At 36.9% G+C, this 72,089-nt stretch overlaps 4 protein-coding genes across 4 annotated transcripts; all 4 read right to left on the reverse strand.

Moving 5' to 3' along the window:
- Positions 1-18,283: 18,283 nt before the first annotated feature.
- Positions 18,284-19,210, reverse strand: LOC114691270. Its single transcript, XM_028866532.1, has one exon. The coding sequence runs from the start codon at positions 19,205-19,207 to the stop codon at positions 18,284-18,286; it is 924 nt and encodes a 307-aa protein (XP_028722365.1). The 5' UTR covers positions 19,208-19,210.
- Positions 19,211-31,307: 12,097 nt separating this feature from the next.
- LOC114691269 (olfactory receptor 150-like) lies at positions 31,308-32,321 on the reverse strand. The gene has a single exon (XM_028866530.1). The coding sequence runs from the start codon at positions 32,316-32,318 to the stop codon at positions 31,386-31,388; it is 933 nt and encodes a 310-aa protein (XP_028722363.1). The 5' UTR covers positions 32,319-32,321; the 3' UTR covers positions 31,308-31,385.
- A 9,396-nt stretch (positions 32,322-41,717) lies between these two features.
- Positions 41,718-42,650, reverse strand: LOC114691268 (olfactory receptor 150-like). Its single transcript, XM_028866529.1, has one exon. The coding sequence runs from the start codon at positions 42,648-42,650 to the stop codon at positions 41,718-41,720; it is 933 nt and encodes a 310-aa protein (XP_028722362.1).
- A 15,267-nt stretch (positions 42,651-57,917) lies between these two features.
- LOC114691267 (olfactory receptor 150) lies at positions 57,918-58,859 on the reverse strand. Its single transcript, XM_028866528.1, has one exon. It carries the CDS (start codon positions 58,854-58,856, stop codon positions 57,918-57,920), a length of 939 nt encoding a protein of 312 aa, XP_028722361.1. The 5' UTR covers positions 58,857-58,859.
- Positions 58,860-72,089: the final 13,230 nt, after the last annotated feature.

Raw genomic sequence — 72,089 nt, forward strand, 5'->3', positions numbered from 1 at the left:
CTATCCTACAACAGTTTCCCTTTGAGTCTGAGTACAGACTGCATTATGCTTATTATTCTAACTTCTCAACAATTTCCTCCAATTTTTTTGTGATCTCAGATAGGCTATTGGACACTACTAAATATTAAAAACATTTTTGCCTTTTGTTTGTTTAACTAAAATTGCATTTACCCTTAAATTATCTTAAGGAAGAAAAAAAACAGTACTAGAAAAGACACATGGACACATTTATACACTGAAGTTAACCTGTGGCAAGAAGTCCCCTGTATCCTACAATTGGAACTTGTTACAGAGCAATGGTGACATGAGCATGCACACATCTTCAGTTTGGGGACATTATATGAAATGAAGCATTTCTTCTTTGAAATAAATAAGTAAAAACAGACCTCTGATTACAAAGGATGGGATAAAATATAACCGAATTACTAAGACTGGGTCTGGATCAATGGAAAGGGTGATAAAAGGCTATGAGAAATAACACTAAGCAATTAGGTGAATAACCTTATTCTTTATCATTCTTTATCAATTCTAAAATACTGACCTCTGGCAAAAAAAAAGTTTGCTGATGTTTTATAGGTTTCCCCTTTTCTAATTTCAGAATTATTTTTATTCTCATATCCTTCCTATTAATAGACAATAGTTTACCTTTCATCAAGCAACTTAAAACATCTCAGCATCCAGGAATGATTTCCTGAAATTTCTGTTGTTTTGACTTCTCCATACCCCAAGTCTACCTTGATCTGTTCAATAAGCTCTATTCTATACTTTCTTGTATTAGCCTATTTTGATCATGCTGTTGGTAATGGACTCAAGATTTAAAGTCAAATAGAACAGATTCACTTTCAGGCATGGTTGCTTCCCCTCTTTGCGATCACCTCCACCCTTTGATGCTGAAGGTGTCACCTCCTTGTATAAACTTCAGTTTCTTTACCTACAGGGAAGATTAACTCCTACCATTTGTGGCTTTTGCAATGGTCCATTCATTTGCTCATGCAAGACTCTTGAGAGGCTTCTACATTCCAAAGTTGGAATGTTATATGAGGTACCCCCTGCTGTCAAAAAGCGTCCCTTCCGGTAGAGGAAATCAATACACCAAGAAACAGAGAATTTCGAATGGAGAAGTGAAAGCTGCCTTAATAAAAATAAAGCAATGAGGGGGCCACAGCTAAGAAGGTTAGCAGAGGAAAGACTCTGCAGGAAGTGAGGTTTGAATAGAGTTCCTTTTTTTCAGTAAATAAGAAAATATATTTTTAATCTTGAGATAACAATGTCCTAACGCTGACAAACCATTTAAAAATAACGATGTATTTAATTGCATGAATCAAAGACTTTAGAATTAGCAAACTAACTGGACAGCATTATACCAAATCCCACCCCAGCCCTTCATTCATTTTCTTAATTAAAATATTTAGTGCTAAGAGTTCTAATATTGATAACAAGTGATTTATCATTTCTTTCCTTTAAATTTATCACTTTCTTTGTTCTAAGAAAGCTTAGAATGTTAGTGAATCATAAAGTATCTCCCTATATATTCTTCTGTAAGCATCATAGTTTCATAGTTACATTTGGGTTTCTGACTCATCTCAAATTAATTGTCATGGGATTAGAGATGGTATTCATTTATATTAAACACATATTAGTTATTATACCCCAATTTACTGAAAATGTTCTTTATCCTTCTGTGGACTGCTTTGGCAAACATGTGAAGAGTCAAAGGCTCATATAAAGTAGTTTTAATTTCTGGTTACACATTCTGTTCCACTGATTACTTGTCAACTCTAAGGCACTATCAATTACTGTAGCGTTACAGTGTGTCTTGAAGTTGAATAGAGTTCTAAATGAAGTGAAGGAGGCAACCATGGGATTATCACGATATAATTTGCTTTGGAGAGCACACCAAATTCAAATGTTTCCCGAGGCCATTCCTGGTACATTTGAGAGAGAGAGAAAATGAGAGAATGGCAGAGTGGGGCTGGGCACCAGACGCTGGCCTTGGTAAAACAAAAGCAAACAAACAAAAGTGCTAAGTCTTCCTCAAGTTGTGATGAGCACTGTGGGGAAGTTTGCAGAGGTAGTGCATTTCATTTCCTGTAACGTTTTCACAAGGATCTCTTAGGCTCTGCTTATTAGGTCAAGAATAATCATAAGGGTCACAGAGTATGTCTAGTGACTCACATAGAGGTATAGTCATGTAGAAAGATGTGGCTTGGGCATCCTGGTAATATAGAGATGGTAAACCAGAAAAAGGAGTGAGATCCATTTGAAATGGATGGTATCTGTGGTTTGTGAGAGCCCAGGAAGTCCAACATTTGTGCAATTCACATTAAAGATGCTTTTGGAGGGCAGGGTTGGGGCCTAGTTTTTCTGCTGTGAATATACTCAGCTCGATGCTAATTACAGGCCCGGTGGATATGTTGAATAGGAAACTAAATATGAGTTTGGAATTCAAAGGAGATGTCTGCCTGGTATGTGGTTTTCTGAGTCATCAGAACAAATTTGGTGCTTAGACACTGGATGGAGACATTATGGCAGTGACAGGTAGATAGAAAATTACCAATAACGTTTTGGCAGTGCTTTTCACTGGAATTCCAGGAATGCTGCTGGACAGTAAGGATGCTTCAAGCCTCTTCAGTCTTTTCTTCTATTCATTTTACGTATTTACCATCTTGACTTATTCCCCATTGCTGTCTGTCTAGAGGAGCAGTCTGGGCATCTATTGAAAAGAACTGGAAGTCTCCAGAAAAAGCATGCAGCACAGTGGAGGAGGATGTCCTGTACTGGCTTGTTCTCCCTCCCTCTCCATTCAGAGTCTCTTTGTATTGTCTTTCACACACATCCTGACTCCTCCTTCTCATAATATCCAAATAACAGAACCAGTAACACACACAATGGCCTTACATTTTCTTTCTCTCCTTTGTCTTTGCTTTCATTGACTTGATCACTTTTGCATTTTTAATATTTTTCCTTACCAGTTTAAACAGTAAGTTTGAATGAAGACAACATCCCCAATTTACCAATTCTAAAAATATTAAAAATATACTTCCTTGTGGACTGTACCACTGACAAACATGATTTAGATTTTTTTCCCCTGACAAGGTATTAGATACAAAAATAATTGCATTTTTCAATATATTTGGAACACTGATAATGTAATCCTGAGGAATACAAATGTTTGAAGAAGGAAATATAAGGATAAAGGTAATGTTCAAGGCTCAAAATGCTTTAATAGTTTTGCTTAAAACATCTATGATTTGATATGAGAATTATAATCAAGGGAGAAACATTCAGATAGAAAAATTATGTAGAGTAAAGGAATCTTAGATAATGTCAAGAATGACTTGCTGTTTCTTTTTTTTTTTTTTTTTTTTGGTTTTTCGAGACAGGGTTTCTTTGTGTAGCTTTGCGCCTTTCCTGGAACTCACTTGGTAGACCAGGCTGGCCTCGAACTCACAGAGATCCGCCTGCCTCTGCCTCCCGAGTGCTGGGATTAAAGGCGTGCGCCACCACCGCCTGGCGACTTGCTGTTTCTTAAGATTATCTTTAAGAGCTCCAAATTCTGGGCTGGAGAGAGATGGCTCAGAGCTCAGTGGTTGAGAGCACCGACTGCTCTTCCAGAGGACCTGGGTTCACTTCCCAGCACCCACAACTGTCTGTAACTGGCAGCTCAAAACTGTCTGTAACTCCAGTTCCAGGGCACCCAACACCCATGGCAAACACACAAATGTACATAAAATAAAAATAAATAAATTAAAATTATTTTTATTTTATTTATTAAAATAAATTTAAATAATTAAAAATAAATTTTAAAAAAGAACTCCAAATTCTTCATTGTAAGTAGAGAAGGGTGCCCTTTCAGACCTTGACTAGCACTGTTTATTAAGTGTGCTAAGAGTTAGGAACGTTCATATTAGTTTACAGATTGACTAAGTTCTTCTCTGGAAAGGCAGGATAAACCCATTAATGTCAGTGTCTGTCTGTTAAAGGGATTTCTGACCTGACGAAGCACGGCACTGTGTGTTGTAAGGCACCCAAGAGTGCTCTGTAAACTTTACTACCAATAATAAATATTAACACAAATGTGCTTGTAATGGGACAGAAAGAGGAAAGGTTGGGATTAGGAGAGATACAGAGTCTGTGGGAGCAGTGCTTTGTATGTACTATACGTTGTGTTCTCTGTCACCAAGCATATGATCCCTCCTCACCCAACAGATATAAACAATAGTTCCATCAGCATAGACACTAAGAGTGTTTAACCAGCTTCCAAAGTTAAATTTCAACTATAATATCTTATCAAAACCATGTAGAACTATGTGACTCACCTGAGTATTATCAGAAAGTGTAGCTGGTTGTATATGATTTTGATTTTATGAAATGTGTACATACAAACACACCCAATTACCAGATAATTTGATCATCAAATACTGAGTCCAATGTCTTCCAGATCCTGAAGAATATAGGGGAGTTAAGTTGGCATGAGATTTCATGGATTTTGTTGAAGCAAGAGAAGTCTCGACTAAGCAGAGCAAGAAGAGAGATCCCCCCTAATCTTCTCTTATTAAGTGGAAATTCCATTCAGATCTATTTGTACCTAAGGAGATGACTGTGAACCATTGTTCTCCTTAGGGGCTTGTCATGCCAGGAGTTGGGCCCTAATGGGAAAATAATTATCAAATTCATACCTGCTAGCAATATAGAAGCAGCCATCTTCTTAATCTCTGAGGTGTATAAAAGAGAGACTTTCTTACTTGAGTGCTGGGGATATTAATAATGATTCAATAATCAATATCAAGCATTTGTCAATGTTTTATGAAGTATATTCATTATATATAGTAGTTAGTTACATGTAGACAATTTCTTTCAAGTATAACAAGTATTTTGAGTATAATCATTGCCTCCAACATAAATACAAAACTTTTAAAGCCATTTGGATGATCAATGTCCTTTTCAACACTAAAATTAAGCATTTGTTCTTAGTTTTTTTTTTTTTTAAACATAAGCCCCATTTTACTATTCACAAATTTTGGGAGTTTCCTACTTTATTTTCAATTTATTTGGTACTTTGGACTATGTGGTGAAAAAGAGCAAGTTATCTACTTTCTTTCTATGATTGAAAAGTATGTTCTGGGGTTCAAAGCATTTTCTCAAGAATTTTATGGTAATTTTAGTATGTAACTTTTTCTTGGTTTCTTTATTCAACATAATTACTTTGAGATTCACTCCTGCTCCTGCATGTATTTAGATGTCATTAGATGGCCTTGATTATAACCTTTGTGATGCAAATTGACATGACTATGTGGACCTATTTTTGTTTATCTTGATTCTGATATGGCATTGCCTTGTTAACTGTAACGTTATATGCTTTCAATTACTTAATGCCTACCATTCAGCTCATCTGCCTATGTACGTGTATGGTGTGTGGATGTGTATGTGGTTTAGCAGATGTCTGCATGTATGTGTGTTTACTGGTGCACATACATGTGTGTCCCATGTGATAGAGGCCTGGGGCTGAAGTTCAGTGTCTTCCTCCAGTTCTATCCACCTTTCACACTGAGACAGAATCTCAGCTGAACTTAGAGCTTGCTAGAGTAGCTCGCCAGCCTACTCTGGGAATTCCTACCTCCATTTCCAGCAAGCTGCCTTTACAAGCTGGCCATCAGGTCCACTTAGATTTTATGAGTTGATTTTGAGCATCTCCAACTCCAGTCCTCAAGCTTATGAGGCAAACACTTTTCCTGACGAACCATTTGCCCAACCCTTCAGCGCTTTTCCCTCTTCTAGACTTTTTGCACTCTCAAAAATGGATTTTAGTTTTTGATATTGAATTCTCTAAAATGTCTGCTAGAAGTTAATTATTAGAAATTAATAATGAATTTATGAATAAATTGGCAGGAATGCGATCCTTTTAAATAATGTTGATGCAGGAACATAAGGTGTACTTTTGCTTCTGAATGTCTGACAAATGTTTCCTCAGATTGATCACTACAAAGCACACATATTTGAATACAGCCTTTTCTTTCTTCCCACATACACAAGCTCTTTGTGCTTCACACACACACACACACACACACACACACACACACACACACACACACTTACAAATGAGACATATTTGACATCATGTAGCAGAGCAGAGGATACTGGAGAATATGTCTGCCATATCTACCAGACTATGAACACTCTGTCCTCTGTAACCTGGTGAAAGTGAGGAGAAATTTAAAAGATTCCATCAGGTGCTAAGCTTCCAGTAACTAAGCTGTGAATTTAAGAAAGTCCGGCTTTCCTCTGGTTTGTCAAACTCTCTTTCACCTTTGGTGTTTTTTGGGAGTGACCATTGCCATTTCCCATAATGACACTATTTACAAAACAGACCTAGCTTATAACTGCAGTCTTATAAATTGAAAATGTAGATAACAGAGTTGGGGATTTAGATCAGTGGTAGAGGCCCTGGCTTTGGTCCTCAGCTCCAAAAAAAAAAAAAAAAAAAAAAAAAAAAGGAAAAAAGAAAAGAAAAATAAAATGTAGATAATATTTAAAATAATACCTTACTCTAAATGGCTTTATATATTCTTTTAATTATTAAAATAAGCAACAATGACAAATATCAAGCTGTTTAAAAAGAGAAAATCCATTGAGTTTATGTGAATAACACAACCACACCCAGAAATAGACAAGGATATTGCCAAAACGACCATTGTGGGCTGATATGTTTTATGCATTTAAAAGCAAAAACTTTAAGAAAATATTATTGACTGAATCCAGCAGTACTCAGTAGAAACTGTGTGTCATTATGGTATAAGATATATCTTGGTGCTGACAGTTCAATTTAATGTTTGAAAATAATCAAAGGCACTGATATTAATAGAATAAAAAGACAAATGCCAGTAAGAGTGTTAACGGACCCAGTCCAAGTAGTTACCGAACCATTTTCCCCCATTCATAATCTCACACTAACTAAAGGATGGATTTCCTCAACTAAATGAAGAATATGAAATGCCAGCTACTAACTATGTGCTTAATATGGAAACGTTGAAGGTATTTTATGAGTATCAGAGTAAAAGCAAGCATACACACTTTTCTAACCATATTCAATATTATATCAGTAATTTCTAACTGGTGAAGAGTAAAGGAGCCAGGTGGTCATGGTGACACATGACTTTAATCCCAGCACTTGGGAGGCAGAGGCAGGCAGATCTCTGAGTTCGAGGTCAGGGTGAGTTCCAGGACAGCCAGGGCTAAACAGAAAAACCCTGCCACAAAAAGGCTAAAAATAATAATAATAAAGGAAAAAAAAGCATAAATATTATTGTTTTACAGTTACCATTGTTATATATATGAAACATTGAAGGTCATTTCTCCCAAATCCATTTAAATTAATTAATGAATTTACAAAGAGTTAAGTTTAAAACTCAATATGTAACAAAATTGTATAGGAAATAAAGTTAAATACAATACAAAGACATCTATCTGTGAAGACTAGTCAATTTGCCAACTTGACAGACTCTAGAAACTCTGAGAAATGGGACTTTGGGCATGCCTGTGGGGGATTAGTTTGGTTACAACTACTAATGTGGGAAGACCCATATTACTTGTGGCCTGGTCCTTTCCTGGGTGGGGGTCCTGACTTTACACAGAGGAGAATGTGAGCTTGGGACAAGCATGTACTCCCTTGCTGCTCTCTGTCTCTGATGATGGATGCGCTGTGATCATGTGATCAGCTCCCTTGTGCTCTTGCTGGCTTAACTCCCACAGTGATGGATTGTCCCTTGAACTGTGAGATGGAAAAATTCCTTCCCCTGTGAAATTGTTTTGATTAAATCAATGTGAAAAGAAACCAGACAGCATTAAAACCACAGAATATCTAGAAATAAATCTTACCAATATATTAAAAAAAAAACCTCTTCATTGAAAATTTCAGAAAATCCTTGAGAAGAATTAAAGGAAATATATAAATGGAGAATTACACCATATTAATAGTGTGAAGTGACATTCAATACTTGGAACTGATTGGATGGATTTCTCCCTCCTGACCACACTCTCTTATAACACAGACAGACAGACAGACAGACACACACACACAGCACGCCTCGCCACGCCACGCCACATCACATCACACTAGAAGTCAAATACAGAAAAATCAAGAGAGCATTTTACTGTGTTTGGGAGGGAAGCAAACTTTTATTAAGCAGAATACAAGTGAAATGATAAGCATGACCTATTAATATTAACACTTCTAATCATTGAAAGACATCATCTTTAAAGAACAAAATGTGATATGGACTGAAAAAATGTAATGTGCACACACAAACACAAAACAAATGTACCTGATAAAGTTCTCATGCCATTTATTGCAAGCAACTAATACAATAAACAATAAAAGACAATGAACCAAATCTGTTTTAAATAAAGTCCGTACAAGGATTAGCAAAGCATCAAGCTATTCTCTGCATCAATATTCATGAAGCAAGATTATTTGTTGTCACAAAGAGATACCATTGTGTATTCACCTAGAAGATGAAAAACACAAATAGTTGAGAGATCTCACAGCAGTGACACCTCTCAAGTATTATGAGTCAGAGTATAAAATCATTCCTGCTCTGTATGAATAAAAATACAAGCTTGTCTGTTGTGATTGCATTCATAATGAAAAAACAGAAAAAATGACAGACAATAAATGCCATTAACCTTCTGTCAAATGAACATACACATTAGAAAGGCTCTCTAATAATTTGTCTTTCATATGCTTCAAAGGCAATGTTCATTTAGTAGAAATTTTATTTCAGACATTGAGTTTTTGTATCATCCTGGGCTAATAATGTGACAATGTTCTTTGTGTTGCTAGGCAACAGCAGCTAGCCACAGCACCCAGTCAGCCACATGATCACAAATGCAAATAGCTGACATTTTACTCTGCTTCATGTGGACATGGAATGCAATAACTTCCTTGATATATTTAATGGTTTAATATAAACTAATCTTAGTGTTAGACGATTTTCTTTCAAGTACAAATTAATGTGAATTTTTGGTGCATGTTTAAGATATGTGAAGCTAGATATAGATTTTCTATTGTATAGGGATATTAAATGCATTTCCAATACACAGCATTTTCCACTTTGAAAGTCTTATTAGAGTTTAGCCTCATCAGAGGATGTACATTTGTTTGTACATTCTGTTTGATGCAACTTATTTCAAGAATGACTGTTTATGAAAACAATATTCATAATGGTTGTCTCTGTGGATAAACTACATATAGTTAGAGGAAAAAGCCAGAGAGGATGTATGTCAGGAATTAGCTCACAATGTTCCACAAAGAACCAGTTAGAGAGTGTATTAAGTTGTATAAGATCACAAGGTCTCTGTTGCAGTCAGTAAATTGTCAACCTTTAGAGGCGATGGCTTCCAATGAGATTGCAATGAAGATGTGTGGCTGTGTTGGGTAAAATTCTATTTATGAACATTGAAATTTGAATTTAATTTGAATTTTTCTTTTTAAAACATTTGAAAGATATAAAGAAATATTTGCTCATGAATAAAATACCAAATTTTCTTTGAGTTAGATTTGACCTATGAGCCAATCTTGTCTTTCTGCTCTGGGATGGATGGGCTGGCTAAGTTCTTATGTAAATATAGTTTTTCAAGCTCATTGAATCATACCATTATCCCTGTTACCTTTCCTGTTGGTACCAATTATGAATGATTACAATATAAAAATTAAATGCTGAGGACCACAATGACCTCAAATAAAAATAATCTTTAAAGAAGATGGCTAAAATATAGCTATACAAGAATCTATACAAAAAATACAATAGCTTAAAGGACAAGCTATTTGCTGGGGAATGATTGAAACTTATATATGTATAAGTAATCAGTATTCAAAATTATAAAGACCCTAACAAATGAATAAAGGAAGAGAAAATAGTGCAGCAGGTAAAAAGTCAAAGATAGGAACATCCAACTCATATTTAAGATTATTATACATAAGATAATAGTTATCTGAACAGCCAATAGGCAGCCAGAGCAGCTTACCTTCCTAGTGTGGTACTCAGGATACTACAGCAAGAACACAGGGCTGTTTGGTCTCCTGTGCCATTTTTAGCTTAAAGAACATTTGTAAGCCGGGCGGTGGTGGCGCACGCCTTTAATCCCAGCACTCGGGAGGCAGAGCCAGGCGGATCTCTGTGAGTTCAAGGCCAGCCTGGGCTACCAAGTGAGTCCCAGGAAAGGCGCAAAGCTACACAGAGAAACCCTGTCTCGAAAAACCAAAAAAAAAAAAAAAAAAAAAAGAACATTTGTAAATTGGGAGATAAAGAAGCTTGCTCTCAGACTTAGTGGCAAACGTTAGTTCTCCCTATACATAGATTGTCTTTCATCATGTCTAGAAAGGGAAATGATCTAGAAGTTTTCAAATAGTTGACAGTGCACAGCTCCAGATGGCCTTGAGAAAGCTTTCTGGAAGGTTCTGGGAGAAGTTGGGGAAGGGGAAAAACATGATCAAAATATATTGTATAAAAATTAATTTAAAATGAACACACACACACACAACATAGGGTCTGTAGTAGTTGAAGCCACATGTCAGGGAGAGGAACTAGATGTGAACCTCCATCCCTAACCCATAATCTCTCAGCAGTTGATAAATGCTTTCAAAGGGAAAATGAATTATCTCCAATGGACTTTTACTGGACAGACAAATCACACTTAAGGAGGTCCCATGCCCAACAGTAGATGGCCAACACAAAATGAACTCTATGGTATTTTTAGAGGCCTTTTTGTCTCATGATGCTTTGTTTGGGATTTTTTTTAAACTTATTTGTCTTTTGCTTAACTATTATGGTTTTTGATTTTGTGTTTTTATGGTGTGTGTGTGTGTGTGTGTGTGTGTGTGTGTGTGCACGCGCACATTTGAGTGTGTGTGTGTATGTGTGTGTGTTTGCATGTATGCATGTATGTGTGTGTATATGTGTGTATGTGTGTTTGCATGTATATGTGTATGTGTGTGTGTGTGTGTGTGTGTGTGTGTAGGTATATGTATGGGATTCTCGTATTTTTTCTGGTCTGTTTTGTTTGCACTGTAGCTTTTTTTTTTTTTTTTTTTTGGCCTGGTTGTTTTCTAAAGAGAGAGGAGGCATAGGACTAAATGGGTGGGATAGTAGGGAAGATCTGGAAGGAGATGAGGGAGGGGAAGCCATGGTCAGAATATACTGCATGAAAAAACTGTTTTCAATTAAAAAGAAAAAAGAAGGTATCAACTTGAGAGTAAGGAAAGGCATGGGAGTGGCTTGAAGGGGGAGAGTTGGGAGGGGCTGGGTGGAGGAAAGGCAAGGGGAAATGATGCAATTCTATTTCAATTAAAAATAAAAATTAAATTGTTTAAAAAAGCAAAACAAACAAAAAGAGTAAATGGAGATGATTTCCCTTTAAGAATTCATTCCATTTAAGAAACGGATGTCATATTAAAATCCAATATATAGAACATATTCTGATCATACGTACTTTTAAGAACCTCATCATGTTCCTGCGTTGTTAATGTGAATAGAATGTGACTTGACTGATTAGTACGTCCTTGGGAAGAAGAAAAAAGATGTCGATGTAAATTTGGTTGCACCCCTCTTTGCATCTCTAGTAGTATTCATTTTCAGCTCGTGCACCTTCCTTTTAAAGCTCATCAGTAAACCAGAAAGGTGACCCATGACTTTGTCCCATCCAAGCCCACAAGTGGCCACTTTCAACATATGGCACAAGAAGGCAAGTCACCACTAACCCCCATGCTAGATTGTGGCCAGCCAGAAAAATGCTTCTAATTGGTACTTGGTGGTATGACAGTCCCGTGTGTCTTTTCATTCCCCTCAAAGTGCTAAAGCAATGTTTTTTTTTTGTTTGTTTGTTTGTTTTGTTGTTTTTAATAGACTCACTTTATTTACAAATGTGGATAGAGGTGCTATCCCTTCCAAGCCTGTTAACCTGAATTCAGTTCCCACAGCTGGATGTGGCGGCATGTATCTATAGTTCTACCATGCCAATGGAGGTGAAATGGGAGGAAGGGAGAGTATAATTGTCTGGAAGTCCATGGGCAGTTAACCCGGAGTACACAGCCCAGCAGTAAAGCATCAAGAGAGATCCTGCCTCCACATGGTAGAAGACACATACACACACAAATATATACACGTGTGTGTGTGTGTGTGTGTGTGTGTGTGTGTGTATAGTATTATATATTATATTAAATATATATAATGTACTGGTTAGTAGGCATGGTAGGTTGGAGCTGTAATTCCAGTATTCACAGGCGGAGGTCCCTTGACTTGAGTTCAAAGCCATTGTGGCCTACACAGTGAGATCCTGCCTTAAAACAACAAGAACAAAAGAAAAAGAATAACAAGCAAAAAAAGTAGTAATGGTGAAAATGCAGTGCTTTTATGCTGAAAATCACCTGCCTAGGAGTATAAACTAAGAGTCTAAAACTGCAGGAAGACTCACCCGTGTTCTCTCCTCACGGCAGCCTTGTCTGCCTGTTGAGTTACCATAGTGAAAAACTGGGAACAAAGAACCCAGGACTCACAATGGAAACCACTTCACCACAAAGCGTGCAGTGCAGCCTTTGTTTCTCCCAGCTCTGGTGGGGTAATTTTGTATCGATGCTATATGGTAGAGAGGTCAGCCCTTATCAGAGAGCTCTGGGAGGGCTGTCGTAAATGGCTCTGTAAAGACTGTTAGTCACAGGGAAGGCTATGCTTCTGCCCTGCAACCTTAGAATCCTCATTTTGGCTGAGCACAGACAGGGACTTTTTCTCTTGGGAACAGACTTGACAGTAGCCCAACCTATTAAGCTGATTCATAGGAGCAGAATGACATTTTTCAAAAGGACAACGAAATTAGGACACTAGAAGATGGTATCCATCAGTTGACTCAGCCCAGCTCCGTGGGAGACAGGTCCATAACCGGAAGGCCAATGCATCGATTGGATGAAGAACTCTGCTACAGGAGCCTGTATAATTCTGTCTGCATGACTCATCATTGTCCTGTAGAGAGACTGTGAGACTTAATAACTAAAAATGGTTAGGTTACAAAATGAAACAAAATGAAAAAAAAAATCAATTTCCTAATGCCGAAAAGAGAATGCTTTGTGTGGGACCACTGCTAGTGAGAGGAGATTGTAGCCACTTTGAACAGCAGTCTAGATTTTTCATTTTGATAGCACAGTCACACATTCCACATGATCCCAGTTCCTGATTTAGGAAATTTTAAGTTTTTAAAAATAAACTTTACACATAACAAAACGTATAACTTGTTGGTGAATACAATGCCTGTGAATAGTCACAATAAAGAATATTTCTGTCTCAGCAGAAGTTTCTTCCTGTGTCTGATCTCCATGAGTCTGATTAGTTTTCGATGCTGGGAAATGATCAGGTCCTTGCACATGGTAGACAACTGTTTCACCTCTGAGCTCTAGCCCTCGCCTCATTGATTGACATTAGATTCTTTTATTTTCAGCTTGACTTCTGTGACATTTCTTAACATGGCTGTATGCAATTGTGTTGGAGTTTCAGCTCTAACCTACCATGCCTGGTAGCTATCACATCTAAAAATATATATTTATTGTGTATGTGTGTGAGTTCATGCGTGTGTGTGTGTGTGTGTGTGTGTGTTGTGTGTGTATGTGTATGTGTGTATATGCTATGGTTTTCACATAGAGGTCAGAGGACAGATTTTCATATCTTGATAAAACTTTTATGGCAGAAAGATTACAACATTTTTTTTTTAAGATTTATGTATTTATTATGTATACAGCATGTGTGACTGCAGGCCAGAAGAGGGCACCAGATCTCATAGATGGTTGTGAGTCACCATGTGGTTGCTGGGAATTGAACTCAGGACCTCTGGAAGAGCAGTCAGTACTCTTAACCTCTGAGCCATCTCTCCAGCCCTTACAACATGTTTTTAATGCTTCCACTGATTGTTACATATTTATTTCCCTTTTTACATAGCTGTAAAGAAAGCTGTTGTGAAAATCCTTGTATGGTTTTTATGAGCAGATATTTTAATTTTTCTTGTGAAAACTGAACACCACATGATGTCATTCATTTCGAATCTCAAAATATTGACTTCAAAAAGGTGTGGGGTGAGGCTGGAAGATGTTATTTAATGGTTACTGAATCACAGATAGGAGCAAGGATTTTGGTGTTCAGTTGTAAAATAGGTTGATTGCCGATAACAATGACTAATCTACAAGAAAATATTCTAAAAGGTTTTGCTGTAAATAAATGATAAACATTTGAGGCTGTAAATATATTAAACGTTATTTAAGCATTGCACCATATATACATGTATAATGTCAAGTTGGTAGGGGCCATTTGTGCTGAGGCCCTAAATAAGGTTTATAACATCAAGAAACTGAAGGAATTGGTAGACCTCTGCAAAATCAACTGAGAAGAGAAACCTTCCAAGGTGGTTGGGTACATTGTGTAGTGATTAAATACTACAGAAAACAAACTAACTAACGGATGGAAAAAACCCAACAACCCAAACTAACAAGATCATGTAAAAGTACTTGAAATTCAAGAGATGTACACATAAAAAAAATTGGCTCATTAAAAAAAAATGTATCTAAAAGGAGCAAAGCTAGGAGTCAAAAACTTAATGTTAAATTTTGTCTCCCTTCTCCAATGGTTCTAAGAATGTATTATCCTAGAGGTTAGTAATTCTCATCCATTAACAGAGAGGCTTCCTCCAGCAGCTTATGGGGAGCAGATACAGAGACTCACAGACAAATATTAGGCAGAGCTTGGGAACCCTGAAGAAGATGGGGAGGAAGGACTTAAGGAGCCAAAAAGACTGAGGACACCAGGAGAACATGGCCCACATAATCAACTAAGCAGGCCTCATAGGGGCTCACAGAGACTGAAGCAGCAATCATGGAGCCTGCATGGGTCTACACCAGGCCCTCCGCATACATGCTATTGTTCTTTAGCTTGGGATTTTTGTCAGACTCTTAACAATGGGAGTAGGGTGACTCTGACTCTTTTTTGCTAGTGGGGCCTATTTCCTCCTACGGGGTTGCCTCATCCAGCCTCGATATGAAGGTACTTGCCTAGTCTTATTGCATCTTGTTATGCCAAGTTCAGTGGCTATCACCAGGAGGCCTGCTCTTTTCTGAAGGGAAATGGAGGAGCAGTGGATTTGGGGTAAGGGACAGTGTGTGTTGGTGTGGGAGAGGTTGGAGGAGGGCAGGGAGAGGAAGCTGTGGTTGGGATATATTGTATGAGAGGAGAATTAAAAAAAGAATTCTTATTTAACGACTGTGTTAAATAGCTGTTTGAAGGGTTGGAGAAATGACTCAGTGATTAAGAGTATCCTATATTCTTTCAGAGGATCTGAGTTCAGTTCCCAGCATGCACATGGCAGCTCACCACCATCAGTAGCTTCAGTAACATAGAAAGCAACACTCTCTTCTGATCTTCACCTGTACCAGACATGCTCATCACGGCACCCCCCCCCCCCCATAAATGAATGTAATAAAATTAAATTAGTTATTTTAAGAACTTTTAAGAGTGAACACCCAAAGAAAATTCATCTTGAGAGTTGATTAATGATAGTGGCAGCTGATGAGTTCTCAATTGATAATTGAGAAGTAGCAGTAGAGTTGGAAGATTTCAAGATGCATTTAAATATGATTTAGGGTCAGAAAGAAAATAATGGTGATCACTGTAATGTGAAAAGAAGTATAACATTCAAGTAACATACAGACTGAATAGCTTATCTTTATATAATGGGGATATATATATATATATATATATATATATATATATATATATATAGTATGAATTTGAAAGCTTCCTGGGGACAATCTTGTAGAGCTATGGGCCATTTACCCATCTTACTTTCAAATAAAGTTATGATAAAACCACAGTTTGTATGGTGAGGAGCCTGTGAATAAAACATACAGATAGAGTGGACTGCACTATCTGACAAGTAGTCAAAGTAATTATACTAACCCGCAGTAGTTAGTTTTTTTCAACTTGACCGGATTAAGAGAGGTCTAGAAATAGTTAGGCATGCCTCTGGGTGTGTATGTGGTACATTTCCAGGGATGACTTACGTGAAGGACAGTAACAGAAGGGAGAAAAAAGACCCCTTCTGAAAATGGGAGGCACAATCTAAAGGTGCCGTTGCAGGGTGAAAAATAACTGGAAGAGAGGAAGGCAGCATGAAACTTCTAGCTGCTCTCCTTTCTGATTGTGTCTGTTGCTGCTGCCATCATCTGTACATTTCAGATTCCACTTTGTTAGAACCTTTGACAGAGTGCTAGGGACTCTTCAGGTAGCTTCTATGCTCTCTGCTGGATTGTGACTACTGAGACATTCTAATTCTTACAGTGACTACTATTTTTTGTTTGTTTATGTTTTTGCTTCTCTAGCACACAGATAGTGTTGGATTGAATAGCTAACCAAATAAATTCTCTCATCATATTTACTAAATTCAACCCTCACTAAAATATATTTACTACATATTATACTTCTGTATCCCCATGATACATGAATGAAAATATTAAAAAAAAAGAATATTGTATCAGAGTCTTCTTGGCTGTTAATAGAAGAATATAAAAATTGTGTTAACTGTGTGGTGGTGGTGGCATATGCCTTTAATCACAGTACTTGGGAGGCAGAGAAAGGTGGATCTCTTTGAGTTTGAGGCCAGCCTAGTCTACAGAGAAAGTTTCAGGACAGGCTCCAAAGCTACAGAGAAACCATGTCTCAAAAAAAAAAAAAAAAAAAAAAAAAAAAAAAATCACGTTACCCTTTTACTGGGAATTGTAACAGAAGGACTCTGGATCGAACCTTTAATATTTTTGTACATAATCAGTAAGAATGTCCATATTATCTTGAAGATCCTTGAGGAGTTTTTGAAAGTTAAACTTTATAGAGTTTAACCATATATTAATTGTTACAGAATTTTTAGATACTTATCTTAAAAGACAGTATCTGATTTTTCAGAAGTGGAAATAATAATTATGGACTTACTTTGGCAAGAAGTATTCTAGGTCCTAGAGGCATGGATGTAACCATGTAGATCTACAGAGCCACAATGCATCAATTAATTTTTAGTGCAATAGATAATAAACAAATACAACAAGAAAAAACAAAGGGCAAAGAAGGGGATATGTTTACTTGAACAATCACAGCATGTGACTATATCTATAGCTCAAATTTTAAAGTTTTGATTAAGTTGCTGAAGTAAGATATAGATTTGTTATAGATTTCAAACTAGAAATTGAAGCTGTTATCCAGCTCTGATTTTTGCTATTATTGAGTGCATATAGTAAAGGAGTTTAGTATTTTCACTTGGATGATGGGATTATCATTATGGTTAAGAATTCACTTGAGTTTATATCAATTAGTAGAAAAATACAGGCAAGATGAATGGATTTGAGATGAACTGTCCCATGTGATTTTGCTTTTTATTCTAGTAGATCCCTCAATGATATGGATGACTCAATAGTACACATAGCAAATGATATCAAAGCTCATAGGAAGACAGTATATTGAAAATAGAACCCCAAATGCAAAACAATGTTGACATACGCACCAATATAATGGATTATTCAAATAATATAATAATCACTAACAGGTTTACAACATCATTTTCTTTCATTAAAAGTTTCTGTTGACAATAATATTATTACTATTACTTTAGGCAACACTGAAGCAGTTTTTTAAATACTTGACATCAGGGAATTCAGCTGAACACAAGGCTTTATATCTATTTAAAATTACCCAAACCAAAAATCATTTTGAGTAGTATTATGGTATAGCATCCAAACTCTATATGCCCAATTACTTCTTATGTTCAAGACTCTGAGCATACATTTTTTTCATTTGTAAATATGTGACTAACACTAAGACTTTCTCTGAGGGATATTATTATGTAAAGTATCCATTTGAAGTTTTGGGTGCACATTATATTTTGAAAAATCTCAGGGATGAATACTAAAACTGTCATCATTATCCTCATTCTCATAATAGGTTTCATTACCATCACTATCATCATTGGCATTATTATTAAAACATAGAATTTGGGCTCTTTAAGCCTTAAGAGTTTTTTTTTTTCATTCTATACACTTTTTGGACATTGCAATGTAAGTTCAAAGATGATATAAATGAGAATTGTGGAAGGGTTACATAGGAAAGCATCACTGATATTCTAAAAATACATAAAGTAGGGCTAACAAATCTCAAACACAGGCAAAATACCTGTTTCTAATATGACAACAACTCCATTCTTGAGTCTATCATGTTCACCTATTAAGAATTTTCTTTATGGCTGTTTTGACATCCTTATTTCTTAGGCTGTAGATCAATGGGTTCAGCATGGGAACAACAGTAGTATAAAACACAGATGACACTTTCCCTTGTTCCATTGAGCTTACTGATGATGGCTGTAAGTACATGAATGCAGCAGAACCAAAGAAGATAGCAACAGCACAGATGTGGGAGCTGCAGGTGCTGAAGGCTTTGGACCTGCCCTCAGTGGAACGGATGCGCAGGATGCTGGCCATGATGAAGATGTAGGACACAAGGATGGTCAAGGCAGGTGTCAAGATATTTAATGCACTCAAGAAAAGAATCAACAGTTCATTGACATATATACTGGAGCATGATAGCTCCAAGAGTGGAAAAAGATCACAAAAATAATGGTTTATCACATTGTTCTTGCAAAAAAACAACTTTAACATAAAGCCTGTATGAATTGATGACCCAATAAAACCCAAAGTATAAACTCCCACTGTGAGCCGTAAGCAGAGATGATGAGACATAACGACATTGTAAAGTAAAGGGTTACAGATGGCAACATAGCGGTCATATGCCATTGCAGCCAACATGTGACACTCTGCAATAGCGAAAATAATGAAGCTGTAGAGCTGAGTCATGCATTCAGGGTAGGAGATGATGTTCTTCACTGTCACAAAGTTCACCAGCATTTTGGGAGTAATGACAGTGGAGTGGCAGAGGTCAATGAAGGACAGACTGCTGAGGAAGAAGTACATGGGCCTGTGCAGGTGGGAGCTGAGCAGGATCAGGATGATCATGCCCAGGTTCCCCAACACTGTGAGCAGGTAGATTCCAAGGAAGAGGAGGAACAGGGGTAGCTGCAGCTCTGGTTTGCTTGAGAGTCCAGCCAAGATGAACTCGATTACCATTGAATGGTTTCCAGACCCCATTATGCTCTCATTATATTGTCTGAGGTTCTAAGTTTAAAACAGAGAAATGAGTACACTTTTGTGCATCATCTGTATTCTCTCTCTTCCCCCATCTCTCTGCCTCTGTGACTGTCCCTGTGCTCTTTCTCTATCTGTCTCTATTGCTGTCTGTCTTTGTCCCTCCTCCCCTCCGTGTGTGTGTGTGTGTGTGTGTGTGTGTGTGTGTGTGTGTGTGTGTGTGTTGCAGAGAGATGGAGAGACAGAGACTTAAAGCATTCTGTGGAGATTATGGTCCCTCACCAAAGCAGACATTCCATATAATTGTTTCTTAAGCTTCTCCCATTTCCTTTGGACAACCGATGACTGCACGATCCGAGGAAGAGGAGGAAACATCTAGAACCTTAAAATTAATGCTGATCACAACGTTTGAGGATGAGTGCAAGGTCTGTACTTTAAACTTCAATTTAAAACAAAGGGTTATGTTCTATTTTTAGAGATTTTTTCTTCCCCCTCTCAAATTCTTTGTAATATGTGTTGTCATGCATATTACTGTTTATAATGCATAGCAATTAAATTTTATCAGACTAAGAATCGGCAAGAATAATAAATGTTTTCTTTCATTTCTATTTGTAACTGAATTCATAGAACTGTTTTCCATGATGTAATTCTGACTCTAAGTAGCTGACCAACTGGCTGGCTTGTCAATACAGTAACTTTCCTATTGAAACTGCTGCACTGTGTATCCCATATACTTCACGTAGTCCTGCCACCCTTCAGGGCAGAGCGTAATTTCCCCACAGATGTTGTACTTGTATCTCAACAGCAGAGGGATTGTGCTTTCTTCTAATTTGGATAGTTCCTAGGGAAAAGTCCACTGGCATACATTTAGTTATATTCTTCACCACTGTGGAAGAGAAACAATGGACCACGACTGACCTCTGCTAACTTCATTATTGAATTGGCAGAGCTCAAAATACTACTTGTATGAGAAGAGTTTGGAAGACCAACACAAGATGCATTCTTCACTGGTAGATTCTGTGATCATGAAGTTTATATGTACCCTCTATCATGTTTATTGATGGTGGCTTGTAGATTATCAGAGCACTTGCAAAATGGAATTTGAAATTTTTATCAACCCATTAAGCTAATGATATAATGTAGTTCTTCAAAATGACCAATATACATTTACTTTATATTTAAAAAAAAAAAAAAAAAAAAAAACACTTTCAAGCAACATCTGTACTATCTTCAGACCAGACTTGGATATTTTGAAAGAACATGGAAACCAGATAGTTTCAGAAAAAAGTCAACAACTCTTGTTAGTTGGGGAATGTTTAACATAGTAGAGAGTAATTTGACAATATAGTATAAATACACATATTACATGACATGAGTATCAAAATATTTATCTTATTGGTCTATTTAAAAGAGTATTAGCCACCTGTCAGAATGGCTACTATCAAAAACACAGATGACAGCTTATGTTGGAGAGGATGTAGAGTAATATGGAGTAAGCAGAACACTCCTCCACTGCTGGTGGGAGTGAAAACTTGTACAATCACTTTGGAAATCAGTATGTAGTTTCTCAGAAAATTGGGAATCAATCTACTTCAAGACCCAGCTACACTACTCTTGAGCATATACCCGAAGGATGCTCAATCATACCACAAGGACACTTGCTCAACTACATTCCTTGCTACTCTATTCATAATAGCCAGAACCTGGAAACAACCTTGATGCCCCTCAATCAAAGAGTGAATAAAGAAAATGTGGTACATTTATACAATGGAGTATTACTCAGTGGTAAAAAACAATGACATCATAAAATTTTCAGGCAAATGGATAGAACTAGAAAAAAATCATCCTGAGTGAGGTAATTCAGACTCAGAAAGGCAAACACATTATGTACTTACTCACAAGTGGATTGTAGATGTAAAGCAAAGGATAACCAGGATACAATCCACAGCCCTAGAGAAACTAGGTAACAAGGAGGACACTAAGAGGGATGCATGGATCGCCCTGGGAAGCGGAAATAGATGAGATCTTCTGGATAAACTGGGGGTGGAGAAGAGGGGAGAGGATGGGGGATGGGAACATGAGAGATCAGGATGGTCAAGTTGGGAGAGGGAGGGAGAGGGAGAGCAAGAAAGAAATATCTTGATAGAGGGGTCATTATGGGGTGAGGGAGAAATCTGGAGCCAGGGAAGCTCCCAAGAATCCACAAAGATGATCCCGGCTAAGACTCCCAGCAATAGTAGTGATGGTGCCTGAACTGGCCTTCTTCTGTAATCAGATTAGTAACTACCCTAATTGTCATCATAGAACCTACATCCAGTAACTGTTGGAAGCAGATGCAGAAATCCACAGCCAAGCACTGGACTGAGCTCCGGGAGTCCAGTCGAAGAGAAGGAGGAGGGATTATATAAGCAAAGGGGGTAAGATCATAATGGAGAAACCCACAGAGACAGCTGAGCTGAGTACCTAGGAGCTCATGGTCTTAAGACCAACAGCTAGGGAGCCTGTATGGGACAGACTTAGGCCCTCTGCATATGGATGACAGTTGTGTAGCTTGGTCTGTTTGTGGGGCCCCTAGCCTTGGGACCAGGATCTGTCCCTGGCACATGAGCTGGACTTTTGAAACCTATTCCCTGTGGTGAGATGCTTTCAGCCTTGATGGGGGTGTGTGAATTGGAGTGAGGGGGGAAGCTTGGTCCTTCCTCAACTTGATAAGACATGCTTTCTTGTCTCTCATGGCAGGCCTTACCCTTTTCTGAGGAGTGGATTGAGGAGGGGGTAGAAAGGAGGTTGGGGGAGGGGACAGGAAGAAAGGAGGGAGGGGAAACTGGTTGGTATGTAAAATAAATAAATATTTAATTACAAAAAGGGAAGATATGAGTATTGGCCTCACTGTATTTGTCAGTCTTAAAGTAAAATTAATGTCCTGAAGTATATTGCTTCAAAACCAAATAGGACAGACATCTCAACAGTCAGACATGCTATGATTTCCTCAAATCCAGGAATTTCAGATTATTTACTGTGGAGCCATTTGTCTGATATTGCTCAAGGACATAGAATTAGGCATATTAAGTCACCTTTAAGACCTGTTCCAACTCTATTATTTTGTGACTTGATAATGCTAATGTTATAGATTACACAATCTAAGTTCAAATCTTTTCTCAAAATCCTATTTGCTGTATGACCTCAGGAAAATTTATTCCATTCTTCAATTCACCTAGAAAGCAGAAATTTAAAAATCTGACATGTAAAAGTTAAATTAATTGGCACATAGGTTCTGGATCAAGGTATGAACTTAACTGAGGACCATGTTGTTTACATTGAATTGTGTTGAGTTTCTCTCTGGGATGTCCTACATGAGTTAGCAATTTTTCTTCCCTTCCAAATTGTTGATCTGAATAATGCTTGGCTTATTGGATTGTATATAGCAAGTGTCAAAAAATGAATTCAATAAAGTTGTCTACAAAAACTTAATATTCAGTTAAAACAAATTCACAAGAATGGAATGCTATCTTCACACTAATTTAGCTAAAAGAGAGTGAACAATGACGTGTGTGACATGAGTCTATACTGAAGAAGACGTGGGGAAATAGACTTCTCCTCAGTGTGGTCTCTAGAATAATCATGGGTATAGATGGATAAACTGCCATGAACATCTGTGTGGACCAGGAGAGATATTGCAGAAGGAGATTATAAAGTTTTAAAAGATAAGCATAGGAGTTTGTACTTACCCTTCTTCACAGTCAGTTCAGTTGGAGGTTTTTAGTCTCCATTTCACTGGATAGAAAATTGTCTTTGATAATGTGAGAAGGGAATAGATAGCTTCAAAGATTCTTGAGCCTCTGATCTTGACCTGCGATTAAGCTGATGTTTCAGTCATTTGTTCCTGTGCAAAGGTTGGCTAATACAACACTGCCATATGTCAGAAAAAAACACAGTCTCATTAAAAACAAAAGTAATAATGACCTCTCAGAAGAATCCTATCCCATAGGTATTAACTGTAAGGAAAAAAGTCAACAATTAGAAATCCCTTTCCTTCACCGACTGTCAAGTGTTTAATATCATTTAAGGTTATTTGCTCTTCTTGTTAGATTCTGAATTAAAAACAAGGATATGAGTGCTCTCTCATTGTTAGAGTCTAGATATCTTAAACCAAGGCATTTGAAACTTCAAAACTTCAGGATAATCATAAAACAAATATTTAAAGAATTTTCTCATGTAGTTTCTCTAAAAGGGAAAACAGAAAACTAGAGAAGCAATATGCTTTCATTTACCTTTGTTGATTTTACTACCCTAACTGTATTTAAATATATAATGCATTCAGAAGCAGTGATTGTTAGAATATTTTCAATTGTGGAACGAACACAAGCATATCTCATTTTGCTTTCCCATTAAAATATTCAGATATTATCAAAGACTCACAAGGAGTTCCTAACAAGACCAATAGACAGAGACGAAGATGTTTTCTTTCAAAATTTAATAATAAAATATGAATGGTCAAGGTGAACATATTTTTTGTAGGCTCTATTTTCATATTAAATTATTTGTTGAAGTAAAATTGCATTTTATGTTCTATTCACTATTCATTAACATACAGTTTTGAGATAATGGTAGCAATAAATTTTTGTTTACTTTGGAATTCTTTAAATTTTCTGGATGCAGAATAGAGTTCTAATGTACTTTATGCAGGTATTTCTCCAAACAGTTAAAACCTACCACTCAAGTTTTAAATAAGATTAGTAAAAATAAAGCTATCAGCTTTATTTTTGGCTCCTGGCAAAAGGAAAATGTAATATTGCTAGGTATATTAATCACATTCCAGGACAGGGCCCATGCCCAGGAGTAGTTGACAGACACAAAATGGGCCCAATTTTGGTTTTTGCTTGTTTATTTTTTCATGGACTTTTTTGTTTCATTTTGTTATTTTGATATATTTTTGTCTTGCTGGTCTCTTGTTTGATTGTTTAATGGATCTTTTTTGTTTTTGGATTTCGTTTTTTGTTTTTTTTTTTTTTTTTTTTTTTTTTTTTTTTTTTTTTTTGAGAGAGAGAGAGAGAGAGAGAGAGAGAGAGAGAGAGAGGTGTGGGTAGAAGGTGGGGAGGATCTGGGAGTAGTTCAGGGAGGGAAAATAGATGATCAAAATATATTGTATGAATTTTTTAAATGAAAATAAACTAATTAAAAATAACAAACAATCAAGAAACAGACATCAAGACAGAGGACCTGTGGCAGCCCTGTGTGTGGGTCTTATGCTTACTAACACAGGCTGGCACCTTTTCTTCCATACCCCAGTGCTGCTGGAAAGTGGGGACGGGGAGGTTTGGGAGTATTCTAGGTAGCCAGAAGGGAACAGAGAACCAGCTGTATTAGATGTATCATGAGTAGGAACTTCCTCCTGGTGTCCTTACTTGGAGCAGATGTTAAAAGAAAGATGTTGCTGATCAACAATGGCACTATGCAAGACATATGTCCACAGCATTCAGATGCAACACCATTTCTATAGCATGTATGATGGGTGGTATAGTGGGATGTCTGGATAAAACCTGGAGTAGTAGGGAATGCATGGCAATTAACCACTTGTGCTTGCCACTGAGAGGACTATAAAAGCTGGAAAAGGATGGAATAAAAAAGCCATTTCTGGTTGGGAAACATCAGGAATAAAGACAAAGATAAGGACTGAGTCTAACATGATATGAGCCTTTCTAAAAATGTTTTAAATGTCACTAAAATACTGAATATTTTACTAGTGCTTTATATATCTTATTTTAGTCACATTTAACAGCATTATTTTTCTTAAATGCAACGCTAAGTCCAAATGTTAAATTCTAGTTATTAGTATTAGAGAAACGCCTCAGCTGTACACTGTACTTGCTTCTTGCAGAGGACCTGGGTTTGGTTTCCAGAATCCACATTGTGTCTCACAACAGTCAGTAACTCTGAGTCCAGGAGATATAATGCTCTATTTTGGTCTCAGACACTAGACATATACATGGTATATATGCAACCAAAAACTCATATACACAAAAAAGTAAATCTTTAAAAGACACTAAAAAAAATGCTTTGGATACTGTAGTGGGTAGCCATTCCAGCTTTGATCTGGAAGTTCCAACCCCCATTGAGGCTTCCACAACTGTCACGCCTATAAGGCAGGGCCAAGGGAGGCGCCAAGAGACCTGAGATCTGGATGGGCCAGTACTCTTTCTGTTCCTGGACCCTTAACAGTGGAGGTTGACTGAGCAGAACTCCAGAGAACACCACTGGACTGCAATACACCTTCCCCAGACCTCGTGAACTACCCATCCCTTCATTTGTAAGTTATCCACTAAATAGATCTTCCTTTTAACTATGTGGAGTGGCCGTAATAATTTCACCAATATCTGCTGCCCAACGTGGGGTGCCATTTGTAACTAGAGTTTTCCTGCCTTGCCCACAGTCAGGACAAATCTTTGTCACCCGCCAGTCCCACAGCTGCTCAGACCCAATCAAGTAAACACAGAGACTTATATTGCTTACAAACTGTATGGCTGTGGCAGGCTTCTTGCTAACTGTTCTTAGATCTTAAATTAACCTATTTCTATAAATCTATACCTTGCCACATGCCTCGTGGCTAACAGCATCTTTACATGCTGCTTGTCCTGGCAGTGGCTGGCAGTGTCTCCTTCCGCCTTCCTGTTCTTTCTTTTCTCCTCTATGTTAGTCCTGTCTATACTTCCTGCCTAGCCACTGGCTAATCAGTGTTTTATTTATTGACCAATCAGAGTAATTTGACATACAGACATACAGATGATGTAGTTGTATCCTGCTACACTACTGTTTGCTAGTAGTGTAGCAGGATACAACTACATCATCTATAAAATTGCAAAAATTTGCAATATGAGGAAGAAACTGTTAGATATTCATTCTGTTTTCTTCTACAATGAGCATTATGTGTCTTAGTTTGACGTGCTACTATCTAGATCAACATGGCATCTCTCAATATCTCTTGCAACTAAGTTTGCTTATATGACTAAGTTCTTCCCAAAGGGATGTAGGGGTGCTCATCAAGGTATGAGGCACCCCTTTTTCCTTTCATAGATTTCTGTCTTAATGTCATGCAATGCAGATGAACCATTATGTAAGACCAAAAATGAGAGTTCCTTATAGCACAGTAGATAAACAATGAAAAGAAACTGATGTCTTTGGGTAACTATTCTAGCACATTGGGCGACCATTTGACTGAATGTGATATGGTTTTTATGTATATGAATGTGTGTCAAAATTTTGGTGTCTAATGTTCCTTCTAGTGACAACTAATGGTCCTTGAAAATGCTAATTTCATATGAAGAAACGCTTTCTTATAGAAAAAAATACACGGTTGTATCAGAGAAATGAAATATCCTGAAAAAGAATATTACCCACCTTCATCATAGTACTTAGTGACAAAATGTATTTACTCTGTGAAATTTTCTTAAATTATTAACATTTTGGTTATATGAGTAATTTTGTAATTGTTTTTGATAAATTACTGTATCTGTACCACATAACACACATCTATGTGAGGTTTGATAAACATGTATGGGTTTGTTTGTGCTATAATAAAAGGCATATGATGTAAAGAAGTCATTAATATATGGAATGTCAGGAAGGCTATTTCTTCTAGTTTTCAAATAAGAGAATAGTCTATTATACAGTTGTGGTGTTACACAGAGTGTGAAAATTGACATGATCCAGATGTTTTCATCATGTATTTGAAGGCCAGGTGAAGAAAAGGTAGCATAGCCCCAAGCCTGCTGGAGGAGACAGCTGGTATTAAAGCTGCAAGGCAAACAGTGCTAGTGCCTGAAAAAGAAGAATAAGGGGTCTAGTGCTACGTCTCAGGACACAGAACAGCACAGGGCAGGGGAAAGATAGTGTTTCTTGGAGATATCCATGCTTGTCTCTTTCATGAAACATTTTTTCAAATAAAGCTTGAGGATTATTCATATTTCTCTTCGGTAACAATTACAGCAAGGAGGTAGAATTTTTTTTTTAATAGTTGAGAGAAAAATTTAAAGTCAAAGAAAATTAATTATATTTTTATTATTCAAAACAACTGTACAATTTAAGCATATTTTGATCATATTCTTCCCCTCTTGCAAATTCTTTGAGATCGTCTCCTCCCTCCTACCCACACATGTAGATGTAACCAACCATCTTATTAAATAAGAAACACAGAACCAATGCAAAGAAGAAAGCCAAGAGGTCAGAGCTAAGAACTAAAACCCTACCCTTCCTCCTGTGGTGGTCCTACCTCTCTGAACCAGAGCTACTTCCTGTGTTAAAGTCTTTATATAGAGTTTCTGTTCTGCCTTCTCATTGGTTGTAAACCCAGCCACATGACCGCCTCGTCATGGCCTGTCTGTATAGACCTCCAGGTCTTCTATGGTTGGTATTGAGATTAAAGCCGTGTGTATCCAGTGCTGGCTGTATCCCTGAACACACAGAGACTTACCTAGCTCTGCCTACCAAGTGCTGGGATTACAAGCGTATGCCACCACCGCCCTGCTTTCCTATGGCTTGCTAATAGCTCTGACCCCTGGGCAACTTTATTTATTAACATACAAATAACATTTTAATACAAATAAAATATCACCATACACACAACTTTAAGTTCTTTCAAAAAAACAAACAAAACTCCAGCACAACAATGAATGCCCCGCAAACCAAGAAAACAAAATAAAACTATGCCCCCAAACAAAACAAAACACCAAACTATAACCAAATAAAAGCACATAAAAACCAAAACAAAAAAAAAAAAAAAAAAAACCCGTTTCATTATATGTTGGTTTACTACTCCTGAAAACGGGACATTTCTACTGTACTAGGTTCCTATACCACATCTCAAATGCCTTTTAACTTTAGCTATCTCTCCCTGTATTTCCTCCCTCAACACCCTCTCCCTTCCCCTGCCCACCTGATCTTCCCATTCCAGCTCCTCTGCTTCCATCTATATCTACCTATTTTATTTCCTTTCCTAATGAGATCCTCTAGTTTCTTACTCTAAACATTCCCCTCTGTGGTTATACAGATTATAGCTTTGTTATCATTGGCTTTACAACTAATATCCACATATATATGAATACATACCATATTTGTCTTTCTGGATCAGGTTTTCCTACTCAGGATGATTTTTTTTTTCTAGTTCCATTAATTTGCCTGCACATTTCATGATGTCATTTTTTTTTTAAGAGGCTGAATAACTGTCCATTTGTAAATTACCACATCTTCTTTATCCATTCTTCTGTTGAGCAACATCTAGGTTGTTTCCAATTTCTGGCTATTATGAACCGAGTAGCAATGAACATGGTTGAGCAAGTGTCTCTGCGGTAATATGAAGCATCCTTTGGGTTTATACCTAAGACTGGTTATAGCTGGACCTTGAGGTAAATTGATTCACAACTTCTTGAGGGACTGCCACACTGATTTCCGTAGTAGCTGTATGAGTTTGTACTCTGAGCAATGCATGACTGACTATTTCTCTCACTCCACATCCTTGTCAGCATGAGCTGCCACTTGTTTTGTTGCTTTTAACCATTACGATAGGTGTAAATGAAATATCAAAGTAGTTTTGATTTGCATTTCCCTGAAGACTAAGGACGTTTAACATTTCTTTAAGTGTTTCTCAACTATCTGAGTTTCCTCTATTGAGAATTCTGTTTAGATCTGTATCCCATTTTAAAATTGGATTATTTGGTTTTTTGATATATAGTTTCTTGAGTTCTTTATATATATTTTAGATATTAGTTCTCTATTGGATGCAGAGTTGGGAAAAATATCTTTTTTCATTCTATAGGCTGATACTTTGTCTGACAACGCCCTTTGCCTGACAGAAGCTTTTACATTTAATGAGGTCCCATCTATTTTCTCTTTTCTTTTCTTTCCTTTCTTTTCTTTTCTTTGCCTTTCCTTTCTTTATTTTTCTCTCATATAATACACCTCGACCACAGTCTCTCCTCTCTCTCCCTTTTCACTACCCCTTATCTCCCCTCTCTCGCAGATCTACTGCTCCTCCATTTGTCTTCAGAAAAGAGCAGCCTCCCAGTGATATCAAGCAAATACAGCATAATAAGATGCAATAATACTAGGCATATGCCTTCATATCAAGACTAGACAATGGTACTCAACATGGGGCATTTTTTTAAAAATTATAACTGCACAGCTAGCTCAGTTGGTAGAGCATGAGACTCTTAATCTCAGGAGCATGGGTTCATGCCCCATGTTGGGTGCCATTTGTAGCTGATGTTTTCTCTGGTCCTGCCCAGCCCCCATGGACCCTGTAGCAGCTTATAAAAATAATCACTCAGAAGCTTATATTAATTAAAACTTCTTGGCCATTTGCTCAGACATACCACTGACTAGCTCTTACTTTTCAATTCAGCCCATTTCTGTTAATCTATATGTTGCCATGTCTTCAGTGGCTTCACCTGTGTGCCTTTACATGCTGCTTCTTAGACAGTGGGCTGGTGTCTCCTGTCTCAACCTTCTTCTCTCAGAATTCTCCTTCTCTGCTTTTCCTGCCTATACTTCCTGTCTGGCTACTGGCCAATCAGCATTTTATTTATCAACCAATCAGAGCAACACATTCACAGCATACAAAGCAATATCACCCATCAATTCCTAATGAAACTTTTTCATTTTCTTTTAGGATTTCAGTAAGATTCAGAAGGAATCAGTAACAACACAATCATCACCTATGGCCCAGAAGTAGCTCTAGATAATAAGGAAGCACCTTCTTTGGAGATGCTTTAGGAGGAGACAAGAAAAATGCTGAAGATGCTTCTACCTCCAGGAGCAAGAGGAGGTGTTATGGGACCTGTTATATTTTTGGAGGCCACTTAGAGCTACTGAGATGGCCTGATAGACACAGTTACCTTCTAGAAGCATGAAATTAGTTTTTTGATTGCAGTTTTAAATAGAAGCAATGGAAATTCAATTGCATAATGGGAAAAAAAGGGAATTCATTTTTTGGACATCTTCTTTGTTGTAGAGGCCCACACAGGTTTCATAGTGAGATCTGAGCTTGCTTTACCCAGTAGGGCTGCATTAGAGGATGGTTTGACTATGTGAGTGGTTACTAGGTGATTAGAAGGGTCTGCACATGGCTCTGCTAGGGGGAGGTCTTTTGTTCTGCCTCTTGGCATTCCTATAAAAATCCTTTAGAAGGGACAGAAGGAACCAATGGATATCGATGCAGGTCCTCCTGAACCTCTTCTGTGTTTCTGTCTGTTTCTTTTCCGCACTCCTTTTCTACCTAGTATTTCTTATCTTTTGCCTCAAGAGTACCCTGGGAAAAAATGGGGAAATGTGGAAGCTGGCCTCCCATACTCTATCCATAATTCAGCCTTCTTTTGGGCATAGATACTCCTTTTATAAATATCAGGGCTACTTGTCAGTCAGAAAACATTGTTTTCAAGTTTTCCTTTTCCAGATATGAATAAATATGTTTCATGTTGTGCAGTATTAAATTCATACATTTCTGAATCTGCCATGTTCAATTATGTGCTGCAGACATGCTTACAAATATTAGAAAACATATACCAACATAAGAATTCTTGTTCTTATTTCTACTCTGCTTTAGAGGCTTTGTGCACAATGTGTACATTCTTGTTTAATGATGTGTGTCTCATCCATTGTAATTTTTTGGGGGGTAGAAGTAGGTTATAACTCACAATATCACTCCATGACCTTTACAGTTCTACACACTTAGCAAAAATTAGGCATATTTTGCATATTTTATTTCTTGATAAAATTATTTGTTTTGAGGACCACAATGTCTGAAATTTTAAAAATATACTTAATTAAAAAAGCCAATTACATATATTATTGAAATGATTAAGGATGCTGACCAAATATATTTATTTTCTGTCATAAGAAAAATATGTCTTGCATAAAAGGAACATTGTTCTGCATACATAAAATATAATCATTAACAAGAAGTCTTTAAAGTGTTTGATAAATGTGATACATGTTGTGATGAGCAGATGGATTTTCTGCATTCCTAATGAGATGTTGTCCTTCATATGTCCTATTGGCTAAAACTGGTTCTCCCCCTGACAACTTAAAAATAAACAGTGCTAGAATAATCTCACAACCTGTGGCCATAAAGAAGCCTTTGAACTGTTTGTCAATCCTACAAACATAAATTTTAGTAAAGAAAAATTAGTCTTTAGAAAAATTTTTGTTCAAGGAACTTATTTAGAGCAACTTTGACATCCTTATTCCTCAGACTATAGATCAATGGGTTCATCATGGGCACAACAATCGTATAAAACACAGAAGACACTTTCCCTTGGTTCATGGAACTGACTGATGATGGCTGCAGGTACATGAATGCAAGGGAACCAAAGAAGACAGCAACAGCTGATATGTGGGAGCTGCAGGTGCTAAAGGCTTTGGACCTGCCCTCAGTGGATTTAATCCGGAGGATGCTGGCAATGATGAAGACATAAGAGCTCAGTATAGTCAGAGTTGGAATAAAGATGTTAAAAGCACTGAAACACAGAACTACTACTTCATTAATAAACGTGTCAGAACAAGAGAGCTCCAGAAGTGGAAAAAGATCACAGAAGTAATGGTTTATTACATCAGCCTTACAGAAATGCACTCTTAACATGCAGACTGTGTGAGTTGTGGCCCCAATCAAAGCCATGCTATACACTCCAAATATCATCCAGGAACAGACTTGATAGGACATCATAGCATTGTAAAGCAAGGGGTTACAGATGGCAACATAGCGGTCATATGCCATTGCAGCCAACATGTGACACTCTGCAATTCCAAAAACCAGGAAGAAATAGAGCTGAGTCATGCATTCAGGGTAGGAGATGATGTTCTTCACTGTCACAAAGTTCACCAGCATTTTGGGGGTAATGACAGTGGAATGGCAGAGGTCAATGAAGGAGAGACTGCTGAGGAAGAAGTACATGGGCGTGTGCAGGTGGGAGCTGAGCAGGATCAGGATGATCATGCCCAGGTTCCCCACCATTGTCACTGCATAGATTCCGAGGAAGAGGAAGAAGAGAGACAGCTGTAGTTCTGGTTTGTCTGTTAATCCAGCAAGGATGAACTCAGTCACTCTGGAAAGATTTCCTTGTAACATTTTCTTCTGGGAGTTCTATGTGGAAAGAGAAGGGGAAAATGAGATAATATCTATTATATTATTACATACTGAGGTATGAAAGAGAATTCAAGCTTTCATTTTGCCTAGCATCTTCAATTTTCTGACAGCTATTCTTACATGATAGCCATCTAAGTCTTTAGGCTTCCCAACACATGGCACTTGTAATTAAATATAAGATACATCTGTCCCTGTTTGTGACTTTTGCCATAAAAGTGGTGGTACTCAGCTTATGGACAACTAAGGAGAGATCTGATGCATTCAGCAGAGTCTGCTAAGGACTTTTCATGACTCATTTGTAGTTCTCCCAATCAAGAGAAAAACATTTTTCTGTGTTACAATAAGAGTAGCATCCACACAAAGACAAAAGAACACCAGGCACATATACAACTCATCTTCTACTTAATGGTGGTGACCTAAAGGCTTTCTCCATAAAGTAATGAACAGTATAAGTTGAACTCTTCTTGCAGGCTGCAAGAATATATTATAGAGATTCAGCTGTGTATTAAAGCTATCTATACCTTGATCGGCCAAGAGTCCTGTCAAGAGACAAGCCATTTATTATGAATATTTGGTGCTATCCAGCCTTTAATATTTGAGCTATACTCTATTATGAAATTTTTGCATGGCCAAATATTTTCAGACCTGCTGAACTTCTAGGTAATTTCCCCGTTGAAGCCAGTACCTGGATAAGGTCACATAAGCAAAGACAATCTGGCAGAGACACATAGCTTTGTTTCTTATGCAAATGAAGTTCAGACCACCCTCCTAACAGAGGCCTAGTGGTTCTCCAGAGCAACTGGCTGAGAACAAAAGAGGTTTTTACATATCAAGGTGAGAGATAGAACAACATTCCTGAGGAGACAGAGAACCACATGCCCAGGGAAAGAAAGGGCAGGCATTTTCTGTAGAAATGCACAGAATGGCATGGCGAAAGAGAAGAGAGGAAGACAGGTCCCGTAGAGGGTAAGCAGATCTTGGGTAGAGTTTTCTGTGTCAGGAGTAGAGAGTATCAAAGATGGAGAAAGAGGATACAGGGGAAAAAATGAGGCTGGATGCACAGGAATTTAGTCATTAGCAGGACTATGAGCTGGGGAACTGGTCGGAACTGAAGCTATGGAAACAGGATTTCATTCCAGAGAAATAAAGTAGGCAGATAAAGAGTTTGGTATATCTAGAGTTATTTGTGCCCTAAATGCCTGACAGAGCTATAGCTGTATTGATAGAATTCTGTCTTAGAGGAATAAAGTTAAGAGACACAAGAACATAGTGTATGTAGATTTTTTTTCTCAGATATCCCACGCTGGACATAGTACCCCGGACCCCTGGGTACTCCATATTCTCTTTCTTTAACCAACATTATAGTAGAAGTAAAGTTAGGGCAATCAGATAAGAATACAAAATCAAAAGGCATCTGAATTGGAAAGTAAATAATAAAACTACCTTTGCATATATATGAATTAATTTTGTATACACAAAATTCCAAGAAATCTATTAGGAAGCGCTGTTATTTATTTAAAGTTTACCATGGAAGTGGGGCCCAAGATCATCAAGAAATGCAGCAATCATAAAAATCCATTTAAAATATCATGGAAAATGTTAAAACATTTAGGAATAAAATAAAGACATATAAGGTATTGCACTTGAAATTTTCAACATTGTCAAAAGGATAAACCATTACATACATGGAAAGACACCCCATCTTCATGGATTATAAGCTTTAACATTGTGAAAGGACAATAATTCCCAAACTAGTCTAAAAGTTTGGTGTAATCCTAATGAAAATCCAAAATATTTTTACTGCAATAATGGCATGCTGATCATAATTTCTCCACAAAATATAAGGGCCTTGATCTGGAAATGATCAGAACAAACCTAAAGGAAAAGAATAAAATTGGAATTTTCAAATTTCCCCAACTGAAAATATACTACAACCTTATAATATGCTCATAGTACAGATATGTCATGAGATATAAGGAAATTGGCAATCTGTTAAAAAATACATCTGCAAATTATTAAAGTTATGTGTTTAATAATAATTCAGTGTAGGAACAATGGATTTCTAATACATGGGCAATTAGATGAAGTTACATGTTAAATAATTAATATACAACTATTCTTACTATGAAAGAGTTAATGAAAAATGAATGTTATATATATGTAAGTATTTTATCTAAAAATAGTAATATTTGATAAAAACTATAATACTAGAACTTTATGCCCATGAAATTGGTGATAGTTTCTTAGACAGGATGTTATAATCAGAGGCTACAGAAACAAACAAATAAATAAATTGAACATAATTAAAAATAAAAATAATTTGTGCCTTAAAGGACATCATAGATAGATGAAAAAAAGCACACTCAATGGGAAACACATCTCACGTAATATATCTTAGGGAGAACTACTGATAGATGTTAAGAACTTTTTTTTTATCTGAATGGCTAAGAGAACAAATAATCCAGTTATACACAGCCAGATGATCTGAGTAATGATCCTTCTAGTGGAGATAGACAAATTCCCAATAAACAGCTGAAAATATGTGTACCATGATTAACATTAAGGTCATTTTAATAAAAACCAGAGAGAGACAAAATTTCACATTGGTTGGAGTGGTTGAGATAAAATGGTAAGTGCTCACAAGGATGGGAGGAATCACAACCTCATATTACTGGTGAGTTTTTAAAATGGCACAGAAGTTTCATAAAACAGTTTGAGAATCCTTCAAAATGTAGAGTGAATAGAAAATTTCTTAATAAAGAGAAATGAAAAAAAAGTAAACCATAGAGTTATCACCAACCCAAGGAATTTCAGCACTTGAGACACCTCTCTCTGAATTAAAAACACACTGACAGAAAAAGTTGTACAAGTGTCTCAAGTAGCAGACAATGCTAACAGCCAACGCTAGGTGGAGGTCTTCCTGCCCCACACTTGTCTCTTCTACCTCTCCTGCTGGCTCTCTCCTAATGGGAGACACCATGCTGACTGTGGATCAATTAATTCTATGCTTTTCTATAAAATCTTAAGACTTTCTAGAGGTTGATTTTGTTAACTTAAAATCAAACTCAGAAGTGACCGTATACTAGTTTGTATGAAATCTGTTTCTTTTAGCAAGTCTCCTAGTTTTGTTGTGCCCAGATCGTGACCCCCAGAGAGATCACCTAGGACAAGCATACCAGAATGCAAAAGCAAGGTTTAATTTCGGGATATCCCAAAGCAATACAAGCCTAGGCAGGGACTTTGTCCAACAGATCCAACGCAGTGGATGCTGGAGGAAGTGCCCACCTATCTGCAAGCTCAGTTTTTAAAGGGAAAAATCACAAGGTTACATCATTTAGGGATGCTAGTATGGGTACAATTCTGATCGGCTTGTGTCTAGGAATTCCAGATATCATGATTCAATTTTCCTTCTAAGGAGGTAGTTGCCTGTCACCATTTCTCATTGGCTGCCCCCAGATGGGGGCATCTGGTGATTACACAGTCACTATGGAAAATAGGGTTGGGACATTCTATGGTCAAACAGTTACTTAGGGAACCAGGGAAAGGTCATTCCATAGTCCAGCAGTCATTACCTCCTGACTACCTTGTAACTCTGTACTTTTACACTTCTTGGTTTCTGGAATCTGGACTGGCTGCTTTCAGTAACTTCTGGCCTGTTCCAGTAACTTATACCCTGTAGTTAAAAGGAGAAGTCTTAGGCCTTAGTTTTGGGGGTGAAAGCATTTTCATCTTATTTTGGTTCCACAGTTTTACCTCTCTTAAAGAGAAGGATGACTGCCTAAACCTGAGCTGAACAAGGGAAGCAGTAGACATGCTAATGTCAACAGAGGAAAGACCAGGAGGCTTTGATACTATGTAAAGAATTACTATGGGCAACTAAGGAAGGCTGAGCTTGGGAGAACTTGTTTTCCTCAGGGAAGAATACACTGATCGGTATGATGATATAGTTATATTAAAGTGATATAATTATAAATAATATAATTATAACACAAAATCATAATTATAAAATACATAACTATGAAATATGTGTTATAATCATAAAAATATAATATATAAATGTATTATAATTATAGAGTTATGTAATTATAAAAATTATAAATTGATATAATTATGGTATAACCTCAAAAAGTTAAAGAAAAGATAATAAGATTCAATATTGATATAGTTGTTCTGTGTCTCCCAAAATTCAAGTGTTGGTAATTTCCACCATGGATTAAAGCTGGATTTCAATAACAACAGAAACTGCAGAAAGTCTACAAACTCATGGAAATGGAACAACTCTACTAAATCATCACTGGGTCAATGAAGAAATAAAGAAATTAAAGACTTCCCAGAATTCAATGAAAATAAATGTACAACATATCCAAACTTACAGAACACAATGAAAGCAATCCTAATAGTAAAGTTCATAGCGCTAAGTGCCTTTATAAAGAATTTGGAAGGATCTCATACTAGCGACTTAACAGCACACTTGGAAATCTGGTACGAAGGGAAGCAAACACACACAAGAGGAGTAGAAGGCAGGAAATAATCAACCTGAGGGCTAAAATCAATAAAATAAAAACAAAAAGAACAACCCAAAGAATCAAGGAAACAAAGAGTTGGTTCTTTGAGAAAATCAGCAGGATAGACAACCCCTTATCCAAACTAACTAAATGGCAGAGAGAGAATATCCAAATCAATAAAATCAGAAACTCAAAGGGGACATGGCAACAGACACTGAGGAAATCCAGGGAATCATGTGTTTTAAGTACGACCCAGTGAACTAAAAGAGACCTCCCATAGGGCATGTTTATACAATATTAGTTTTATTTTAGATTAACCAACATCAGAACATACTAAAATTTTCAAATGATTTATTAGAAGAAATAATGAAAAATGAGGGAAGCAGTAAGAACTCCTCATGAATAGACACTGGTAAACTGTGTTTACTCCAGGTGTTATTGTTTATGACAGGGTTTGTACGCTGAAGTTATTTGTAAAAACTGAAGAACTGTTTGAAGTAACTTACCCCTAGTGTCTATATGACTTATAATAAAAATAAGAGCTGCTGAGTTTTTTTTAAAGTTTTTTTTGTATGTCATCTTAGAAGAAAGAGCTATAGCCACGGAAATATATTGTGTAACAACAAAATTTCATTCAAGTATGAAAGATGCCTGGGAGAAAGCTTGGTTCCAAAAACATGAGTGGTATTTTTGACTAACATTTGAAAATTTCTACAATGTCTGAAAAGTAGAGTTCATGGTGGTTGTCTAACATTTTGAGATTGAAAGATTTTAGGACAAATGAATGTTGGTTGCTTACCTTTCTACTTGGAGACTTCCATTCAAGTAACATATGAGTTCTAAACCAAACACCTCTTCACATCATTGGTGTAATTAAAAATAAAATCTGGATCATTTTTATTTGTGGTATCAGAACATATATCCTATGTTCTGAGTAGTATACATTTCTAATATAAATCCAATGTCATGAGTCCGTCGTGTCTTCCTAAGGTACTTACCAAAATGATATTTTCACAGAGACTTTTGATACATAAGAGGCACCATAAAAGTTTATAGAAGGAAACTCCTTAAAGATTTCCTTCTACTGGGGATGAGATGCTCAGGGGAAAATCAATTAAGATTTTCTGTATGATGATGTGGTTCATACTTTCTCTTTGCCTCCCTTGAGTATAATTCTCTGTGTTTGGAAATAGTATCATTCATTGCATTTGGGGCTAGAAACTGAAGTCTAATGACATAGTTGTGGGGTACCTCAATGACAAAATCCCATCTGAAAATAGTCTCTAAAATACATGAGGCTGTTTTCACGGCTTTTTAATTGTTGAATTAATGTTTGGGGAAATAATAATGACTTGTAGTTATTATCAAAAGTTCCTTCTTATATGGTCCATTATTATTTCAAGGACAATACATAGTTTTAGGGAAGTGGCCGGAGATGAGCATGTTGACTTTAGAAACTTTGGCAATGAGTAGAGATTGTAGGACTATAGATAAAATAAATATTAATTTATTTAATATAATTGTTGATAGAATGATTTTTCATAAAATTACAGGTGGAAAATTCTAGGACCACTATAAGCAAAGAGGAGGAATGGAACCATAAAGTTATAGGGAATAGACAATAGTGACTACTTTTTATTTTATGTGGAAATTACAAACAAGCAATGGAAACTTCTAAACTAACCCATTTGGTACTAATCTAGAGTAGAACACATTATATTAATGATTTTTGGGTTATAATAGATGCATATGGGTGCATTGTAGTTAGGTAATTATATATGTATCTCTATAAGGGCTTTGTATAAACACATTACTACTTGTGTTTATACTAGTATATTCAGAGAATTAGAATCAATGGCATCAAAGTAGCTATGAGCATCCCCAACTTCCATGTGTGTACCGTGTTTATAATACTGTTATTCAATAAATATATCCAGAACTGATAGGAGAAATGATTACTTTTATTTCTGGGAAAGAAAATTAGAAAATTTTTAGTGCCAGAAAACAATGTAAAGTTAAATTTCTGGGAGTATATGAAAGGGACACAGACATAACAGAAGAGGATTTGCAATTCCCACCCACATCTGAAATGAGTTAAGCAAAAAATAATTGCAGCAGCTTATAGTAGAATATAAATGAAAATAGAAATTAATGTCTGTGAGTCCACAGTGATTTAAATCTGTGATTAAACAAATCAGTGGAGTTAAAAGACAAACTTACAGTATGCAAGAATTCCAAGAAAATGAGTTAGGAAATCTCCTTTCAGATAAGTGGAGCACACTCTCTCATTCCTTAACAGTGGATTACACATGATACCTATTGATATGATATCATGAGAACTATACCTTGCTTCTGTGGCCTTTCTCTAACAGAAAGAAAACAAACATACAACTTCACTCAAAACATATGGTTAAACATAACTGCCTGGTCTACAGTGACACTCTCCACAATACCCAATACAATTAGTTTCCTTAACTGTCCACATCTTTACGAACAGGAGTAATTGTTCTCTGGGTTGTGACCAGTGGTGGTTTTCTAACAGCCTTTGTCTGTTGCAAGGAGAAGCTTCTTTGGTGAGAGATGGAAGCTATCTTATCTGTGGCTATATAAGAATATGTTTTAGAACATAGTTAGGAATCCTACTATGCTGAGGGTGAAAGTGCATTGTACTTTTAAATCTGTATGGGACAGGTTAGACACGAATTTCATTAACCCTTTTTGTTCTATTCCCAAACAGAGGCTCGAGATGCATCATTCATTTGAATCACATAGCTGCTAGTCAGAAATAAATTGAAAGAGACAGAGGTAGTCTCTGAGTTGAGAAGCATTGCCTGGAATGATAGACCAATTCTGTCTATATTTTTGATGCATTTTTTTTTTCTCTCCTTGCAGTAGTTCTCCTTGAGGGTATTTAGTATCTCTGGTTTGTGGTAGAATTCTAATATTTAAATATTCTACTCCCTATCAGTTCTCAGAATTATCAAGGATACTTCAAGCATGTATTTTCTTATACTATTTATATTTTCAATGTGTAAATAAATACTTGGTAACAAAATGCATGGTTTTATCCTAGCCAGTATCCATGACTATGAAAAAAAAAAATCTAGATGCTATTTTGTGCCTGTAGCAAGAAAATTTTAGGTATACAAATTATATATACATAGACCTTGCAAGCAGATCCAAGCAATAAAATGAAACATTTATATTATACAGGTTTTACATCAGCATATATATGTTTCACATAACATATGTATATATGGTGGATAAATATATTTGGGTAACTTTGTATAGCAAGAAAATCAGTGGTGAAGATAAGACATGAGCAGTACAGGAAAAAGTCTCCAACTTCTGAAGGTTTGGTTTCATAGGATGAGACAAACTGACATGGCATTGACATGCCCATATTCCGTGTTTTAAGCTGATCACAAAGTCTGCAATGTTTTGCACCTGTAATCAGACAGATGATGTTTTAGATGTGGTATAATCAGGTTCAAATGCTCATGATGGGAAAATCCATTGCTATGACTCTGGCCATAGTATAAGAGGTGGGACAGGTAAAATATTATGTTAGTTAGAGATGTCAGGGCTTATTTGTTTGGTTCTTTTTGTTAAAGTGTTTTTTACTAATTTTTTGAAATTTTATTTATTTATTTATTTTTAATTTTTTATTTTATAATTTAATTTAATTTTACATATCAGCCACGAATTCCCCTGTCCTCCCTTCTCCTGCCCCCCTGCCCTCCCCCTAGACCACCCCTCATTCCCATCTCCTCCAGGGCAAGGACTCCCCTGGGGATTCAGCTCAATGTGTTTTGATCACCTTCATCCCCTTACCTCATTTTCCCCAAGATCTTTCTCCCCTTCTCTTATTCACCCAATTTTGTGTCCTCATTAAAAACAAAGTAAGCCGGGAGGTGGTGGCGCACGCCTTTAATCCCAGCACTCGGGAGGCAGAGGCAGGCAGATCTTTGTGAGTTCGAGGCCAGCCTGGTCTATAGAGCAAGATCCAGGAAAGGTGCAAAGCTACACAGAGGAACCCTGTCTCGAAACAAACAAACAAACAAACAAACAAACAAACAAAAAACAAAAACAAAACAAACAAAAAAACAAAGTAAAACACCGAGTCCCGTTTGTACTGCCTGTATGGTTTTAGGTATGTGGCCATTCACAGGAACATGTTAGACATGCCAGGGATCACAGCCTTAAAGAGAGCTAACTTTCCCTCTCCCAGCAGCTATCAATTACCAACAGCTCCCGAGGCAGTGGCGGGACATTACGACGGCCTGTTTCAGTCATGCTGTGAATTTGTCTTGCTCTAGCTTGTGCAGGTGTTGTCCATGATGTCACGAGTGCTGTGACTTCATACATGCAGCTGTCCTGTTGTGTATGGCCAACACTGTAGTCATCTACACGTAACCTCCACCATCTTACATTCCTCCCACCTGCTCCTATGCAGTGTTTCCCAGGGAGAGGCAGGCATGATGGGAGGAGGATGCTTCCAAGGCAGGGAAGACAGAACTTGGTGATGATATAAGGGAAGGAAGCAGAATAATGGAAGCAAACACCTTAAATGGGTTGGGAGATAGGAGGACAGGGTAAAGGAGGGAACATGGGGAGAGATAACACGAAAGACTTTCTAAACAAAATCATTTGGAAAACTTCTGCTGCGGAAGATTGCTAAAATATAAGCATATATACATATGTTAACACAGGTTGTTTCCAGGATTCAAATCCCAGAGAAATCAGAAAGTAGCAATGGCCCTTCATCTAAAATAGGACACAACATAAAAAGGAAATACCCAACTTACAAGAATCAAGAAGATATCCTAAAAAGAGATGAAAAACATCACAACAGTTTGATAAAGATAAACATTTTTCATGGGAAACTTTTTTCATACAACTTCTTTAGGGCAAGTTTGACATCCTTATTTCTCAGGCTGTAGATCACGGGGTTAAGCATGGGAACGACAATAGTATAAAAGACAGAAGACACTTTCCCCTGGTCCATGGAGCTGACTGATGATGGCTGCAGGTACATAAATGCAGCAGACCCAAAGAAGACAGCAACAGCTGAGATGTGGGAGCTGCAGGTGCTGAAGGCTTTGGACCTGCCCTCAGTGGAACGGATGCGCAGGATGCTGGCAATGATGAAGACATAAGAGCTCAGGATACTTAGTGTGGGGAAGAGGATATTGAAAGCACTAAAACATAGAACTACTACTTCATTGATAAAAGTGCTGGAGCAAGAGAGCTCCAGTAATGGGAAAAGGTCACAGAAGTAATGGTTTATTACATCAGCCTTACAGAAATGCACTCTTAACATGCAGACTGTGTGAGCTGTGGCACCAATCAAACCCATGCTATACACCCCAAATATCATCCAGGAACAGATTTGATAGGACATCATAGCATTGTAAAGCAATGGGTTACAGATGGCAACATAGCGGTCATATGCCATTGCAGCCAACATGTGACACTCTGCTATAACAAAAACCAGGAAGAAATAGAGCTGAGTCATGCATTCAGGGTAGGAGATGATGTTCTTCACTGTCACAAAGTTCACTAGCATTTTGGGGGTAATGACAGTGGAATGGCAGAGGTCAATGAAGGAGAGACTGCTGAGGAAGAAGTACATGGGCGTGTGCAGGTGGGAGCTGAGCAGGATCAGGGTGATCATGCCCAGGTTCCCCACCATTGTCACTGCATAGATTCCGAGGAAGAGGAAGAAGAGAGACAGCTGTAGTTCTGGTTTGTCTGTTAATCCAGCAAGGATGAATTCAGTTACTGTGGAGTGGTTTCGGGCTGTCATTTCCTCTGGGAATTCTCTGTAGGAGAGGAAAGAAAAGTCACCATAGGTAATTCATGTCTTATCACATAATTGGTGTGGATATCACTCTGTATAAATAAACACTGATTGGCCGGTAGCCAGACAGGAAGTATAGGTGGGACTAACAGAGAGGAAAATTGAGAGAACAGGAAGACAGAGGGAGGAGCCACCTGGAGCCGCTACCAGGACAAGGAAGATGTAAAGTACCGGTAGGCCACGAGCCACGTGGCAAAATAAAGATTAACAGAAATGGGCTAAATATAAGAGTAAGAGCTAGACAATGATAGGCCTGAGCTAATGGCCAAGCAGTTTGAATAATGTAAGCATCTGTGTGTTTATTTTATAAGTGGGTTCCGGGACTGGTGGGACTTGGAGAGAGCTGGAGCTATACACAATGAAGTGAGAAACCAAGTTCAAGATCCTTCAGTCACATATCTCCAAGTTCAGTGGCTACTCCTATACCTTGTCAGTCTGGTCATCAGAAGTTCAAAATTATAATACTTAGAAGTAGATAAATATAAGATGCACCTATCACTATTCCTGATCTACATTAGGAGAATACATTCGTACCCATTCCATGAACAACCAAAGAGAGATTTTTAATGGATTTTTCTAAGAACTTTTCAAGCCTAATTTGTAATTCATCTTATCTATGTACAGAGAAAATGCTTTCCTATGTTACAATCATAAGTAACACACACAAACACAATCAATATAATCAATATGTCAATGTCTAAAAGACTTCCCACAAGTAGTAAACAACATATCCTGTTCTCTATACACACTTATTTTACATTATAATAGAGGATCAATTTATGGCAGCCAGGCAAGAAAATGAAAGAAAAAGTCATCTTATTGGACAGTCAGTAAGGAATAAAACCACCTTTACATCCAAATGAATTGATCTTTTTTATGCAAAATTAAAATATCTCTGAGAAAGAATTATTGGAATTAATTCAAGGTTTTCCAGAAAGTGGGACCTAAGATCAATGGAAAACTAAGCAATCATAAAAACATATCTGCAATATTGTAAAAAAAATAAAATAAAATAAAACACAGGGATAAATTAAGGGAAAGAAATAAAAATTATTTCACTTGCAGGTATAAACATGGTTGAAAAATAAAGTTTACATAAATGAAAGAACATGCAAGGACATCCCATGTCCATGAATCAAAAGATTTAATTCTGTGAAAACAGCAGTGCTTCCTCAATTGATGCACAAGTTCAGCTGAATCCTTATAAAACTCTCAGGCTTTTTTCCCCCCCTGGCATGTAATGATCATAAGTCCCTACAAGTATAGAAAGGACATGGAATAATCAGAAGAAACTTGAACAAGACAAATAAAATTGAAGGATTCTTTTCTGAGACAGGGCCTTGTTATGTAGCCCTTGCTAGCCTGGAACTCATTATGTAGATGAGGCTGGCATTCCAATTTAAGAGATCCACCTGCCTCTGCCTCTGGGATTAAGGGCAAGTCATCACACCTGGTCAAAATGGCACATTTTGAGTTTTGTCACTTGAAAACTTACTACCATGTTTCAGAACTGTCATCACATAGATTAAACAGATATACTGAAAAAAGTTGGCAATCAGGAAAAAGTAAATGCGATCATAATTAAATAATTTTAAATATTTAAAATAATTCAGTACAGAAGGAATTTTTAACAAGCTGACAATTAGGTTAAAACATATGAAAACATTAATATGCAACTATTTCTCTCTCACACCATATACAAAAATTAATTAAAAAATAGGCCCTATAAGCCGGGCATTGGTGGCACATGCCTCTAAGCCCAGCACTCGGGAGGCAGAGCCAGGCGGATCTCTGTCAGTTTGAGGCCAGCCTGGGCTACCAAGTGAGCTCCAGGAAAGGCGCAAAGCTACACAGAGAAACCCTGTCTCAAAAAACCAAAAAAAAAAAAAAAAAAAAAAAAAACCAAACAAAACAAAACAAAAACAAAAACAAAAACAAAACAAAACAAAAACCAACAACAACAAAAAAATAGGCCCTATCACTAAATGTAAGAGGTCAAAGTAACAACATTGGACAAAACTATAAGACTAGATCTTTGTGAGCATGGCATTGGTGATGGTTTCTTGAATAAAGATGCAAGAACCAGAAACTATAATAGAAAAAAGTAAATCAGACTGGATGAAAATTGAAAAGAAATTGTATTTTAAAAGACACTATCTATAATTTGAGAAGACAACACCCAGATTGGAAAATATATTTTAAAGTACTATCTCTTAGGAAAAGTTGTTAGTAGACAAAACAAAGTCTTATACCTTAATAATAAATAATCCAACTAGAAATAGTCAGATGATTGAGTAGTGATTCTTTTACTGGAGAGAAACAGATTACTAACATACACCTGAAGTATGTGAAGTATTGTTAATTATTAACAAATAACCCAATTAAAAGTTAGGGAATAGAATTTTGGCAGAGAACTAAACATAATTCTCAAAAAGAAATACAAATGGCTAAGAAATATTTAATTTTTAAAATCCTCCTTCACCATCAGGTAAATATACATTAAAACTACTTTGAGATTTCATTTTACTCAGTCAAAATGGCTAAGATCAAAACAAACAAACCAGTAAACAACAACAAAAAAAATCAAACAAAAGGTGGCACAGATGTGGAAAAAGAGAAAGACTTATTCACTGGTGCTTGGAGTGCAGCCACTATGGAAATCACTGTGGAGATTTCTTAAAAATCTGGACATTATCCTGGGTTTATATATATAAAGCTAAATGTTTGGCTTATTCTGTCATGTTTTGGTTTTGGTGGTAGATAAATGTGTAAGTTGAAGGTGGACCAACACAGCTTTCATTTTTAATACCAGTTCTAACTGTATGTAAGTTCATTAAATTATATAGTCCTTGAATCTGGTTAATTTTGATGTCTGATATTTTTATTGCTAAGTTTTTTTTATAGTAAAGTAAAATATAAAAGCTACAACTAGATCCCCTACATGATTCAAAATATGTGATTTTGAGACACAGTCACAACTGACTGTATATTCTACTATAGAAATATTTGCTCATCTCTTCAGTGCAGTTATATTCCCAATAGCCAGTAAAGCAACAACAACAACAATACAAAAATAAAAACACAGATGGTACGAAGAGGAAGTGGGTCATGGAGCAAGAAGGATTAAGTGGCATGGGACTGGGAGTGCAGGATAGAGGAAGAAATATGAGGAGGAATGAATGACTAGGAGTAAAGACTTTAAAAAGTCATATGGGAACCTACTACTGCAGAAGCCTTCTAAAATGTGCACATATACATATGTAAGAGTAATTTAAGTGGAGCTACCATATAATGTAAAGCAGCAAGTACTGGCCTGGAAGATTTGTCCCTACTAGTTAGCTTTCATAGTGCTAGAAAGATCTATGGACATTTCTGAAGGAGGAGAGTAATCGCCAGTCTTACTCAGCTGTGATCCCTGCAAGCTACAAGGATTGGCCTGGTGTAGATGGCAAGAAGGCCTTGTGCACACAGATAAGCACTGGAGAAGCCAGGAAAAGTTCAACCCACAGCTAATATCTTTTCAAAGGAATGAGGTGTGCAGCTGCTCTTTCTGGAATGCCAGGAATGATGTAGTTTTACATCCTAATTATCCTCTGTTCTCTGATGAGACAGGCTCTGCCCATATCTCTCAGAATTTATGTTTTTGCTTTATCCAAGACCTTTCCTCCTAAATCGTGAGCACTGCTTTTAGACCATAAAACCCTCTCTTAGGAGTGAGACCACTTGTGCTTTACAACAGCCCACGTGACTTCTGTGTTGTCTTAGGGCCAGGCCAATCCCGACACCCAGAGGCTTTAAGTTTATCTCAGTCAAGCTTCCTGGACCTAAATCGTGGACACTATCCCTGAGTCAACAGGACCCATTCTTGCAAAAGAAGCCAGATGGACTTGGTAAGGAATCTCAATGTAAACATGTCTTAAATTATTGTACACTTAGGACTGAGTTAATTGTTATCTGAATACTTCTTTTTTCCCAAAATTGTGCTGTGCTTGAATGTGACTAAAGTAAAATGACCTTGGTCAGACTCCAGAAGTCTTGGTCCAGCACTAGTTACAATAACATTGGGCTGAGCTGAGTTTCATTCTTATCTTCTCACGGATGGTTTTTCCCTGCCTGCTGTAAACCCTGCCAGGAATCACCACAGCCTGGCAAGATATGCTCACTGGCGCAGTGCTGGCACAGACATTATGAGAATGATGGATTGGATTTAAGGACTGACTGCTCTGTAAGACAGAAGCCATGACCAGCACCAATGTAGGGGCCAAGAATCTGGTCAGACAGGTCCTAGTCCCTGGAGGATAAGCTACTACCATTGTTCTGTTATGTACACATAGTATTCAATTGACTCATAATGACTTATCCTTGTACCCATACATTGGTTCATCTCTTAATCCTTACTAGACAGGCTTCTTTTTGTAGTAGATGTCAATTTACACAGTGATCCACAACTGAATAATAAATAGAGAATGAGAGACTGTAGCATGCCTGTATCTAAATGGGACATCTACATTATACCCTCCCTTCAAACGCTCAAGGATCATTGTGGAAATGGGACCAAAGACACTCTATCAGCTAGAGGTAGTGGATGAGCACAGTGAAAGTGTTTCTCTATACAACAGGATAGTGTGGGTGTAAACTCACAGTGGTTGTGACAGCATACACAGGACCTGCACATAATTAAGCCAGAACAAATCTAAGCATGGAGGAGGGAGGTGTTTAGGAACTCTCATCCCTAGGTGAAGAGCTATTAACAATTTACTGCTGCTAGTGAAAGGAGCAGTATCCTTTTTAAAGCAATGTAGCCCCTGAAAGGCTGTCCATATTCCAGTAGATGGTCCTATACCCAGGAACATGGTGACAGCACTTTGTAAACTCAAAAGCTTTTTTAAAAGGACACATGATTATCCATGAAAACATACATATGAGTAACAACATTATGACTGAGCAGGTTATATTTAGGAATATATAGATATGTACATATATATGTGTGCATACAACAACAATTATAAATAGAAGCTTTTAAGGAGAGCATGGGAGGTTCTAGGAGGAGGAAAGAGAAGAGAAATGTTATGATTATATCATAATTTAAAAAACCAAAAAAGTAATAGAATCAAGACAAGAACAAGGATGTAGCTCAGTGGTAGAGTATCTTCCTACCATGTTCAAGGCCCCATACTTGATTGTAGACACCATAAATAATAAAATAAAATAAATTTTAATGAAATAAATGAAGAGTTGATGAAGTAAAATATGTAGAGCACTGAACACACCACACAATTTTCACATTCACTGATTTTTCCTCTCTCCTCACTGCTCTCCCTCAGCCCCGAGGAGACTTAGACAAGTCACTTTTCCAGGGCTTTCACATTCTCCACTTCAACATGAGGTATTGGGTGGAAAATGGTCAAACTCACACCCTCCAGGGAGCTTGACAGAATACATCCATGGGTGGACCTGGAAACCAGTGTTTTCGTTCTGGTTATTGTTGGGTGGTTTAAGTTCTTTACGTGATCCTGGGCAGCCAACCCATCCTAGAAATGCAATCCTATGCCTGCCACACTAGCTTTCTCTAGGTATAACAGAGCATAGTTTCATTTTTAATCTCTCTTTCTCACTTGGAGACTTTATTTAATAAATCAAAATATGAGTCACCTGAAAAAAAAAGAAAGAATGTGGGATCACCATATATTACTGGTGGGATTAGAGAATAGAAAACAATTGGGTAACTCTCTTCAGTCGGCTATCTTCTGTAGAAGACAATTGTCTCATTATGGGCCAATTCTATATTTTACTAGAAAAGGTTAAGAATATCTAGCAGTTGATATGGTTAACTCAAAATAAAGTCAAACTTGCTGACCCTAGATTGGACAGTTTGATAGTTAGCTATTATATTTGGTTTATTTTAATTTATCTCATCATTTTACCTCAATTAAAGACTCCATGCTGATGTGGATGTTATGAGTCCTGCACAGTTCATGCATTGAATTTTATCTCTTATAAAAAGTTGTAAAGATGTGAGACCCTTAAATGACAATATTGGTTTAATAGAATAATGCTGTTAGGAAATAAGTTCGTTATCATATGTGGGTTCTTAAAATAAGTACAAGTTCAGAATCCTCTGTATTCTTTAACATGTGTTCTCTTTATCCTTATGTTCCAACATGGCATTAAACAAGGAGATGGCTCTCACTTGATGTTGTCTTTGACCATGGGTGTCTCATTAAGTATTCTAGCCAAGTAAAGTTCTGCTCGTTATACATTACCTGACCTGTAGTTGTATATTTCTAGTTGTATGATTCAACACAGACACATGCTCTTATACTTTTTTTACTCTTCTTACTGTCATATATTCTTTGCCTCTCACAGGGCTACAAGGTTACCTCAGGACACTGGTTGCATCGTAGTGGCTCTGTTATCACTTGCCTAGTCATTGTGACTTGGACAGCAATTGGTTGGTTCTGACCCAGTCTAAGTGACCAACTTCCCCTGAAGTCTGGGTCTTCCACATTGTCTAACATCTTACTACTTCCCATTCTGCTTTCCTACCATCATCAGTGGTGGTGTCCATTTGTCCTGGTGTAGAAACCAAACAACCTCCCTTGTACAACAGTTGTCTCAACACCCCTTGAATTCGTCTTGGAGATGAAAAGAGCGTAAGAAAAATACAAGAATGGTTTAAGGTGAAAATGTTAGTTTGTTAACAGTATTGTTGAAGTATAATCAATATACAATGCTCTACATGTATTTAATCAAATACAGTTTGATCAGTTTGGACACACGCAAACACAATTACAGTACATCTTTCACTAACCAACATTTTCTTTTATCACATGGTGATTTTTGATTGATTGTTTTATCAAGATTATTAATATGAGATTTTGAGTATACAATTCATATTACTTGTAGGTATTATACTGCACTGAATATTTTGTAACCTAACTACTTAACAGTAGTAAAGACTTATAAATACTGAGCATATCCACCCTGTCTCTTGCAGTTCCATAATCTGATAATTTCAAGGCATTTTCTGTTGCAGTGGGTTAGAGTTACCTTAGATACGAAGAATCATTCAGTATCTTTCCTTTGGTGACTGGCTTATTTCACTTAGCATGGTATCTTCCAGATTTATTCATGCATTTGGAAACTGAAATGATAACACACATTAATACAACAATTTTCATGTTCAAAAGTGTAGATTTACAAAATCCTAAAATACACTAATAATTCAAAATGATTTCTTAGAAGAAATGGTGTATCTAAAATGAGCAAAGTGGTAGGAACATATGATGAATAGCACCTGGTGAATTGTGTTTAGTTTCAGAGTATATTTTATGATAGAATTTATAAATTATAATTATGCACTATAATTGGGGAATAGTTGAAAGCAGCTTACACTTAGTATGTATGTAACTAGTAAAAAATTAAGATTGCATTTATCATGTTATCTTTGAGAAAAGTACTGTAGCCCTGAATTACATTTTGTGTTAACATCAAAATCTCTCACCACTAAACACACTATAAGAAACGCTAACTCCAAAACATGAGACCTATTTTCAGTTTATGAAACTCTTATCATGTCTTGAGAACAGAGTTCCTCCAACATTCTGGGAATGGAAGGTGCTAGAACACATGGAACTCAAATACTCACTTTCTCTCTATTTGGAAACCAGGTGTGCTTTAGAACAAAAGGATCCCTTCAGTGAACTTGTGCTTGAGGTTGTTGGTGCTGGAAGTCCACAGTGAAGTCCTCTGGCTCTTCTTTACTTATGGGCTCACACCTCATATTCTGAGTAGTTCTTATGAACATTGCAAATCCATTGCCATGATTCTCCTCACAGCTTCCTAAGTCACCTACAAATCTTTTACAAAGATTTTAAAGTATAAGAGCTGTCATAAAATATGTAGAAGGAAGCTTCTTCTACATTCCCTGTCCTTGGGGGTGAGCTACTAGAGAAGTGCAATTAGAATTTCCTATAATATGCCTTGTATGTCACTCTAACCCCTTGGGTTCAATTCTCTGTGTTTTGAAATTGTCGAAATCATTATGTTAAGGGCTAGAAATTAAGCCCCAGCAGACATCATTGTAAGGAATCTTTTTATTAGCTTTGTTTATTTATTCATTCATTTATTGTGTGTGTGTGTGTGTGTGTGTGTGTGTTTGTGTGTGTATGTGTGTGTGTGTAGGCATGCATATAAAGGCCAGAGTACCATTTGTGGCAGTCAGTTTTCTTCTTCCACCATGTAGTTCCTGGGGTCAAATTCTGCCTATTAGCCTCAGCAGTAGGCACTTTTAACCACCGAGCAATCTCTCTAGTGTATAAGAGATCTTAATGACAGTCCTTCTCATCTGAAAACAATCTAAAATATTTGAGGCCATAGTGTCAATATTTTCCTATTTATTTAAGGCTTGAGTAAACAATTAATAATCTGTAATTGTTATTATAGTTTGTTATTTTTATGTTTCATTATCATTTTAAAGACAACTTGATATGTAATTTCAACAAAGGAGCTGAGGATGAACATTTCTTAAGTAACTTTCGAAGTGAGTAGAGATTGAAGAATTAAATACAAAAAGAACTTTGCAATCATTTTGGTCAATCAAAATGTTCATGGAATGGCTTCTTTTAAGGGTGTGGGTGGGATATTCTGAAAACACTACTGCCCAAGACATAGATTCAGTTAATAAACAATAGGGAAGCAGATAGTGGCAACCATGTTTCTTGAAATGACAAGTTATGAAATTACTAAATTAGCAATGAGAATTTCAAAAGTGATCCATATGGCTTCATTAAAGAGAGTAGGAAACTGTTGTATAAACAATGTTTATCTGATTATACAAACAAATATATATGCAAACACAGATAATGTAAACACGTCTTCATATGAGAGTTTGTATACATACATGTATCTCCTAGTTTAGACAGTTAGAAGCAATGGCACCAAAGTAGTGAGGAGCACACTCAGTTCCCATGGGTGTACCAGGTGTGCAATACTGTTCTCCCACAAACATCCAGAGGGACTTGGAGAAAAATGCAGTAATGGACAATAGTAATTCTGGATATAGACATTAGAAAGATTTTTAGAACATCTTCAATGCCAGGAAGGACACGGACACACACACACACACACACACACACACACAATTATTTTCCATCTAAACAGAAACACTTCATCCCACTCTTCTGCAACAGTCTACATAATTCATTACTAGTGGTCTCACAATTCTCAAAACCATCACAAGCAACACAGATAGGCTCTAGAGGAGCCTGAGATGTAGAAAAACCAATGGCAATGTAAGAGCTAAATGGAATTTCCCCAGGAGGAAAAAAAAGACATTAGCAAAAACTAAGAACAGGCATTTGTTCTTATTTCTCCAGAAAAACTTCATGCAATGTTCCCATAGACCCATGATTAGAGGTGTTGATCCTCAGCTAGTATCTCTATTTGGAAAGTTTTAGAAAAGTTTTATGGTCAAGCCTAGCTGGAATCAGTAAGTGAATCCTTGAATTTATATTACTCTGGCCACTTTCTACATGGTCACTTTCTGGCTTACTCTGGCTTCCAGTTGTCTTTAATGAGACATACTTTGCTTTGTCATCTTGAACCCAGGATCATGAGCTGAACTCTCTGAAACTTGGAAACAAAACAAATCACGTCATTCTTCCACAACAACAGTAAAACAAGCAAACAAACAAAAAGCCCCACATTGTACAATATGCAAACAAAGCAATTAAATATGTGGTGGCAATAATTATTCCCTTAAACTTGGATTGGATTCAATCATTGAAATACATATTTTGAAATTATTATGGGCATCCTTCCTTGAAAAATTAAATGCCTTTCATCCGTTTTTCTTGTACTTTTCTACTTCCACAAATTAGGTAACCATTCAATGACATAATTGGCATTAAGTAATTTAGTGAGCAAAACACCTTCCAGCATCATGAATACTGGTCAGTAGGAGTGAAACAACTAGTTGAGCATCGGCTTTGTTTCTCCAAGTTCCATGACAAAAATAAGCCATGTTCTCAGCACCAGATCCTTACCATTAGGTTATGGAGAGTAACTAATAGCCTCGGCAATAGCCTGTGGTATTTGAGGAAGGAGTTTTTTAAGGGACCCCTTTGGTCAACAACTCAAAGAGATGTAATCCATTCCTGGCACTGGAAGTTTTATTTTTGTGGCATAAGATATCTAGTTGGAATGTTGTTGTTTTCCTCCTTATATCATGACTCCACTAAAATTCTGGGAACAGTTGAGGGAAGTGAGAGAATATAAATAAAATATATTGTATGAAAGTGTTTTAAATTTAATGAAAAAATAACTTGATGAGATGTATTGAAGGGTTATAAGTAGCTGTAAGTTGTAGTACATGCTGTCATGGGGCTCAGAGGACCACACTGAGACAGCCCAGAGAAGAATATGGTTTTATACAAAAAACACTCTAAAGATGCGACCAGAAAACTGCTACAGTTGATAAATGCATTCAGTACAGAACACAAAATTAACAAGAACAACGCAATAATAGCTTTCTTATGTACAAGTGAAAAACTTACTAAGAAAGAAATCGAGAACACAATGCAGTTTTTTTTTTTTTTTTTCTGAGACAGAGTTTCTCTGTGTAGCTTTGTGCCTTTCCTGGAACTCACTTGGTAGCCCAGGCTGGCCTTGAACTCACGGAGATCTACCTGGCTCTGCCTCCTGAGTGCTGGGATTAAAGGTGTGTGCCACTACCACCTGGCTCACAATGCCATTCTTAACAGCTTCCACAATAACAAATTTTAAAATAAATCTAACCGAGGAAATTAAAAACTTGTACAATGAAACCTTTGAGACACTGAAGAAAGAGATTGAAGAAGATACCACCACATGGAAAGACCTCCCATACTCACAGGTTGGCATGATTAATATTGTGAAAATGCCATCCTACCAAAGACAATCTATAGATTCAACATAATCTCTATTAAAATTGCAAAGCACTTATTCACGAAAACTTAAAAATAATCTTAAGTTTTATGTGGAAATACAAAACAGGCTAGCCAAAACAAATCTGAGCAATAAAAAGTTGCAGTAGGTATCTCCATGCCGGATTTTAAGTTATATTACAGAAATATAGTAATACAAACAGCATGGCACTGACATAAAAACAGTTATTCAATGTATAGAATTGATGACCCCATTAAATACACAATTACATAGCCACCTGAATTTTGACAGAAAAGGACAATATGTATTAGAGAGAAGTTAGTATCTTTAACAAATTATGCTGGTCAAACTGGATTGCTATATGTAGAAGTATGAAACTCTATTCTAATCTCTTCCTATACAAAACTCAACTCTAAATGGATCAAGGAACTCAGTGTAAGAAATGATAACCTGGATAGAGAATAAAGTAGGGAGTATGCTTGAACTCACCGACACAGGAAAGGATTTTTTGAGCAGGACCCTGATAGTGCAGGCACTAAGATAAAAAAAAATTAATAAAAGGGATATTTGATACCAAAAAGCTTATGTACAACAAAGGGTACTGTGAATCTAGTTTGGAAGAAGCCCACAGAATAGGAAAAATCCTAACATCTGACAGATGATTAGTATTTAGAAGATGCAAAAAACTCAACAAATTAAACTTAAATCAACCCAATTTTAAAAATGGGCTCAGAATTAAATATCTCAAAAGATTAAATAAAAATGACTGGGAAATATTTTTTAAAATGTTCAAGCCACCAAAGAAATACAAACGAAAACTCCTTTGAGATTTCATCTTACCCCAGTCACAAAGATTAGGTGAAGAGAAAACTGACAAGAAATGCTGGCATGCAACACTTATTCACTGCTGGTGGGAGTTAAAGCTGTTGCACCACTATGGCATTCAATGTGGAAGTTCTTCCTAAAGCCAGAAATAGATCCACCACATGATCTGGCTATACCACTCTTAGGCATATACCCATAGGATTTCATATCCTACTATAAAATTACTTGCTTATCGCTACTCTATTCTTAATAGCCAGAAATTGGAAACAGCCTAGATGTCCATCAACAGAGGAATTGATAATGAAAATGAAGTATATTTACACAATGAAATATTATCCAGTTGCAAAGAAAAACTAAATTATAACATTCTCAGGTAAAATTCTGAGTGCAATAACCCACATCCAGAAAGGCAAATGTGTTTTATATTTTTTTTTCTCATTTGTGGATGCTAGCTTTGAATCTTCAGATATACGTGTTTCATTTAGAATACCCATAGAGATCAGGGAATTTCTAAGGGGCCATGGAGTGGACTTGGAAGTTAGTTGTTTAAAACTGAAGGGGAATAAGGGAATTGTTAGTGTTAAATACGGGTAGGAGAGGAGAGGGTGGACTAGAGGAGGGAGTATTGTGAGAGAGAAATACTATTAAAGATCTCTTTAAAAAATCATTTAGAAACCTACTGACTTTGGGGATGGAGAGATGGCTCAGTGCTTTAGAACATTTGTTACTCTTGCAGAGGAACCAGATTTGATTCCTAGAATTCACATCAGAATTCACAACCTCCCATAACTCTAGTTTGAGGGGATCTGACTTCCATGGACACCAAGCATATGTGTGGTATACATATGAACATACAAGCAATACACTTACATAAAAAATAAAATGACTAAATATAATTTTAACTATTAACAAAGAAACCTACCTACTACTGTACAAGCTTTCACACATGCATGTATTAATTATAATGGAGTTAATCTATAATGGGGCACGATGACTCTATTATACATCACAGGCTAACAAACAAAAATCCCAGTGCCAAGAATAAGTTTCTTCTTTTGGAATTGTTACCCAGTCAGTTCCCAAAGACCTTCAAACATTAAAGGATTTCCAGTTCTCTTGGTTTCCTTCTAGAACTTGATAATATGTCCCTGTTGCTGAATACACCACACATTTGAATCATAGAAAATAGGGGTATCAAGCTGATACTCAACTGAAAACTTCATTTATACTGGATAGCTTTCATAGTGCTAGAAGGTGTTATGCTGCTAGAGGAGAAATGTAATAATCATTCTTTCCCAGCTATAAATCCTGTGGTTCCTGTCTGGTCTGTCAAGATATACTCATTGAAGCAAGAGTAGCATGAACATCATGGGCTTAATGAACCACTTTCCTGTTGGATATAACAATCATGCCACAAAGTGAAACTCATGCCTGGCCCCATTGCCAGGCTAAGAACCTATAACTAGACAGATTCTTGGCTCTGAGGGAGATCTGCTACATTGACATAGCATTAAGCAGCTCTAATTGAGTTATTATTACACCAAAAGTTTAAATCAGCTTTCAACTCTCAACAGAGAATCTTCTCTATGTAGTAGATACTGATTAAAGCAGAGACCCACAACTGTCGAAGGTGTGAGAAGAAGAGACTGCTCAGCTCTCAGTGGAACATATAAAACACACTCAACCCCTCTCTCAGAAATCCTTGCAGAAGATGGGAAATAAAAAGTGTAAGAGCCAGAGGTGGTAAATGACTACAAACTTTATCATTTAGCAGGGCAGTTGTGGTTGTAACGACATGCATAAAACCCATGCAAGGCCAGGCCAGACAAAACAGCACCATAGACAGGGGAAGTGGGGATGAAGTTCCACCCCTATCTGAGGAGCTATTGGGAATTGATAGCTTCTGGGAGAGAGTCAGTTATCTCTAAGAGTGTAGGCCCTGGTGAGTGGACCATGCTCCAAGAGAATAGTCAAACAACACAATTTGCTTTTGATGCATTTTAAAACAAATAAAAGGAAAGGAAAGGAAGTGGATTTGGTTAGAGTATGGGGGATATGATGCACAAGTTGTACAAAATTCTCAAAGAACTAGTGTGTGTGTGTGTGTGTGTGTGTGTGTGTGTGTGTGTGTGTGTGTGTGGAGAGAGAGAGAGAGAGAGAGAGAGAGAGAGAGAGAGAGAGAGAGAGAGAGAGTCAGACAGACAGACAGAGGAATTTATTAGAAGAAAGTTTTGTTTGTTTTCTTAGACAGTTTTGGAGTTTGAGCACTACTTGTCATTAGTTAGAAAGCAATGTTCTAACTTATTCATATTGATTAATAACCCAAAGTTTGCATTTGAAAGAGGATGTTCTTCATGAATATAAGATTTTATAATGTGGGTTGAAAAATAACTCTCTCTTTGTCATAGGGAAATTAGTGTTAAATTATCAGAAAAGCAGATTTTTATTGAAAAATAATTTGTTTCATACCATATATTCTGATCAGGGTTTGCTCTTCCTCATCACCTCCCCCGGATCCTCCCCACCTCCCCATGCTTCTTTCTCTCCATGGTTAGGAAACCAACAGTCAAATTAAACAAATAAACCAGAACAAAACAAATCAAACAAACAAAAAAGGAAAAAGCACAGCAGGAGAAACATTTTGTGCAGACACACATATATCCACACAAACCCCCCATTAAAACAAAATAGGGAACCATAATATACAAGCAAAAGACCAGTAAGACAAAAAAAAAAAAACCCTAAACAAAGCAATATGAGACAAAGAGCTCCAAAAACACTATTGAGTTTGTTTTGTGTTGGCCATTTACTTACCATAGCACAAAACCTGTATTGAGGAACCTGGACAAATATGTGTCAATTTAATTTATGCAGTTATGTTTGTAATGTGAATTACAAATGGTCACACTATCATATTATTTAATTCTCAATAAGAAAAATTACGTACCTTTATTTCCCCATATGCTCTAATATAGATCTGCACAGTTAATAAGACTTAAATATCAAGCTTTTGTTTTTGTTAAAATTATTTATTTCAGAGATCAAACTTTTAGTGGTTGGGCAGTACACTTCATTGAAAAATTCCAGATAGTCAAGATATTGAGAATATAAAAAGACATGACCAAATGTATTTGTTCACCAAGTAAGATAAGTAATCTTAGCTAAAACAACACATTTTATATATATAAAGCAAAATGAATCATAAAATGCTTTGATGGATTAAAAAATATATTTGTAGGGTTTACAGGTTACTCTCTATAGGTGCACTATGGAACATTCAAGAATTGTCTCTTCAATGTGTAAGAAGTTATAAATCCATTACTCCCTGAATATCCCTTTTTTTTCTACCAAAACAATTACATACTAACAGTACTCTCATGGTTGGACACACATTGTTGTCTGCAATTTTTCCTAAACAAAACTCTTAGATATAGTATATTTTTTGCAATGGTGAATATTTCTTTACACATGGAACTTCTTTTTTTGAAATAACTTGTTTAGAGCAAGTTTGACATCCCTGTTCCTCAGGCTGTAGATCATAGGATTCAGCATGGGCACAACAGTAGTATAGAACACAGAGGACACTTTGCCTTTATCTTTGGAGCTGACTGAGAAGGGCTGCAGGTACATGAATGCCAGGGAACCAAAGAAGACAGCAACAGCAGAGAAGTGGGAGCTACAGGTGCTGAAGGCTTTGAATCTGCCCTCAGTGGATTTGATACGGAGGATGCTAGCAATGATGAAGATGTATGAACCCAAGATGGTCAAGGTTGGAATAAAGATGTTGAAAGCACTGAGGCATAGAAGTACTACTTCATTGACAAAAGTACTAGAGCAGGCAATCTCCATCAATGGGAAAAGATCACAGAAATAATGATTTATTATATTAGACTTACAGAAAACTACTCTTAGCATGCAGAGAGTATGAACCGCTGCACCGATGAAGCCCATGCTGTACACCCCACCTACCATCCAGGAACAGACTTGATAAGACATAGTGACATTGTAGAGCAAGGGGTTACAAATGGCAACATAGCGGTCATATGCCATGGCAGCCAACATGTGACACTCAGATATAACAAAGGCTATGAAGAAGTAGAGCTGAGTCATACATTCCTCATAGGAGATGACATTCTTCTTTGCCACAAAGTTCACCAGCATTTTGGGGGTAATGATAGTGGAATAACAGAAGTCAATGAAGGACAGACTGCTGAGGAAGAAGTACATGGGCGTGTGCAGGTGGGAGCTGAGCAGGATCAGGATGATCATGCCCAGGTTCCCCAGCACTGTGACCAGGTAGATTCCAAGGAAGAGGAGGAACAGGGGCAGCTGCAGCTCTGGTTTGTCTGTTAACCCAGCAAGGATGAACTCAGTCACTGTGGACTGATTGCCTTCTGCCATTTCTTCCTGAGAGTTCTATTTAAGAAGTGAAAAGAAATAGGAGTTAGATATTTATTGTCTTTCCATATATTGAAGTGTAATATAGAATTTAAGTCTTTTGGGACAGGTATTTCAGTTCTCTAACAATAACTTGTATATGTTAGTTAGCAAAAAAATAATTGTGATCACCTAAAATATGGAACATGCAAACAAATAACAGGTAGACCTAAGCCATGTACATTCATCTGTGTTCTATTGCACAACAGTATGCTTGTACTTGGTCCCAAATAACTGAAGAATAGGTATGATTACTTTGATTTTGCTTCCTCTGGACTATTGGTGAAATTATTAAGGCCACTCCATGTAGTTAAAAGGGAGGTTTATTTTGTGGGGGTAACTTACAAGTGAAGGGATAGTTTACAGGGTCTGGGAAAGTTGTAGTGCAGTACGGCGGTGTTCTCTGGAGAACTCTGCTCGGTCTACCTCCAGCGTTCAGGGTCCAGGAACCAAGAGAGCTGGCGTATCTGGATTTGCCTTGTAGGCATTGACAGTTACCAAAGCCTCAATGGGGGTTGGAACTTCCAGATCAAAGCTGGAATGGCTACCCACTACATTCCCCCCTTTTGTCTAAATAAGAAGGTTCTAAACTAATACAAGATTATATACAAAGGAATGGTTATCAAATATTGTCCAGGAGTAATGAGGGATAATGACCTAGATAAGATGGAACTACAACCATTGTGAACAATCTAGCAAGAAACACATACTAAAATCCAGAGAAGTTTAGGTGTAGGTAAATGGCACATTACAAAAATCATTCCAAAAGGTGTCTTATCCTAAAGAACCTAAATCTAATATCTAATACTTAATATGTGTGTGTGTGTGTGTGTGTGTGTGTGTGTGTGTGTGTGTGTACTAAGTGGTAACTATAACTGCTAGTCTTCAATCCCATCAAAGACCTGAGAAATGGAAGATGGATGCAAGCAACTTTCGGGAATCTTGCAAGAGTAGACAGAGATAGCTGGCAGCCTGGACAATCACCTAATGTTTCTCAGCATTGCTGGTGCATTCAAATTGGCTACAGGCCTAGAATATCTGACAGACCATTTTCAGAAGCAGGAATTCTGACAGACCATCTTACCCTGTCTTGGCAGATTTCAGAAGTCACTTTTCCTTGTGTCCCGCTTGTCCAGAAGGACAGCACTCATATTTTCAGCAGCTGAGGCAAGGACAGTTCTTTTCCCAATAGGCCATTTTGTGCCAAGAAGACAAACTTCCAACTGGAAATGTCTTAGAAGCCCAACATTGTCTTGGGATCAAATTGGTGCTCCCAGGAGCAATTGTGTCTCACGTCAACAGAATTCTAAGTTATTTAAATGCCATATTCTCTAGGTCTACGAAGTGTTTTAAGATTACCTGTCCATTCGACCTATGTATCTGTAAATCTGGATAACCTAACTAACGTAACTATAGAGATGACAAGCATAGGTGACTATAAATCTATAAGTCTTAGCTACCAAAATAACCTAAGGACTAAGGCTTCATGTAAACAAGGTAAATAGTCTATAAGCAAATGTACAGTAAGGACGATGACTTCAAAATTGTGACAATACACAAGATATTTATAACAGAGGTAGGAATATATAGTGCGATATGCAATATGACAATAATCTTAAATATATATCAATATACCGAATATCCTAAACAGAAGTAGAACATACATACAGTATGACAGATATAAATTTACATTTGTATCAATATAAAAATGTTTCAAATAAGAATAGAAATATATGTACATTATAGCAAATAGAGTTCTGTATTTGTATCAATATACAAATTATCTTAAACAGGAATATAAAAATAGTTTACATTTGTATCAACACCGGACTCTACATACCTTACTCATAATAAGCTCATCTACTCTCTATATGAAGATTTCATATTCAAATATGTATATCATCCATAAGAGACTCCAACAATAATACTGGAAGTCTCCTATGGTAACTTAATTAAGTAAATACAAGTAAAATAAAAATTCCTTGCACTTTCATTCAGTATTGAATCAGAGTTTTTTTTTTTTTTTCTTTTTCAAGACAGGGTTTATTTATGTAACAGTCCTGGATGTCCTGGAACTCACTCTGTAGGCCAGGTTGGCCTTGAACTCACAGAGATTCACCTCCCTCTGCCTCCCAAGGGCTGGGATTAAGGGCATGTGCCACCACCACCTGGTTTTAATTAGAGGTTTAATTTTGTCAATTAATCATTCAAATAAAAAGAAAAATCTTTTATTGGCAAGCAAATATGAAGTTGTGTCTTCTTGTGAATAACAATGTTCTATACAGAAAATTTTAACCCAATCATGTACCTATTAAATTTGTATATAAAGTCAGTGAGGCTGTGGAAGAAAAGATCAATAAGAAAACTTAAGAATCATAAAACTTATTTAAAATATGTAATCTTGTAAAGTTCTCAAGAATGAGTGACAGAAATGTAAGACATTGTACTTAGAACCATAAGAAGTTGAGAGGAATTAAAGAGCTATGTAATTGGAATTCAAAGATTCAGCATTGTAAAAATGGAAAATACAGTTTTAAAATGTCATATAAACTCAGTGCAATAGCTGTGAAATCACAATTCTGTTATTGTAGATACTGACACATGGCAATAGATTGCCTAGAGAATGTATGGAGCCCAGGAGTAAAATCAGAGTAAATTTGAAAGACAGGAATAATGTGGGAGATCTTACTTTTTCCTATTGGAAATTGTTTAAGTGTTACAATATCAAGATGGTATCATATTGACTTAATATTAGGTACACTATGAAATGAAATTAATATTCTCAAAATAAACATCTATGAAAAAAAGCATTATGTATAAAGATTTTATAACATTTCAGGAGGGATAGTAATTTTTTATATTTTTTATATAGTACTGTAATAATTAGATAACTCCTTTGAATCAAGAAAATTAATTTAAAATGGGTACTGGAATAAACGTAAGAGCCAAAGCTATAACAACAACAACAACAACAATAATAATAATAAACCACAAGACTAAATCCTTGCAAGCTTGGAATTGATAATCGTTCTTATGTAAAATGCCAAAGCAAAGACAATCAAACAAAGTTAGTAAGCTGTGCATTATTAAAAATTAAAAGATGCTTTAAAAGACATAACATATAACTTGAAAAGATGACACACAGAATGAGAAAAAAGTTCAAGGAATATATTTGAAGAAATTATAGGTACTGTACATAAATAACTCACACAACATAACTATTAAATGACAAGTAATGCTATTTATAATGGTCAGAAGAATGCAAATAGTCATTCCTCCATTGTGGATGCACACATGGCCAATAATCACCTGAAAATCTCTCTGTTATCACTGGTTAAGGAACTTCAAATCAAAACCATAAAGGAAAATCATTTCATACCAATTGGAAAAGTTAAAATAAAAAGACAGTAAGTATTGTTAAGGGAGTGAAAAAATATCATTCTCACACATTTCTTCTGGAATTTTAAAAGATATACAGTATTTAGAAAACAGCATTGCTTTAAAAGTAAAAAGCTGTTAGGTTAACATGTACTTAACAGTTTCAGTGATAGATACATACCCTCAAGAACTGAAAATATTTCAACATGAAATTTTGTATATGAGTTGATAGAAAAGTGCTTATGATACCAATGGTTGAATGGACAGGTATGGTGTACTTTGATCATAAAATGGGGCACTCAGTAAAGCCTGAGGTCATGAGAGTTGTCACACTGTGAGTCTGAAGCATTCTAAGTGAAATGAACCAGGTATGAGTGGCCACATATTAGAGGACCCAATTTACAGTGTCAAAAATAGAGCAGTTCATACAGACAGAAAGAGCTGTCTGCCAAGTGCTGTGGGAAAGTAAGGTGAAAGTAAGCTAGTTGTCACATGTATAGGTGCCTAACATAAGAATGAGCTTGAACTCTAGTGTTCTAGTGTGTATATACCCTTTGTCCTTCCTTGTTTACCATAACACAAGGTATCCTCTGACATTGGACTTCCAAGCATCCAGGGACTGGAGACAAACGAATTCCTGATCATTATCTAGTGTCTATTTTTGAGTGTGGAACTATGCTAATCAGCATGCAACAGATCAACACACATCATTATGGCGCTGTGTTAGTCAGCATACACATACCGTTATACAAGTCTGAGTGTTTCACCAGCCAGATGAGTGCTTTTTCTGCCACCCTGGCCTCATAAACTGTCTCAGGAAACACTAGTCCTCATCACAAGATCTGCATTATCTCTTGCAAAGTCTTTGTGGCTTTGACAGCAGTTAGGGGACCTGACTCACAGCAGTTAACTAATCCTACCCGAATCTGTTTCTGACAAAATCTCTGAGTCCTTCCCTGCAGCTTTGTATTCTGTTCTGCTAATGCCATTTGTCTAGATGCATGCCTTTGAACTTGCCAGAGAACCAACCTCCCCTGAATCAGTTGATTAGTCTAGTCTTGTCTGATGAGTGTTAGAGAAGAATAGGTCGTCAGCAAAATACTTAAATGATTTAATTAAATGAAGTTTTATTTGTATATATCTTAATAGTGCTATTGAGTAGAAATGACATATATCGAACAATGACTATTTAATATACATAATTTAATCAGTTGATGCACATCCCAATCTGACAATACTTACCACAATCTAGGTAATCATATATGTATCCTCTACCAGAAGTTTTTAGACCAAATTTTGCATGAATTCTTTCTTTCCTTTTTTGATTTTTCAAGACAGGGTTTTTCTGTGTAGCCTTGGCTGTCCTGGAACTTGCTCTGTAGATCAGTCAGGTCTTGAACTCACAGAGATCTACCTGCCTCCATCTCCTAAGTGCTGGGATTAAAGGTGCACCACCACTGTCTGGCTGCTTGCTTTCTTTAAATGTGTTTAGAATGCTTATTAAGAGGAAATCTACCTTAAGTTCTAAGTGTCATGCCTTACTAAGAACCACAAGCATCATACTTTATTCATGTAAAATTAGTAAGAATTAGTAGTAATTGCACAAATCCTCCCTATGTGTCCCACTCCTTACTCTGGGAATCAATTTTATGTTCTTTGCTTTGGGTTTGACTTTTTATGCTTACCCTATATATGTAAAATAACTCAGCATTTCTTCTTCTTCCTCTTCTTCCTCTTCTTCTCCTCCTCCTCCTTCTTCTTCTTTACTGTATTGTTTCACTTTGCATGGTGTCCTCCGAGTTTCTCCATGTCATTTTAAATAAGGTTTCCTTAGGAAAATAAATGTGTTATTTTTCAAGAATGTAAAGATGACTCATAGGAAACATGAGACCCCTAAGGCATATCCGGAATCTTTGTTTCACTGTAGTCCTGCTAGATTAATGCAGTAATACATTTTAATTGTTCTGCATTATCTTAAGTGTTTGCTAAATCTCCTTAGTCATTTTCTGCACATTGCACAGTTATATTTATCCACGAAAATATAAAACAGTATTTCCTAGTTATACAAACCCAGGAAACACCTAAAATTGTGTCCTAGGGTTAGAAAATGTGAGTTATTATTCTGTACGAATTTATATTTCAGCTTGTCTTGAAAATAGACTTTCTCAGTATCTTAGCTGTTATCATTCACAAAATTATTGTGATATTATGAGGCTATGATACTGAACACCTAACTAAAGTTAATGTTTCAAGAAGGTATTACTTGGATGTGAATGCAAACTGACACTAGAACCGTTTAACAGTGATAAGCAGAAATGCTGTTGTGAGAAATCAGGGTAGAAATATATCAGTGACATTTGCTCCTCAAAATGCTCTAATACAGAAGGGGAAGGGGAGACAGACCATCAACACACTATGATGGCAGGTCCACAGGAGCATGGTTGCTGTAGTCTGGCCCAGAATGGGTCCAGTGGGTGCTTTTAAATGGAAACCAAGGCTAGAAGTATTAGCAGAAGTAACCAGGGTCTGCACAATTTTCAGTGATAAGTATTATTATAACCACATTTTGGGTTAAAGTATGGATTCATAGGAATAGTAAGGTAAGTAAATTAACCATTTCAAAAGATTTATTAAAAGGAACGAGGGAGTCAACATGACAAAAACAATAGACACACAAGTTAAACAGCATTGCATGAACCACAATGATTTGTATGTGTATTTAATAACTGTGTTTTGTAAATTGAAATTACCCACAAAAGTGCTCATATAAATGTAATCTGTACCTAGTATCTGTACAACCAGTAACAAATCAGTATTAGATTTATTGCATGCTACTTTAAATGCAATTTTCCTAACATCAAAACTCATACAAATGGAATAAGTATAGGTAGGAAGATGAAAATGGTCAGGTCCTTCCTGTCTTTTATGTATTATTGGGTAATATGAGTGATCACTGCCAGTGTGAAGAAATTCTGACAGTATTTGTGCTCTAGAGTTCATGGTGATCCTCTAAAATTCTGAGCTAGAATGGTGTGAAGAGAAATGCAACACGTGAATGCTAACTTTTTCTTTACTTAGAAACCTGTTTCACTGTGAAATGTGAATGATAGGCCCAGTTCTCTTATATGAAATCACTCTTCATTTTGGTGATAATCCAAAGCAAAAATAACATTTTTAAGGGGTCAGAAGGCAAATCTCTAATTCTGAGTATTTCACATGCTCATACAAATTCTTCGTCCTGATTGCCCCCATGGCTTCCCAAGGCACTTACCTGAATGATGTTATTGTCACATAGTGTTTCATAGTGAGTTTTTATGAAAAATATATGTAAAAGGAAATTCTCTCAAGGTTTCTTTCCACAAGGGATGAGCTGCTGTGAGACAAGAACAATTAAAGTTTCCTTTATTATCGCTTTTATAACACTCTTATTAATTCCCATAAGTACAATTCTTTCTTTTTCATTGAAGTTGTAACAACGATCAAGTTAGGGATTAGAACCCAAGGCCTAGAGATGTGGTTGTAGGAGGTTTTTACAAATATTTCCAATTGGATAATAGTTTCTGAAATCCTAGAAAACATTGATTTAGTCTTTTTTTTCAGTTTTATTAAGACTTGGAGAAAAAGATAATGATTTGTAATTATTATTAAGTGTTGCTACCTAAGAGCTGGATCAATGGCTCAGCAGTTAAGACCACATTACTGCTCTTGCAGAAGACCTGTGTTCACTTGTCAGGTATCACACAACTACCTGTCACTCTAGCTCCAGCAAATCTCATGCCCTCTTCTGGCCTCCTTGGGCATCCATACATTAGTACACATACACACAGAGACACAGAAATAGAAAAAGTTGTTACTCATATAATTTCTTACTGTTTTGTGACACTTCAAGATATAACCACAGTAAAAGCATTAGAAATGAACATGTTGATGTAAGTAAAGTTGGAAATGAGTATCAATTGCAGGATTAAAGATAAAATAAGGTACATAATAATCACTTTAATTTATAGAATAGTTGAAAGGGTTGTTTTCATAAGGATACAAGTTGAAATTTCTATAACTACTATAAATAACTGAAATCTAGACAGTAGACAGGAGGCCAAGATGCCATGGAAACTAACTTCAGTTAGATAACTAGGATGGAATTCCAAAGAACAAAAATGTCGATGAAAAAAATTAAGAAGCTAAATAAAGCATAGGGTATAAATAGCAATAATAAACAATAAGATTAAGATTGGCTGTTTGGGTTTTTAAAGATATTTTGTTAATTATTTGATATTTTCATACATTGTCTTTGTATAATATGAATTCTCCTCTCTCATCTCCTCTCAATCCACCTCCCTATCCCATACTCGCTTAATGTTGAGGCCTCATTCAGTTTTAAAAACTCATTGAGCTCATTTTGTGTTACTCACTTACTTACTCTTGTTTGTGGACCATCCACAGAAGGATGGCTGACTTTAAAGAGCTATTAATACAATAGCTCCTAGCTAGGGGTAGGATTCTGTGCACCCTCCACCAGTGCTAGGATATTGTATGACTTGAGCTTGTGCAGATTTTATACATGCTGCCACAATCTCTATGATTTCATATATACAAAGCCCTTCAAATGCTGTTTTCTTGTAGTCATTTGCCACATCTGGCTCTTTCACTCTATTTTCTCTTCTGATGTGATACCTGAGCATTTGGAGGGGCTTTTACTATGGTTATTCTATTTAGGGCTGATCAAGAGAGCAATCACTTACTTTCTATAACCCATGTACTGTTGGTCTCAGTGTGCATCAACATCTGCTGCAAAAAAAGCTTCTCTAGTATTGAGAGATGTACTGACTCATGGATGCTTAGCTTTGATGAGTGTGGTATGGAGATGGCATCAGGAGTAAAGACAGGGTACCATGTCCTTAGGTGATGTCTTAATATTATTGTCAATATTTCCATAAGTATAGCGTTATTCTGGAGTAAAAATTGAGTGTCAGAAAATTCTGCCTATTTTCTTGAATGAAAGGAAGAAAAGAAGGAAAGGAGGAAGGAAGGGGGAGAGGAAGAAAAAGTTCTAGGCCAATGTTATGTATGTTCAGTGCCTCTATTGCTTTGGGCATTTCTTTTTAATCATTATGTTTCTTTATTGACTTATTGTTGAATAATTTAATTATTTATAGCATATTTACAATCAATTTGTAAATTAACAATAATAATAAACTTACATATACTATAATATGGTAGACCATGAGAGGACAGCTGCCACAATCTGCTCCAGGCTTGTGTATAGACGACCTCAGAGTGGCTAGGGATTAGGAAAAATTCTTTTCTATCTGAAGGCTAGACTTTTTCTATTTGAGGGGTAAATAATAAGAAAACACATGCTTTCTGATGATAACTTTCTCTTTTACTTCATCTTAATAATGGTCTCTGACTCTGTCTCCACACAGCTACATATCTTCTATACATACCGCTTCTATACATACATACATACACAGCTACATATCTTTTATATATGCAGCTACATATCTTTCTTTAGATACATACACTTTTCATATGGCTACCCATTTTTCTCTTACATACCTCTCTTCTACCTCTCTTTTCTAAACAGCTTCATCTTCCTAGTCTCCACACAGTTACAAATCTCCACACAGCCACAGTTAAACATCTCATTTATATAGCTCTCTCACCATACAACACTAGGCACAGCTCCACTATGTAACAGCAGCTCTTTGCCTCAGCTCTCTCTCTCACACACACTCACTCACACATCTTTCTTTTACATTGTTCACTCACTTTTCCTCACTCATTATTTCACCTACTTACTCCCTCATACTTCTCTCATGCTTCTTCGTCTTCATTTCTCACTCAGCATGTGCGCGTGCGCACACGCACACACACACACACACACACACACACACACACACACACACACTTGACTCACATTCTGCAGCAACTCTCACATAGCTCTACACAGCTATCTCTCTCCACACCATCGATGCTCTCTTACAGCCAAACTCTGGTCAATTATAATTTACATTTTCAGGGCCCTACCTCTTCTCAAAACATAAGAGAAGTCATATAGTTTCTCCTAGGCTAGTAATGTCATGTTGACCCGTGCATGTAGCTCTAAGTTGGTGAGGGATCCCAGACAGTAAACAATTGGCTGAACCTTGAGTGGTCAGGATACATACAGAAAGAGGGCTACTGCAAGGAGCTATATTTCATTGTCAATAGCCTGGCCTTGATTTAGCAATAAACAACGCTTGGGAATTAGTCTTTGTGTTTTCTGCAGGGTCAGTTTAGTTTTTTTTAAATTTGTTCTAAAGTCCAAAAATAGCTGTCTTTATGACTAAGAATCCTGTCAGTGTGAGTAATGTAAAATATCCCAGTATTATTTCTATACATCAAAATGATACAGCTTAAACAGAAACCATAACCTGACCATCCACAACTATAAGTATGCCCAAAGATGTAAAACACACTACCAAGGGCCTGTGGAAAGCACCCACAGCCATTCTTTCAGGAAGGTATAATGGTGGCACATGAGAAAGTTACAGACAGAAAACAACCAGTCATTTACAGTCAATAACCCCACTGCTTTGCCAAGTGGGGTCCCTCAACAGGGAATCATGTGTCTGGTGGATTGAGTTGTTAAACACTTAATTGCCACCGCTGTAACACGAATCTTAAACGATTTTATTAATAAAAAACTAAGAAGCCAGGGATTGGGTGAATCTGAAAGACCAGAGAAGCAGAACAAGCTACAGTGAACCTCACCTCAACAACTCATCAAATTATGTTTCCATGAATCCTCAGACTGAAAGCTTCTGAGTCCTCACTAGAAAGGATCTCAGCTGAACTGTTACTAAAACCTAAAAGCTTAAAAGCCTCTAGTTCCTGGTCCTCATGCCTTATATACCTTTCTGCTTCCTGCCATCACTTCCTGGAATTAAAGGCATGTGACTTCCCCAAGCAAGACATGAAATCTCAAGTGCTGGGATTAAAGGTGTATGTCACCATGCCTGGCTGTTTCCAGTGTGGCTTAGAACTCGCAGAGATCCAGCTGGATCTCTGCCTCTCAAGTGATAGGATTTAAGGCATGTGTGTCACCATTTTCTGGCCTCTATGTTTAATCTAGTAGCTGTTCTATTCTCTGACCCTCAGATAAGTTTATTAGGGTACACAATTTAATGGGGACACAATATATCACCAACCACTTCTGTACATTCCCACAGCCCCCTGCACTGTAATTCTCTCAAACAATTTCCAGATGTCCAAAAATGTACATTTCTCTTCAGTTTCCTTTATGAATGTGCATGTTGTATGCATATGTGTACATATGCATGGACATGTGTACACACCCATATATGCTCATGCAGAGGTCTTAAGACACCAGTATTGATCTCTTTCTTATTTCCTTAAGTCAGGGTCTCTTACTGAATCCGGAGCTTGGGTTTTATAAGATTTTGGCTAGGCTGGCTGGCCACACAGTCCTGGTGGTCCTCCTGTCTCTCCCTCTCCCTGCACCAGAATTACAGGTGCACTGCCACATTCACCTTTTTTCACTTGGGTGGTGAACTCAGATCTTCATGTCTATGCATCAGTTCCTCTTATCCACTGAGACGTCTAACCCCTGCTTCTGAAAATTCAACGCTTTACCGAAAATGATCACAAGCTAACGAAATTTGTGAGTAGTCATGGTGACACATGCCTCAAATCTGCCCCATCAGAAGGATGAATAATGAGGACTGTGCACATGGAAACAGTCTGGGATATAGAATTAGTTAAAAGGATATAAGGCAACAGATCATGAAACTGTCTTTAAAAAAACTGTTGTGAAAATATACATTTCTATAATCTGTCTACCAAGAGAATTCAGACTCTAGTGTTTTGTGAATGGAAATATATACAGTTTTCTGCCTACTGATCTCAAGATTTCTAGAGCCCAACAGTATTTGAAAATCACTTCTGCTTTTTAGGTCCTAAACATGGATGTATCTGAGAAGACAAGGTGGAAAGCACTTTATTGTTCACAGAACATCTGTTATTTTTATGTAGAGCTTGCTGTTTTAGATCACCTTGCTAAGTGGTATCTATATTTCTTCCCAATATATGTAAAAGGTACATTCAATATGGGTACAATATTTATTATATATTACAATTTTGGTCTAAAATGTCTCCTACAGCTAATGTCCTGAAAGCTTGTCCCCAGCCTCGACTTATTTTTCAAGGTTCTGGAAACTTTGTGAAATGGGGCATAGCTGGAGGTTATGATAGGAGGAACTCATTTGTGCATAGAAAATCAAGAAGGATATTTCTTCTGATGTTCAAGTATGGGAGTAAACTATTCTCTGTCATTACCATTTTTGGTAATGGGAAACGAAGGTAACATAACATGGCCCCATCACATATTTGAAGCAAGCTAAATGAAAGCCAAACACTGCCTAATACCTGTGAAGAGACATAATAGATGTGCTAGTTTCAGAGTAAGCAGGGTGATTCTGGATAAAGAGGGAAAAGGAGGCCAGTGCTGTGTTGTGGACACTGCGACACAGGGGAGAGGAGAAGCATGGTGCTTCTTGGAGATGCCTCCACTCTCCTTCTACACCACGAAGGCTCTGAAGCTTATAGCTATCGGCAGGAACATCATCTATCATTCGAATGTGGTTCTGATATAATACAGGTATATGGAGCTTCCTGTAGGAACAAGACACATTATATGCACATATGGAATTTAAAAAGGAAAGAATCCTTAGTAAATAAAGATTTAATGATAATTGAGTCCAAGGAGCTCTTTGTGGGAGTTATGAGAAAAGTCACGAAGGTGCTGTTACCTGCAGGAGGAGCAGGCATGTGGGGTGAGCACAAGAGGCATGTCAAAGGAGTGGTGGGGTCCCTGGATGACATTTCAAGAAAACTAAACTTTTATTGTTGATGTTTTCAAGTCCGCCAACATGAGCTTAGTGTCTTGAGTATTAGAAAAGGAAAAGCTTTATTGGAGGTCTTTTCCCTCTTTTTTTCCCCCAGAATAGCCAATCAGTTTAGTAGATGAGGGCTACTTCCTTTCAGTGAGAAAACTGTTGCAGATTTAAAGTTTCAGTATGAATGAATGGTCCACATGAACACATTTGTAAAATATTGAAAAATTTGCAGAAAAAACAAGAGCATAAACAAAACAAAACAAAACAAAACAGCCAGATGTGCTGCTGCACAACTTTACCCCTAGCACTCTGGATGCAGAGGCTCCAGGAGATCACTGTGAGCTCCAGGATAGCCTGGTCCTCATACTACATCATATGTAGCCAGCCAGGGCTACACAGTGAGGCCCCCATTTCAAAAGAATTATGCTAAAAAGGCAACTTCTGAATACAATAGTCTAAAATTTGGTTTTCTAATAATGTATTCATTGCATGAGACAGGGAAGAGAGGTGTAGAACAATTAGCAAAACAAACTTCGAAAACCGGATGGAGGAACAGTGCACAGTGTGGGATTGGGGGAAATGCGTGTGGTCACACTGAGCTTTGGAAGTCTCACATAGTGTCAGTTCCTTGTAGGGAGCTGTATGTTCCTCACATTTCCATTTCTGAATAAAGATCTTTGTATTCCTAAGAAACAGGGACTATAGCTCAGATATATTCATTTTTAATAAAATAACTTATTCTAGATATCACATTCAGAAATAGTTAGCACTGGACCTAATTTTAAAAGGCTAAGCACACAAAATAGTGAGAGTATCAAATCATACAAACCAAAAATATTTCCTTGAGTAAGATAAATATATTTCACCTGAAAAAAGTCATGCTCTAGATGCATAAAGAAGACTTTGAAGGAGTTTAAAC

The sequence above is a fragment of the Peromyscus leucopus genome, chromosome 7 (genome assembly GCF_004664715.2).
Source record: "Peromyscus leucopus breed LL Stock chromosome 7, UCI_PerLeu_2.1, whole genome shotgun sequence".
Taxonomy (NCBI): Eukaryota; Metazoa; Chordata; class Mammalia; order Rodentia; family Cricetidae; genus Peromyscus; species Peromyscus leucopus.

Bases quoted from the DNA above. Each gene is read 5' to 3' on its own strand.
- LOC114691268 (XM_028866529.1), bottom strand. From the start codon at position 42,650: ATGACAGCCCGAAACCACTCCACAGTAACTGAATTCATCCTTGCTGGA.
- LOC114691269 (XM_028866530.1), bottom strand. From the start codon at position 32,318: ATGTTACAAGGAAATCTTTCCAGAGTGACTGAGTTCATCCTTGCTGGA.
- LOC114691270 (XM_028866532.1), bottom strand. From the start codon at position 19,207: ATGGGGTCTGGAAACCATTCAATGGTAATCGAGTTCATCTTGGCTGGA.
- LOC114691267 (XM_028866528.1), bottom strand. From the start codon at position 58,856: ATGGCAGAAGGCAATCAGTCCACAGTGACTGAGTTCATCCTTGCTGGG.